Genomic DNA, 72,089 nt, shown 5'->3' with positions numbered 1-72,089 from the left:
ATGCGGGAGATAAAGGAAGGAGGAAATAGATGCTGTTTCTCAGCTGGAAGCATAACCATCATTTCAGATTAATTTAGAAGTGGAAGTGAACCTAAAGAACATAAGGTCAATCCTTGTTTTAAAGGTTGAAAATTAGCTGGTCAAGGCCATCTGGCTTTGCTTGTAATCATACATCTGATGATCAGAAAGGTTCACAAGGAATAGAGACATGGATCCAGTATTATTTCTACACTACACAGAACATGTTTGGGGAGCTCCCAGGCTAGGGGCTCCTGGGTAACAAGGGGCACCTTTCATTTACTTTCCCGTTTCCTGTGTGTTCACCTTAAAAAATGAAAGTATGAGACAGTCACTTCCACCTTTAATAACCTCACATTTGTTTTGTTTTGTTTTGTGGGAGTTACTACATTCAAGCAGGCAGAGTTGATAGGTAATCATAGATGTGTTTGGCAGACATCTAGCATCCTAAGGAAATGAGGAGTGATGACATGGATGGTCTGCAAATGAGGGTGGGAACGTGTCAGGTGGCATTGTAGTTTCAATATCTGAGTCCTCTCTGAGGTCCACACACTGAAACTTCTAACTATCTGTATTTGTTACCTTCCTTGTTGCTGTGACAAAATACCTGACGAGAACCAACTTTCATGGGAGAAGGTCTCGTTTTGCCTTCTAGTTCAACGGAGTATGATCTGTCATGGTGGGAAAGATGGCAACAGTAGGCAAGGTCACATAGCATCTATGGTCATCATCCTCGGTGCTTTCCTACTATTCTGAAGAGACACCACACCCAAGGCACCTTCAAAAGAAAGCATTTAATTTGGGGATCACAGTTCCAGAGAGTAGTGCAGTCCATGACCATCACAGCAGGGAACATGGAAGCAGGTGTGATGCTGGAATAGTCCTTGATAGCTTACATCTCCATCCACAAGCATGCAGCAGTAGCTAACTAGCAATGGTGTAGGCTTTGGAAACTCCAAAACCCACCCTCAGTGACACACCTCCTCCAGCAAGGCTATTCCTCCTAATCCTTCTCAAATAGTTCTACCAACTGCAACCAAGCATTCAAACAAAGGGTCTTAAGGATGGCCATTCTTATTCAAAGCACCACAGGCAGGAAGCTGAGGTTAACAGGAAATGAGATTTGGATTTAAAACCTCAAGGCCTGCCCCTAGTCATCTACTTTCTCCAATGATGCCCTGCGTCCTGAAGTTTCTGAAACATTAAACAGGACCTCAAGAGCAACTGTGGACTAAGTGTTCAAACATATGAGTCTATGGACGACATTTCATATCCGAACTACCAGAATTATTATTGTTAGAAGTTTAGAGGTCACAGAGAAGGCTTAGCAGTTATGGGCACTTCCTGCTCTTGTAGAGGAGCTGGATTTGATTCTGAGCATCCACGTGATGGCTCACAACTGCCTGAAACTCTAGTTCCAGGAGATCAAACATCCTCTTCTGGCCTCTAAGGGCTGCGGCACACATACTGTGCATAGAAGCTCACTCAAACACATACATAGGTAAATAATTAAAAACAAAGCAAACAAGTTTAAGAGGCTGTGGTGAGGCTCAGGCATTTGAACAGTTGGTTGCCAGTTGTTGGTGCTGTTTAGAGAAGTTATGGGATGTGTCACTGACTGGGGGTGGGCTTTGAGAGTTTAAAGTCTTGTGCCACTTCCAGTTTACCCTCTTTATGTTGTGCTTGTGGTAGAGGTGTGATCCGGCAGCTTTTTGTTGCCATCCCTACCACTTCCTGTTATGTCTCCCCAACATGATGGACTCTTCTTATCCCTCTGGATCTGTAAGCCAGAGCAAACTCCTACTTTTTTTTTTTTTTTTACATTGCCTTTGGTCATGGTGCCTTAATACAGCAATCGAAAATAGTAACTGAAACAGAGGTGCCTGTGACAAGAATGGTGGAGCTCTAACAATTAGGATTTACAGCCTTACTGGAGGACTAGCGATATCCAGGCTCTTTGGCCAGTTTGGCCCTTCTACCATATGAGGATACACATTCAAAGTATCATCTTGGAAGTAGAAAGCAGAGCTTCACCAGACACTGAACCTACCAGTACCTAGATCATGGTACTAAGTACAGTACTTAATACTCTGGAACTGTGTGGAATAAAATTACGTTCTTTATAAGATAACCATCAAAGACATTTGACTTTAGCAGCAACAAAAGTAAGAAAATCAGGAAGGACTGGAAAGGAGCCCACCAGACTCCAGTGGACAATTCCAAACCCAGGCATGCCCAGATGACCCTATCTCATTCAGTGAGTCACAGAACAAAAGGAAAATGCATGAATGTAGGTATTTTAGTTACTTTTCTATTGCTGTGGTAGAACACCATGACAAAAGCAACATATAAATGGAAACATTTAATTGAGGGCTTGCTCACAGCTTCAGAGGGTTAGTCCATAATGATCATGGTAGGAAGCAGCATGGTGGCACGTACTGGGACAGTAGCAGAGTGAGTGAGACTGGCCCCGGCATAGGCTTTTGAAACCTCAAAGCCCATCCATCCGTAGTGTTTGCCTTCTCCAACAAGGCCAAGCCCACTCCAGCATAGCCACATTGAATCCTTCCCAAACAGTTCCACTAACTGGGGACAAAACATTCTAACATATAAGCCAGTGGAGGCCATTATCATTCAAACCACCATAGTGGGAAAGAGTTCTTGGCAGGAGGAGGGGAGAATGGGAGGGAGATAGGAGAAAATATAGCATGAGTGTAGTTAGGGAATTATATACATGTATGAAATTGCCAAAGAACAAATTTAATTAATAAAACACGCAGGAGTTGCAACCTTGTCTTGGGTTCAAGTGAGTATCTTCTCACATTTGATTAAAAGTGTAATCAATGGCTAGGTGTGGTGGCACATGGCTTTAATCCCAGCACTCAGGAGGTAGAGTCAGGGAGATCTCTGTGGGCTTGAGGCCAGCCTAGTCTACAAAGTTGGCTCCAAGCCAGTCAGAACTATGTAGTCAGACTCTATCTCAAAAGCAAACCAAACAAACCAAGTAACATAAAGGGTGAGTTATTTTGTTTGCTTTTTCATATTCTTTTATCATAATCTCTAATTCTATTTTTATTAATAGACTTATTACAATGTAAACCATCTTCATCCCACTGTGTCTTCTCAAAAAACTGAGATACTGTTTTCAAGTATTAGATAAATTTCAAGAAATTGACAAATGTCACCAACTTTTTTTTCATGCTTAGACTTTTTTTTTCTTAATTAAAAAAAAGTCTATTTCATGCATATGAGTGTTTTGTCTTCATGCATATCCCTGATGCCTGAGTCCAGAAAAAGAACATTGAATCCCATGGAATGGGAGTCACAGGTGGTTGTGAGTCACTATCTCGGTGCTGGAAACCAAACCTAGGTCCTGTGTAAGAGCAACAAGTGCTCTCTCATCCACTGAGCATCTCTCCAGCCTTTTCTTCTCTTTCCTGCCCCTTTCTTCTAATTTCTTCAGTGTGTGGTTAGGTTTGCTATCAAAAGGTGTTAGAACCTTGACAGATTTTTCATTATCATTCCCCCTGCATATTTTAATTAAAAGAAACTCATGCTTTGCACGAGTCACAGGAGAGACGGAAGGTTCATCTAAAACTGAACATGCTTAGACTTTGCATAAATCTAAGTGGACACCCTCTCTGATATAAGACAGAAACAATGCCATAGACTAACAGCCACTCTTAGAAAAATTCACCAGTAGCCCTGTTCCAAAACTGCTTCCAATTATCTCATGTCCTTTTTGGTTTTAAAGGACAAAGCTCTAAATTAGGAACCGTACCTTCCTGTATGAATCTGAACATTAATTGCTGCCATTTCTACATGCTGCAGAAGTGTCTCTGTGAGGTATGACACACGCTTCTACACGGTGCCCGCGTGAGTTATATCAGTTTTACTTTGCATCAGTATATTTATTAAATAGATGGTGGTCACTTTATTTTATAAAAAATACTATTAAATTATAAGCATTTTCTGGAATATATAGAAATGTGTTAAACTGTATCTTAATTATCAAACTATATATTATAAGACACTGTGAGGATGGGGACCTAGGGCCCTTGGAGTTTGCTGCCTCCTTTTAATTCCACTAATGTGGGAAGCTCATTATTTTATTTAGATATACATTTCTGTTACTGAAATTTTAGATGCAGCTAAAACCTTCTGCACAGCATTGGATCCAAGAGTTTATCTTCCTAGTGATCTTTATTTGGTTTCCCATGTTCCTTTAGTCAGCGTGGCTTAAAAATTATCAGTTGGTAAATTATTATAATTCTCACCAAGAATGGCAGCAAAATGCTACAAAAAATGTCCCGTGAGAACTAAGAGGTTGTTATGAAGCATGCTTCTCCCATTGGTCAGAACTCCTTTTGGCTTCTGCTGTAGGTTTCAAGGCCAACGTTAGCATATGGATCTTGGAAGTAAAGTAAGAACAGACAATGAAAAGGTAGCACAAGCCAGGTGGGGGGTGCACATCTGCAGTCCCAGGACTCAGAAAGCTTATGTAGGACTGTTGCGAGCTCAAAAATAGTGTAGGCTAAGTAGCAAGACCTTGTTTTAAAACAAACAAATAAAACCCAACAGGAGAAGAAAGGAAAGAAAGTAGGAAAGGAGGGAGGGAGGGAGAGAGAGAGAGAGAGAGAGAGAGAGAGAGAGAGAGAGAGAGAGAGAGAGGAGAAGGAAGGAAGGAAGGTGAAAGAAAGAAAATGTGGCGTGTGTACTAAAAACAATATTATACAGACTTAAAGAAAACTTGTAACAATGGCAGAATTTGAGGAATTAATGTTGAACAAGTCAGTCATGTAAAGATAAATGCTATGTCTACTCGCATATTTGTAAATCTAAAAATGCCCATTCCACGGAGAGAGAACTGGTACTTACCAGAGGGTAGGGATGTGGAGGAGAGAAGCTTAAGGTGAAGAAGCTGTTGTCTAAAGGGTACAATGTTTCATTTACACTGCAGGGATTCAGATTAGTAATCTGTTCTGCCACCACCATGAATAATAAGGCACATTTTACAATTGCTAACAGATTTGTAATCTTTCCACCACATACACAAAAAGATGTGGATGAGAAGATGGATGTATTCACTAGCTTGATTGAATTTTTATAAATGTACACAGAGATTAGAACTTCATATTGTACCCCACAAGCATTTACAATTATTGCTTATCAATTAAAAATCTTATTTAAAAGAGGGTCTGGCAAGACGACTCAGAGATTAAGCCTAATTGCTGATTTTACAGAGGACCTAGGTTCAGTTTCTAGCACATACATGGTGGCTCACAAACACCTGTACTTTCAGTCCGAAGGGATGTGATGCTCATGTGACACTTTTACATATATGCAGGCTCATACACATTAAATATAAGTTCTTGTATTCTCAAAAAAAAGTGGTTGAAATGTCTAAGCCACTTGTGGATGATGCCTTGACCAGTCAGTTCAGTTGGTGCCTTCCTTCGCTTCCATATAAGCAACCCATTAGTTGACTGTCATGAATGACTGCCACCGAAGCTGGAGCCACTGAGTCTGCATGTCTTTCTCCCCGTACATACACTTTCATGATGAGCTCCATGAATATGGAGCTCAAAACAGGAATTAATGGCACTTGGTTGGAAGAGTTGGATGCACAGGTTTTGCAAAGGGGTGTTCTCACTAATGGGACCACATTTTCTGGATATGCTTAGATAGGCACTCAGCTTTACTTCAGTGCCTCATTTTGCTCTGAATTTTCAAACTGGCTAGCTTCTTTAATGACTGAGACAGTCTTTATTTAGACATGCCAATACATTTAATCATTTCATGGTGAAATTCTCCTGGCCTGGGAGCCATTCTGTCTCTTTAAAATGATGGTCATCATTCATCAAAAATTTATGAGTGTCTTCTGTTTGATAGGCTCTGAAACTCTGCATGGCACATACAGCAGTAAGACAAAGACGTTATAAAGGGCCTGAGGGGTGAAGTCACAGTTAAGCATGCAATGGCAGCAATAGGTATGAGTCTTCCAGAGTGAAAAGAGGAGGTAGCACTGGCCACATCATCCCTAGTCTTGGGAGCCCAGAAATCTTCTGGATGAAAGAGATGCAAATTTGAGATATGAAAGAGGTATCTTGGAAAGGTAGACATTGAAAAAGGTATTCTTGGTAGTGGAATCTTCCTGTAGGAGGGCCCAGAGGAGACAGCAGGCCCACCTTCAAGGCACTGAAGGGTTTCATGAGATCTGTGGCAGAATACACAGGTGATGGTGGCTGGTGAACTTAGCAAGGGCCAGATAACAGGCTTTTACCATAGCCACTGGATGAATTGGACTCTTTCTTACCAGCAATGGGGGAGATATTGATGGTTTTAAATCAATAATGATTTGGTGTTTTGCTTATCGTTTTGTGTGGTGTTGAGGATGGATCCCAGGGACTCACACATGTTAAGCATAGGCTATATTAGTGAGCTTCAACCCAGCCCTGATGAGTAGCTTTGCAGTTCACCAGAGTCACACTGGCTGTAACATGGAGAAGAGATTTGAGAGAGAGAGAGAGAGAGAGAGAGAGAGAGAGAGAGAGAGAGAGAGAGAGAGAGAGAGAGAGATGAAGGGATTACAAAAAGTAAAGAACCATGACATTTCAAACAAGAGTGGATACTGGGTGACCACAAGAAAGATGAAGAAAAATGTTGTTTTGAGATGTGTTGATGAGAAACAATAGGCAGGACTTGATGCTTAGGAGACAGTGCATCTTAGGAGATGATATGGAGTGAAAAATGATTCCAGGGATGGAGCAATGGCTGAGTGGGTAAGGTGTCTGTACAAGAGTGGGAACCAGAGCCAGGCATGGCCACCCACCTGTAATATTAGACCTCAGGGGGCAGAGGATTGCCAGAGCAAGCTGGCGAACAACTGTCAAGCTCTGAGTTCATGTGAGAGACCCTTGCCTCAACATCTAAAGGTAGAGATTGAGTGAGGAAGATATTCACCATCAGACTTTGACTTCCGCAGTGCACACCCACATGCATGTGCCAACCGGCACACACATGTGCACTTGTGAATACACATACATACTACTCTCTCTCTCTCTCTCTCTCTCTCTCTCTCTCTCTCTGTATGTATCTGTTTATCTATCTATCTATCTATCTATCTATCTATCTATCTATCTATCTATCTTTTGCTGAGTCAGAGCATACCCAGGGAGGATTGGGCATGAAAAGAAAATAATTAATTCAGTTGAAGACAGGTTGGCTTTAAAATTACTTCTTGCATAAGTATAACCAGGAGAAACATTGGGGCTAGAGACAAAAATTTGGAACTATTATTATTATACAGATAGCCTTTGAAGTCACCAGACTGGATGCGAAAAGTATGAAAAGTGTGAAAAGAGACCAGGATTAAGTTCTAGCTAGACAAAGAGAAGACTAAGAGGGAGAAGGAGGTGGCTCAGGTAAATGGGTCATTCTGTCCCACATCTTATCTGTTGATCTTATTTCTAGAGCCATTTTTTTTCCTGTTCTGACTTGTAAGGATAGTTTCTCTAGATAAATACTCTGAGGTAAAAATTCAAGATTCATGTGACAATAGCAAGGCAAAAGGAAGAGAAAGGATTTTATGGTCCATCACCTTGCCACCATCTTGAAAAGGGCAGAAAGAAGCTCAGTGAATTGCTCAAAGAAATCTCTATGGGGACTTCTCTATATTGGTGGCAATGAAGTATCAAATCTTGGACTAGTCTATAGAGACAAGGAAAGTGGAGGTATTCACTCTTTCCTCTCTCCCATCTTCCATCTTCCACTAATGAAGATGGACCTGAGTATATCAGTTATATCTTAATGATGTGCAGCTATCTAACCTAGCTTAAGAAATTGGATTATGCAACGTGGAATCTGGTTAACTCTCTGAAAGATGGTCCTAGGATCTGATGTTGGTGCTTAGGTCCAAAAGAAGGGTGGTCTGGAAGACAAGGTTGTAGACAGACTAGAGTCGACAAGGATGGCTCTAACTTGTGTGTGTTCTTGTTTCCTATGATCTCCACAAATAGGGTAGTCCCACAGAAGCTAAAGGAATGCTGGCTTGGTAGACAGTTGAGGCAGACATTGCTTCCAGTCAAAGAGTCATGGTCAACAGTGTATGCCAGCTATCATGCGGCAGACTAAGTTCTTTTCACCATCCAAACCTCCCAAATATCTCTCCGTAGACTCTGAGTTTTAGTACTCACCTGCTATGTTCTTAACTTTCCAGGGCTAAATTTCAGGAGCCCTGGCCTGGATGGCCAGTTAACTCTATGTTTCTGGTTTCCATCATGTAGCCTTTACGGTGAGTGCTTCAGAAAAATGGAAAACCAGCATGCCTGGAACAATTGTGTAGTTGGGCTTTAGCGGCAGCAGGGAGGAGACAAGCACACCAGAGAGTCTGAGCAGGCTAATGCAACTTAGCTCCATATTGTAAAATGTATTGCATAATGCTACTTTAAGGTTTAGAAAGAAAATATTTCAAAACTGTGCTTAAAAGCCTCAAAGGGCTAATTTTTTTTTTTTTTTTTTGTTCATCAAGGACATTTAATATTCCAGGACCTTTCTCTCAAAATGTACTGATCATCTATCTATATTTTGATGTCAAAAACCTTAGGATCATGTCCACTCAATGCCAGGGCAGCCGTTATGCATGCTCTCTGCTGCTTCTGTGAAAACTATCAAGTGTTAAAACAATTATAGTAATGTGCTAGGCTTTTCCCCCCCTTCCTTTTAATTTAAGGAGAAACACACTGCCAGGTAGAAATGCTCTGTTGTAGAATAGCTTCAAAGATGGCTAAGTGACAATAATAGTGCTTGGCTCAGAGTTAATGAAGTGCCTTGGATCATTTGATTTTCAAAAATATGAGCTCATAACAATTTCCCCCTTGTTTTGCAGATTGCATATAGACACATTGCAAACATGAGCTTTGCAAAAACACACTAGAAATAAATAGACAGGAACATAGTCTCTGTGGTGTGGCGTTTCTGAGGTAAGGATTTAATGTCAAGGATGTAGGTCTTCACAGATCCATTTCTGTCCCTGAGCAGCTCTAGTGACTCTCATGCTGAGTTCCTACCTGCTACAGATGACAATAAATAAATGTCCTGTAGGCTGGGACACTGCCAGGCTGGCTGTGCATTGTGCTCAACTTCAGCTGTCTGTACTACCATAAACTGCATTTTTTAAATTACAAAAAAACCAAAAAACTATTATCAGAAAAACAAAACAAAAACCAAAAAGACAAAACAAAACACCAAACCATAACACAGACCGGTTGTGATGTAGATGATGTGAAATATTGACAATTTATTTAAACTTTCAATGAGCTGTCAATGTTCTACTTTATCAATCAATGTTATATGTTCATATGTCATTATTTATCACAATTGCTTATAATATGGGGTTGGTATTAACTAACATATAGAACTATACAGTCTAAATAGTTTTTAATTAATTAAATTTTAACTACTAATTACTTTATTCATTTTATATCCTGGTCATAGGCCCCTTCCTCCTCTCCTCCCAGTCCCACCCTCCCTCTTTCCCCATCTCCCCTCCCATATTCCTCAGAAAAGAGGAGCCCCGCCTACCCACCTGCCCTGGCTTATCAAGTAGCATCAGAACTGAACACATTCTCTTCCCCTGTGGCCTGGCAAGGCAGTCCCACCAGGGGGAAGTGATTTAAAAAAGCAGGCAGCAGGGCCCCGGTCAGAGACAGCACCCAGTCCCCTTACTAGAGGACCCACATGAAGCCTGGGTTGCCCATCAGCTAACTCTGTGTAGGGGGTCTAGGTCCAGTCCATGCATGGTCCTTGGTTGGTGCTTCAGTCTCTACAAACCCCTCTGGGCCCTGGTTATTTGGCTGCTCTGTTTTTTTTTTTTTTTTTTTTTTTTTTGTGGGGCTCCTGTCACCTCCAGGTCCTTTTCTCTTTCCGTCCACTTTTCCACAAGGTTCCCAATGTTTGGCTGTAAGTTTCGGCATCTGTTTTGAACTGTTGCTGGGTGGAGCCTCTCAGAGGACAACTCTGCTAAGCTCCTGTTTGTAAGCATAGCAGGGTGTCTTTAATAGTGTTGGGGTTGTCTCTCTTCCATGGAGTGGGCCTTGGGGTGGGCCAGGCATTGGTTGGGCATTCCCTCAATCTCTGCTCTATCTGTTCAATCTTTATCCCTGCACATTTTCTAGGCAGGGTAAATTTTGGGTCAAAGTTTTTGTGGGTGGGTTAGTGTTCTCTTCTCTTCACTAGGAGTCTTGCCTAGTTAGAGGGTGTCCTCTTCAGTTGCCATGGCCCCTGCTACTAGGAGTCTCAGCTAGAGTCCCCCTCATATCCTCCCAGAAACCTACCCTGGTGTAGGTCTCCAGCTTATTACAGAGATGTCCTCCCATAGTCTTTCTTTTCTCTGCAGACCTTCTGTTTCCCCCTACCCTGCCAGGTTTGATCTCCACCCTCATTTCTCTCTGGGCTCCCTCTCCCTCTCTTCAACCACTACTGCTGTCTATTCTATGTCCCCTTCTGAGTGAGATTTAAGCATCCTCCATTGGATCCTTCTGGCTCTTATCTTTTTTGGGTCTGTGCATTCTAGTATGTTTATCCTGTGCTATATGGCTAAAATTTGCTTATAAGTAAGGACGTACCTGTGTGTCTTTCTGGGTGTGGGATACTTCCCTCAGGATGATCTTTTCTAGTTCCATTTATTTACTTGCACATTTCATGATGTGTTTGTTTTTGTTTTTTAAATAACTGAGTAGTATTCTATTGTGTAAATGCACCACAGTTTCTTTATCCATTCTTTGGTTGAGGGACATCTAGGTTGTTTCCAGATTCTGGCTATTACAAATATAGCTGCTATGAACAGAGTTGAGCTAATGTCCTTGTTGTATGGTGAAGCATCTTATGCGTATATACCCAGGAGTGGTGTAGCTGGGTCTTTAGGTAGCACTATTCCCAATATTCTGAGAAAGTGCCAGATTGATTTCCAAAGTGGTTATACAAGTTTACACTCCCACCAGCAAGGAGGAGTATTCCTCTTTCTCCACATCCTCATCAGTGTGTGTTGTCTCTTGCGTTTTTGATCTTAGCCATTCTGAAAGGTGTAAGATGAAAGAAATCTCAGAATCATTTTGATTTGCTTTTCCCTTTTTACTAAGGATGTTGAACATTTCTTTAAGTGCTTCTCAGCTGTTTGAGATTTCTCTCTTGAGAATTCTCTATTTAGCTCTGTACTCCATTTTTAAATTGGATTATTTGTTTTTTTGGTGTTTATTTCTTGACTTCTTTTTTTTTTTTTATAAAATTTTTATTAAAAAAGTATTATACTCTTTTTTTAAACCATGCCTAGTATTTTTAATCATATTTTATTCATATTACATCCATATTGTTATCCCCTCACTTGTATCTTCCCGTTCCCACTCCCCTCCCTTCTGTCCTATTCCCCTCCCCAAACCTCTGACAGTGGGGGCCCTCCTTCATTTTCTGACTGCAGCCTATCATTTCTTCAGTTCTTTATATATTTGGCATATTAGCCCTTTGTCAGATGTAGGATTGGTTAAGATCTTTTCCCAATCTGTAAACTGCCCTTTTGTTCTACTGACCATGTCCTTTGCCTTATAGAAGCGTTTAGTTTCATGGGGTCCCATTTATTAATCATTGATCCTAGAGCTGAGCTCTCAGTGTTCTGTTCAGGAAGTCGTCTCCTGAGCCAATGAGTTCAAGCTTCTTTCTCACTTTCTCTTCTAACAGATTATGTTGAGGTCTTTGATCCACTTGGTCTTGAGTTTTAGGCACGGTGATAAATATGGATCTATTTGCATTTTTCTACATGTAGACATCTAGTTAGACCAGCACCATCTGTTGAAGACACTTTCTTTTTTCCATTGTATGGTTTTGGCTCCTTTATAAAAAAATCAAATCCATAGGTATGTGAGTTTATTTCTGGGTCTTTGATTCAATTGCATTGATCAACCAGTCTATTTATATGCAAGTACCATGCAATTTTATTACTATTACTCTGTGGTATAGCTTGAAGCTAGGAATGGAGATAACTCCAGAAGTTCTTTTATTGCATAGGATTGTTTGAGCTATTCTGTTTTGTTTCCATATGAAGTTTAGAATTGTTCTTTCAAGGTCTGTAAAGAATTGTGTTGATATTTTGATGGTAATTGCATTTAATTTATAGACTGCTTTTGGTAGGATGGCCATTTTTTACTATGTTAATCCTAACGATCCATGAGCATGGGAGATCTTTCCATCTTCTCATATCTTCTTCAGTTTCTTTCTTCAGAGTCTTACAGTTCTTGTCATACAAGCCTTTGACTTGCTTGGTTAGAGTTATACCAGTATACTTTATATTATTTGTGGGGGTGTCATTTTCCTAATTTCTCTCTCAGCCCATTTGTTATTTATATACAAGAGGGTTACTGATATTTTTTTGTTTTTGTTTTGTTTTTTTTTACTTAATCTTGTAATCAACCACTTTACTGAAGGTGTTTATCAGCTATAAGAGTTCTATGGTGGAATTTTGGGGGCCATTTGTATATACTATCATATCGTCTGCAAATAGGGATACTGTGACTTCTTCCTTTCCAATTTGTATCCCCTTGATCTCCTTTACTTGTCTTATGCTCTAACTTGAACTTCAAGTACTATAATGACTAGGTAAAGAGAGGAATGGGCAGACTTGTCCCTGTTTTAGTGGAATTGGTTTGAGATTGTCTCAATTTTATTTGATGCTGGATATTGACTTGCTGTATATAGCCTTTATTATGTATTATGTTTAGGTATGTGCCTTGTATCCTTGATCTCTCCAAGACTGTTTGTTTGTTTAGTTTGGTTTTTGGAGACAGAATCTTTCTGTGTTGCAGAGGCCTGGTTATCCTGGACTCTCTTTGTAGACCAGGCTGGCTTCAAACTCACTGATATCCATCTACCTCTGCTTCCTGAGGGCTGGGATTATAGATGTGTGCCACCATGCCCTGCACACTCCAAGACTTTTATCATGAAAGGGTGGTGGATTATCTCAAAGACTTTTTCTGCATCTAATGAGGTGATCATGCAATTTCTTTCTTTCAGTTTGTTTACATGGTGGATTAGATTCATCCCTGAGATGAAGCCCTACTTCAACCTGGTGAGTGATGTTTTGATGTATTCTTGGATTTGATTTATGAATATTTTATTGAGTAGTTTTGCATCAATGTTCATGAGTGAATTGGTCTAAAATTCTCTTTTTTGTTGAGTCTTTGTGTGGTTTAGGTATCGGATTGAATGTGGCTTAGTAGAATGAACTTGACAATGTTACTTCTGTTTCTATTTTGTGGAATAGTTTTAGGAGTATTGGTATTAGTTCTTCTTTGAAAGTCTGTTTGAATTCTCTACTAAAATCATCTGGCCCTGTTTTTTTTTTTTTTTTTTTTGTTTGTTTGTTTGTTTGTTTTGTTTGTTTTGTTTTTTGTTTTGTTTGGTTAGGAGACTTTTAATGACTGCTTTTATTTCCTGAGAGTTTATAGGACTGTTTAAACTGTTTTCCTGATCTTGATTTGACTTCGGTAAGTGAAATCTATCAAAAAAGCGCATTTGTTTCATTTAGATTTTCCAATTTTGTGTCATATAGGCTTTTGATGTAAGACCTAATGATCCTTTGGGTTTTCTCAGGATCTATTGTTATGTCCTCCTTTCATTTCTGATTTTGTTAATTTGGATACTGTCTCTCTGCCTTTTAGTTAGTTTGGCTAAGGGTTTGTCTATGTTATTGATTTTTTTTCAAAGACCCAGCTCTTGGTTCCATTGATTCTTCTCATTACTCTCTTTGTTTCTAAGTTATTTATTTCAGCTCTGAGTTTGATTATTTTCTGCTATCTTCTCCTCTTTGTTGTGCTTGCTTCTTTTTGTTCAAGAGCTTTCAGGTGAGCTGTTAAATTAGTATTATGTGATCTCTCCAATTTCTTTATGAAGGTGCTTAGTGCTAGGAACTTTCCTCTTAGTACGGCTTTCATTGTGTCCCATAAGTTGGGGTATGCTGTGCCTTCATTTTCATTAAAGTTTAGAAAATCTTTAATTTCTTTGTTTCTTTAATCCCTGACCCAGTGGGTCACTGAGTAGGGAGTCATTCAATTTCCATGAGTTTGTGGGCTTTCTGTTATTGTTGAGTTCCAGCTTTAATTCTTGGTATCCTGATAAGATACAAGGAGTTATTTCAATCTTCTTGTATCTCTTAAGGCTTGCTTTGTGACTGAGTATATGGTCAATTTTGGAGAAAGTTCCATGTGGTGCTGAGAAGAAGTTATACTCTCTTGCGTTTGGGTGAAATGTTCTGTAAATATCTGTTAGGTCCATTTGATTCATAACAATCAGTTAGTTTAATTAGTTCTCTATTTGGTTTTTGTCTCATTGACCTAGCCATTGGTGAGAGTGGCATGTTGAAGTCTCCCACTATTAATGTATGGGGTTTGATGTGTGATTTTAGCTTTACTAATGTTTCTTTTACAAATGTGGGTGCCCTTGTGTTGGGGGCATAGATGTTCAGAATTGATATGTCATCTTGGTGGAATTTTCCTTTGATGAGTATGAAATGTCCTTCCCAAATCTCTTTTGGTTACTTTTGCTTGAAAGTCTATTCTATTAGATATTAGAATAACCACTCCATGTTGTTTCTTGGGTGCTTTTGCTTGGAAAACTATTTTCCTGACTTTTACTCTGAGGTAATATCGATGTTTGTTGCTGAGGTGTGTTTCTTGTATGTAGCAGAATGATGAGTTCTGTCTCATATACACTCTATTAACCTGTGTTTTTTGGAGGTGGGAGTTGAGTCCATTGATGTTGAGTGATATTAAGGTTTTATCAATTATTGTTGATTCCTTTAATTTTTATATTGGTGGTGGTAGTGCAAGTGTGTGTGCTTGCATTCTTTTGTTTTTGTTGGAGTGAAATTATTTATTTCCTGTGTTTTCCTGGGTGTAGTTACCTTGTTGTATTGTAGTTTTACTTCTAGTATCCTCTGTAGTCCTGGGTTAGTGGAGAGGTATTGTTTAAATTCAGTTTTGTCATGGAATGTCTTGTTTTTCTCTTTCTATGGTGATTGAAATTTTTGCTGGGTATAGTAGTATGGATTGGCATCTGTGGTGTCTTATGTATGCAAGATATCTGTCCAGGCCCTTCTGTCTTTTAAAGTCTCTGCTGAAAAATCTGGTGTGATTCTAATAGGTCTGCCTTTTTATGTTACTTGGCTCTTATCCCTTGTGGCTTTTAGTATTTTTTATTTGCTCTGTACAGTTATTGTTTTAATTATTATGTGGTGGAAAGATTTTACTGTTCAGTCTAATCTATTTTGTGTTCTGTAGGCTTCGTGTATGTCTATCTTTAGATTAGGGAAATTTTCTTCTATGATTTTGTTAAAGATATTTCTGGGCCATAGAGCTGAGAATCTTCTTCTTCTATTTCTATTATTCTTAGGTTTGATCTTTTTATGGTGTACCAAATTTGCTGGATGTTTTGTGTTAGACACTTTTTAAATTTAGCATTTTCTTTGACTGATGTATTGAGTTCTTCCACTGTATCTTCTATGCTTGAGATTTTTTTTCTTTCATCTCTCGTAGTCTGTTGGTGATCCCTGCATCTATAGTTTCTGTTCTCTTTCCTAGGTTTTCCATCTCCACGATTGCCTTAGACTGTGTTTTCTTTATTGCTTCTATTTCTTTTTTCAGACATTGAACAGTTTTATTAACTTCCTTTTCCTGTTTGCTTGTATTTTCCTGTATTTCTTTAAGGGGTTTATTCATTTCCTTTACCTATTTGATTGGGGCCTCCTATATTTCTTTGAGCTCTATATTCATTTCCTGTTTAAAATCCTCTATCATAAGATTAGATTTAAGATTGTTTTCCTGTGTTTCAGGTGAGTTAGGATGTCCAAGGCTTGTTGTAGTAGGATAGTGAATTCTGATGGTGCTGTATTGCCCTGAGATTTATTAAGTGTGTTCTTACATTGTCCTCTAGGCATCTGGTTGTCTATGGTGTAGGAAGGCTTGGAGGTCTCTGGTAGTCACTGGTGGCTGCTGCCTCTGAGATTGGAGGCAGAGCCAGGCCCAGAAAGCTAGCTTGTGGAAGTCACAGCATAGACCTCACCACTGCTGGTAATCCTCAGTGCCTGTCACCTCTGGGATTGCAGGCAGAACTGGGGCCCAGAAACTGGCACTTGGAGGTCTTGCAGCAGACTTCACCTCTGCTGGTAGTCTCTAGTGGCTGTTGTCTCTGGGACCACAGGTAGACCTGGGGCCTGGAAATCGGCACCCAGAGGGCTCGGGGCAGACCTCACCTCTGCTGGTAGTTTCCAAAGGCCGCTGTCTCTGAGACCTCAGACAGGGCTGGCACCTTCGGAGCTGGTGTGTGGAGGTCACAGAACAGACCCCTGCTGTTACTGGTAGTCTCCAACAGCAGCCACCTCTGGAACTCTACTGGCAGTTTCCAATGGCTTCTGTCTCTGGAACCGGAACTGCAGGCGGAGCTGGAACCTAGGAACTGGTGTGTGAAGGGTTCGGGGTAGACCTCAGCTCTGCTGATAGTCTCCAATGGCTCTCTAAATGGTTTTGAATCACAAATCATAATGATGGTATTGATTCAATTAGTTCATAGGGAGTATCTGGGTGACTATGGATTAAATTTCACTTATTAGTATTCTCTAAGGCCTTGCTTGAAATATCCTACTATACATTTCTTTTTTAAGTAAAGAGGATTGACCCTAGACTCGTGTGTATACTAAGTAAACACTCATCCGCTGAGCTTCAGTCTGATGTCTCTTTTGATTTTGTGTATGTGCGTGTGAGTATGTATGTGGGTGGGGAGGAGTAATGAGATCTTTAGTTTTCTTTTCTTCTTTTTTAATTTTATTGATTCTTTGGGAATTTCACATCATGCACCCAAATCACACTAATTTTCCAGTTCTTTCATGTCTACCCCCTACCCTTGTAACTGCACCCCCAAAATTAAAATTAAAAACCCCAAGATAAAAAAAAAAACAGTCCAATTTAGGATTTGAAACAGGGTTTCACTGTGTTTCCCAGTTTGGCCTTGAAATCAATTTGTAAGCCAGACTGCACTTTAATGTGCAACTCTCCTCCCTTAGCCTCTCCCATAGCTGAGATTATAGATCTTGGTCCCCAAGACTGGTTACTAAATTAGCAATATCAAATGAACAGTTTGTCTAGTGTCATGACTGTCTTGTGAAACAAGACAAACCATGTAATAATCTCAGAAGACCAGAGAATGGGAATACCATGGGAGACTTGAAGAGAAGCCAAAGGCTGTTAGTTCCCACCCTGTATCTTCATTTATACATTAGCAACCATCTTCCAAGTGGTAGAAAATACGCCTTACATTGTAAATGACTTGACATAGATAAGGCTCAAAGAAGGGACATATGAGCATTTGTAACTAAAAGTCTAGAAGCATATTTCCCACATGGTTGAATTTAGAGTTTCAGTTTTGCCTCATCCACATGTGCATGTACACATGCGCACACACACACACCACACACACACACACACACACACACACACACACACACACACACACACATGCCATTTACACCAAACAGGAGCCCTGGTGCATCAGAGCAAGTTTGCTTGGCAGCTCTAGTGTAGGAGACTCAGGGAGAGCCCAGAGTGTCATCAGCAGTTGTTTCCAGCTCTGAACCAATCATGCACATAGTCAGGGGATAGGGAACTCATACACTGCTAGCTAGAGACCATGCTAATGCTTTTGTACTGGGACAAGATAGCTGAGGAGTGTTTTATTTGAGATTATGATTCTGGAGGTTTCAGTGCAAGGCTGATGGGCCTTGTTTCTGGGCCTATGGTGAGGCCTCGTCCCATGGTGGGGAATAGCTGGTCATAAAGACACTTATCTCATGGGCAGGTAGGAAAAAAGAACATAAGAGGAAAGGCATAAGGCCCCACCTCCTGCAAAGCCCATGCTTCCCACCCATCCCCTGCCCCTGCTTGTGGCTTCTTTCCACTAGGCTCTGCCTCTTACAGGTTCCACTACTTGTCAATAATGCCAGGCCAGAGACCAAGGCTTTCACACATGATATTTTGTGGGACACTGCAGATCCAAATAATAGCAGCAGCCCTTGATTTTGCCTTCGGATTTCCAGGTGATGAAACTCTCTTTGCTGTTCACCGCAAACCCTCAGACTCATCTATGATCACATGAGCTGATGAGGGGACTCAGGGTAGAAGGAAGTTACTTTGGAAAGGTAAACAATACGGTGGGAAAGTTGAGACTTCCAACCACAGAGTATCAGCCTGGCATCCAGGAAGAGGAACAGAGAAGGGTTCTGGGCACTGGGTTAAACTATACAAATTGTGATTCAGTCAGTCACTCCTATGTAAGGAAATCCTAGTAAAATCCTGGGTACTGAAGGTAGGGCAAGCATTCTAGCTGGACGTCCTCTGAGTAGTGTCACATTTGGATGCTGAGAATGATGAAAGACCCCCCCAGCCCCCACCCTGTGCTTCCCTGGCTCTGATTTGTTCACTTTGCTATGGTAGAACCACATTGTATTATGATAATTGCTCAAGGAGTTCAATCACAGTTTCTGACTTGAAGGTGTTTATTAGAGTCCCTGAACTTGTAGCCAGCAAGTTTGACTTGGGATGGGTTCTGGGACTGCCCCACCCCCAAATTCAGCCTGAAAGGAGGTCAGATTTGTGGGTACTGCTGCCTTTGACTTTGAAGTTGAAGCTATCTTTAGAGTTGGTGTCAGAAGTTTAGCAGTCTCAAGACTGTGCTCTTATCCTTGAGTTTGCCCATTTTTTTTAAATCACTGATAGGGTGGAGAAAGTGGTTTCTAAGGGCACAAAGGCTGGGCAGACAAAGCTAAAACACCAAAGTAAACCCAAATAGACATTAGGTACCTGCGAGAGAGTCTTGGTCTTATCTATAGGCCCTTGAAGACGTGCTTATACAAACCCAGGGCAGCATGGCATGTTTCTTTGTCCTTTATTCATGGTCATAGAGACAGGGTATGGCAGCCAAGCACTCAGACATAGAATTCCATCCACAACACGATTCATCGTGTTTCCTGTTATCTTTACCTACTGGTTCTTGAAGTAAAAGCAATTGAGTTAGCACTTTTTGAGGACTCGCTTGCATGAATCAGGGGTTGAGGCCAGAGCACTGTACTTGTCAGGCAAATACTGTATCCTGGACCCGTTCCATTTACGTTTGAACAACTTCTAATAGCTTTTATGTCCGCATGTCAGCACGTGTCTGTGTATGGGTGTATGAGGACAAGAATCCCTTCAGCTTTCCAACATGGGTGCTGGGAATTGAACCAGGGTCTTCTGTAAGAGAAGTGTGCATTCTCAACCACTGGGACATTGATCTAGGGCCCCTGAATAACCTGAAACTTAAACCCGAATTGCAGAGCTTCAGAGAGGCCCATAGAAAGCTGCCAGGGACCAAGTCAGGAAGGACAATAAGACACAAACAACTGAGCATGTGGTCACCTTTGCCATAATATCAGCCAGAGGCCAATATGAGGGAATGTGTAGGCTGTTCCTCTGCTCTATTTCCAAGGAGTAGGCTAGGCTGAGGGTGGGACAGATAGATCAGCAAATGTGAAATTTGCCTTTTTGCTGGTGAGCAAAAAGTCGTTGAGTTTTATAGAGAGCAAAGGCTTGAGTTAAAAACACTGAGTCAGACTATAGAAAGCTTCTAGTCTCCCTCAGCCTTCACGGCATCAGGTGGCATTGGCTGGGTGCTAGAATGGCATCCCAGGGTGCCTTCTTATGCAAAGATTTCCCATTGGAATCACCTAGGCTAGAGATATGGCTCCATAGAAGAGCATGTCCAACCAGGAGAGGTCTTGAGTCCCCAAAAATAGCTGCCACCACAGAGTACACTGCAGTGGCTTGTATAGGGCAAGAGCAAAGCCATCCCTTCTCTCTGGGAGGCCTTACCAGCTAACGTGTTGGCCATATAGTAGGTTCTCGGTTAGCTGTTATTTCTACTGATGGAAGCGCTGGCGGGGAGTAGATTCACTGGAGACACCCTACAGGATGTCCTGTTGGCCCTAATGTTGCCAAATGTTGGAGCAGCTGGCACCAAGGTTGCTGTGTTCCAGCAGTTTCTCAGCCCACCAGTTAGCCATGTCTCCAGTGGTTTCAACACTGCAGACAGAGGACTGGTGGGATGTGGTGGAGGGTTCATAAATGGCTGGCAAAAGAAGGGGAGAAACAAGAGCAATAAACAAATGATTTGGAGATGCTCGGGAGGGGAGCGCCTGTGCTTTCTGCAGGACACGGCCACTTTGTTAGTCCACACTCTTTGTCAGAGGAAAGCAGACGAGGCTATTGGCACCTTCTGCCGTTTGGCCTTTGGGCTCACTCACAGTGGCATGGTCACAGTTTGCTGTGTTTGCCTTGGCCAGCTGAAGATATATCCTCTCATCGGCTTGTGGAGCCCTCTGGTTTAAGGAAAGGCCATACCCATGCTGCTCCCCCATCTGTCCCGCCTGTTGCTGTTTGTCCAAGTCAGCGCTAGAACCCAGAGCTTCACATGACAATGTGTGGAAGCCACAGTGAGTGTTGACCCCGAATGACAAGACTAAAGAGACAGCAAGGAAAATCTTTTAGGTTAAATGCTTTTTGAAACTGTGTGTTTTTTTTTTTTTTTTTTTTTTTAAACAAATTATTGCCAGGAGGTTAAGTCTTTGTAGTCATATGAAGAGTATAACAGAGTGTGGTTTTTTTTTTCCTATAGTGAGTTTGTTTTTAAAGAAACAAAAGTTGTATTCAAATGTCTTGAAGAACCTTGCTGAGATAAAATTCACCCATTAAACATCTGAAGAAAAGGTCTATTACAGTTTTATTTTAAATCTGATTAAAAGCTCATTTTAGAAGGATGGGGGAATCATCACACAATAATTTCATTGCACTATATTTCTTCAAGTGTCCAGTGTTATAAGGATTTAGGTCACAATTTGCTCCACAAATAAACAGGCTGACAAATGTTCATTTTTGTGTATAAGCGTAAGTCTATCTTAGATCATATCTTATTTTTGGTAGCAAAAGATATGGAATTGGCGAAGCATTACTGCTTTCCAGCACACAAAACAATTATGCTACAAAATCAGTCATGTGAGGATTGTCATAATAGCCCAACAGCTATGACAGGAAAACAGAATAGCTACAGCTACCCTCCAATGCACAGTGAAATGGTGAGCACTTTGTTAAATATCCCCAGGGTCAATTAAACAGGCATATGATCAGATTGGTGGCTGCCAAGCCTCAGTGGGAGACAATTAGAATTCACCAAAAATAAAAAAGAATGAATCCAGGAAAACAGCATTAGATTGATGGAGGAAGGCAAATACATCATTCAGCCAAGAATAATCTTGGTGGGCATCCTTTAAGAGAGATTGGTAAACAGAGGGCCGGATGGTTCCTCCACAGTCGTGGCAATTTGAGTACTTCTGCAATATCTCAAGCCATCAGTACAAGGGAATTAAATTAGTCAGATTTAGCATGCCCTGTATGAGAGCACAGCTCTGAAAATTGTAGCCATTATTAATTTTGTTCTAGAATCAGCCTTGCATAAAGCATCAGAGTGATTTTTCTTTTCTTCTTGCATTTAAACTACAGATAAACACCACAGATTGCTACAGATAAATGCTAGTGAAATGCAGGTGATGGTTCAGCCATTTCTTTTAAAGTCAGATATTCAATTGTGAAAGATGTTTGAACAATTTAATGACATGTGCTCATTAAGTCGGTGCAGCCAAGACAAGGTACCACTCCACACAGTTGATACTAACCTTGGTTTTGCAGTCATGATTGGCTTACTGAGGAAAACCTGTACCCCATGAAGCTCTGACTCTGTCCAGCACAGCACCACCTTGAATTACCATTGGCTTACTCAGCAGCATCCAAACCCACAAAACAAGTAGGTCAGATCAATCTCAGGGACTCCTCTGCCACAGTAAATGGATGTGCCCTCTGTAAAGCAAGGGGCACTGCTCCAACACGATTATTCCTAATGGAACAGACTGAGAAATTTCCTTCAACTGAGGTTGTTGGTCAATCTGTGGGATCAGAGTAAATATTCATCTCCTCTTCAGAGACATCATTTCCCACAAAACACTAGTGACTCATGGGCCATGGGAGCTAGCTCTGTTTAGACAAAGGGAAAAATTCTCTCCCTCTAGCACAGAACTTGTACATGGCCTGGGAGGAGTGTGCTTTCACCCCTCCCCCAAGATCTTTGCAAAGGCATTGATTGCATGTGCCAGATGTCCTGAAGCAATAGCTTTGTTTTATGTGTTCACAATAAATTTTATTAAGGGAAAAGTTCCAAGTGACAGATGTCACCAATGAATATTCTCACCAGTGCAATGAAGACACGGCTCTGAAATATGCCATTGTAGGGTAACTGTAAAGGAAAAGCCAGCTCTGTTAAAATTGGACAATTTGCCATTTAGGAAGAGACTGGATTTCTCAGGTAGAAGGACACATACTTCACCCCATCTTCTATCCAAACCTCTCTGAACATAAGATAGTGCTTGAACACAATAAATGCTTAAATGGTGTTCAGAATGATTGTGGTGTGACTTTTCCTAGGGAGACATAAAGAAATATCTAGTTAGTGTAGACAGTGCCCAAATAGATAGACCAAAGTAATGATTTATCCAAGGTCCAACTTGGTAAACTGGTGAGTTTATTAGGTTGTTTATTAGTAGTATAGGTGAGAAGTTACACCTGCCCTGCATCACCAGAAAGTCCTCACTGAATATTAAAAGCTCCATGCATGACTCACAGGTAGTCCAACAAGGTGAAGAGTCTCATCTAGGCAGCCCAGACACTGAAAAAAGATCTGTACTCCTCCCAATAATCCTTACTCTTTATATAAATTTGTGGTGGGGGATATCTTATGAATCCTGCACTGTTTGGGAACTTCCTAAGACTTGTGTGTTGCTTACTTCATAAGTCTTTAATGAGCTTCCCTCTGGGATAGAATGCTTAAATTCTGAGGAAATGCTAGACAGCAGTGACCATGACCTACTGTTTTTATGAGGTTATTTTGATTGACAGAAGACAACATTTGAGGCATTTGACATAAGTCATGAGAAATAGTAACAAACCGTAGATATGCTTCCAAGATTATACAAACTTTTAGTTAAAAAAAAAAAGAAAATTAAATCTTTCTTCCTAAAATAATTATGTCCCTTGCCGGTATAAAATATTAAAGTAGATGCTCTAAGCCACCCAGTGACAGCTTCTGTATCACATGATGTGGCTTAGGCTATGGGTGGTAGCATCACTTTTCTATCAGCTTTGATTGTCCAGTTAATAGGTGGTCTAACACTGGCAGAATGCTCTAGAAATCCAGTCATTATAACTTCCTTAGCATAGAGCCTAAAGAAGACTTATTCCATTAGGTTGAGTTAGAGGATAGGATTCCTAAGGACATGAAGAATATCTTTAGAAACATTTACTTAGGTTACCACCAACATCCTCCACATAATTTGTGTTTAAAGAAGCCTCTGTGGCATTTAAGGCTTATGTAATCCCCTGTGAAAGTAACTTTTATTCTCCTGGATCATTTGTTGGGAAGTTTACTGCCTCCTCCTGCTAACCTAGGCCTAGCCCTGGAAGCTTCTAGCCTCCATCCAATCTAACCTAGGCCTAGAGTGTTTTCAACCTCTGAGAGTTACTGTTTAATGAACTCACCCTTACTTGTTCTTTCTGAGCTCTGGACTGACTAGTTCAACTCAGCTCTTCTGGCTCAAACTCTTCTCCCTGCTGACTCATTTAATCTGGTTTCTCTCTCATCCTGGAATTGCTCTGCTTGGCCTCAACTAACTCAGCAATCTGCTCAAATTGTCTGGCTTCTTGTTTCCTGTTTCATTCCATCTTCACCTGAGTTGTTCTCTCTCTGCAACTATCCTGGAAAAAACCTGCCTCCTCTCTCTGTAAAACTGCCTCTTAAGTAACATCCTTTTCCTCTTTCTTCTTCTCATAAGAGTTGGTTGTATCCTATTCTGTTAAATCTTCTCTGATTAGTCACCTTTTCTACCACTCAATTAGACATCACTTTCAAACTTGGGTGTTACAATGAATGTATCTGCTTGGCCTAGGAAGCCAATAGCTGCCACAAAGATACTGAACTTCACTTTAAAGTTGCAAGCACTACGCTGGGCAGAATCTAAACTGATATTAATCTACTTGTAAACTAAAATAAACTACTCTAGTCCTCATAACCAACATATATCCCAAGCACTTGCCTATCCTCCCTAGGCGGTTTCTCTCCCCCAACTTTCATCAACTGTCAACTCTAGGCTCCTCCCCCTCTCCAGGAAGTCCTGTCTTCCACTTCCTGTCCTTCTGCCCAGCTGGTTGGCTAAACAGTGCTTTATTGACAGTTGTTACATCCACTCAGAACATTCCTCCGCACTTGGGTACTTCCTTCTACAAACTAACTTTACCTTCCTCCTTTGGGATTAAAGACATGTATCACTGTGAGGGGACATAAGCTTCTCTTTACATGATTCTTGCTCTATATCAGGCTAGCATTGAACTCAGATCTGTTTGCCTTTGTCTCCTGGATTAAAGGTGTGTCTATGTTCTAACCGAATCACACAGACCTAGGTCTTTGGATGTGATCTCTTGCCTGAGCAGCCATGTTCTGAATTAACATTCCTTTACACTCCTCCACCCATTGCTTTTCTTTGGAAATATCAGCATATCATTTCATCTTTGTCTCAGTAGCCATTATTTGTTTCCATCAAATAGGATTATGTCTCTCTTGATAGCGTGTCATTGTGTCTTAGTGCTTTTTACTGAAGGTGTGTTCCCACTTCTCTGATTTGGGTGTTATGAGTTTGTTAAGGATTGATGTGTTAGAGGCTTAGGGCTCATGTGGTAATATTACTCTAAGGGGACCCTGAGTCACTGGGGGTATAGTTCTAGGGGTAACTGCAGCATTTGTGGATTATCAGTTAGTGACTGTCCTAGCTTCTATTTCTCTCTGCTCGTTTCAGCACATCATCTCTCCAGCTCACAAGCACTCCTTCCATGATACCATCTATTATGACTAGACACAACCAGGAAAGTCCTTGTTATAACCTGCATCTTATTGTGGGATAAATAAGTCCACTTTCTTCACAAGTTACCTAGCATCTGGTATTTTGTTTCAATAACTGGAAATAGAATAATAAACTTAACATCTTAGATATGGCCAATTCCCTAACACCCTCACTATAGTCATTTCCATCCTTTTCCTCTTCATGTACCCACATAGATGGTGAAGGGCTTTTATATTTTTGCAGGGATAACTTTTTCTTAGTGTTTCATGTGCTGTTTTAGTACTGAACACATTGAACTGAATACAATAGCCAAGTCTGATTATACCCTGCTATTCAGGGATATTTCAGCGATGAGTGGTATTAGATGTATCTCCTTTCTGCAGACACACCTTTTCAGATGGCATTTGATGAAACACCCCCAATTTATCACAGTGTGTTGGTGACAAAACCAGTTCCTTTTCCCAGAGCCTCTTCATCTTGTCATAAAGTCACCAGGGCACAGCAAGCACACTCATCATGGAGCGATTAGAAAGGTCTGCTTTGACATTTCAAGAGAAGATGGTTACGATCATTCTTCCTTAGAGACAATGAAGATATGGGAATGGATCACCTACCCGAAGGTGCTGTTTCCTATCTCCAAAGCTAGACTACTGACTGATACAATTACAGGCCATTTCTCTGCATTTTAGCTACAATTTTATTCATAATACTTTTAAAAACCAACAATTAAAAAACTTTATGATCAATTACTCTTCATAGGTAATGTGGCAGTAAACTTATATTGTTTTATTTTAAATGGACTTTTTAAATAGCTAAGTATAAATAGCATAATATAATAAAAGGTACTTAATTGATCTCTCCAGCTAGTAATAATTTGCTAATCATTCTCCATTTCTATGACCTTTTTCTACAATATTTTAAGCCACTTACTGTTTTACACTTCAGGTTAAACTTACAATTAATAAGATCTTTCTCACACTATTTTAAAACTTTATTTTTGAGAATTTTATGCGGGTATACAATAAAATATGATCATATCTAGTCACAATATTCTTAAATTTCTCCATTCTTAACATCATATCTTTTTATTTTATTTAATAATTCACTACATCCAGTTAGTTCAGCTAATATGTGCATGTATGTAGATTCAACAACTGGGGCACTGGAATCTGAGTAGCTACGTTTACAAACAAACAAGCAAATGAATAGACAGCAAATACACTGTCAATAGCTCCTTGGTAAGGGGTGGGGCTTGAAGAGGACCTCTGGGCCAGGGCTTTCGCTGTCTTGATCTCATACGGGTCTTGTGCAGGTAACCACAGCTAGTATGAGTTTATGACTAAGCTGATTTCAAAACACAACTTAAAAATAATTTGAACAGAATTACCCTGCATCAATAAATGAAATTGCTCCCAGAAGACATGGTTATTAAATAAAAACCATGTACAAGCCTTAGGATACATACCTTCCTAGGAACTATTGGTCATGAATGACCTGGACATCTCCACAAACAAGACAGCCTTTTGCCTTTCTCCTTGGGTTCCAAGCATAACTACACGATAAGATCCTATTGCTGAAGATACTGCACATTTTGGCCGCATTACATAGAGAAACTGACCAGAAGGTGCTATGTAGGCTGCTAAGGGAGAAAAGACATCAATGATCTTAGTAACACAGAATCTGCATACTGCAGGCAAGATGTGTGCACTGGTACAACAGTGGTATGACTGTTATTGGGTTACTGGGTGCCTTTTGACTGTATTTGAGCCCTGCTCCCAAGACAGACTCTGAAGCCTAACACTGTAACCCCGATCAAAAGCCCACAGCTAGGGAGGTCATAGGCTCTCGTGTAGAGCCTTGGTGGTGTTAGTTTGCTAAGTAGTCATCCTGTCAAACTTTCTTCTAAGCATTTATGTTTATGTCCACAGAATTTCTCTCAACCATGGTCTTAGAAGCTTCCTTTTGCAGTGGGTAGCAGTAAATAGGAAGAAATGGCTGGCTTGATGCTGAGTTTAAGAGTCTATGTGCTAGGCCAGGTATAGGGGCACAAGCCTTTAATCCCAGCACTTGGGGGGCAGAAGCAGGTCTATCTCTGAGTTCATGGCCAGTCTGGTCTCCAGAGTGAGTTCCAGGACAGCCAGGGCTATACAGAGAGACCCTGTCTTGAAAAACAACAACAACGAGAGTTTGAGTGCTCAGCTCCAAACAAGTTGTCTCTATCAAACCTCCCACTACTAAGGTTCAGGGATCATCAAAAAAAGAGAAATCCTAAAGAATGTAAGAACCAGAGGATGAAGTGATATGCCATGAATGCAGTCTTCTGGACAAGGCACGGCTGTCTCCCATTAATTTAATTTTATTTTTTTATAAGCAAAGATAAAGGCTTTAAAAAATTCTCTTAATATAGATTTAAGCACGGGCACTAATGTAGCTAAAAAGGTTGTTAGGAGAAGAGCAGCACACACTCAAGTGTTTCATATGTTATTCTTTTAAAGAAGGACAACCGCCACGTGCTATCACAGATAGTTTGGATGACAATAATGATTTCAGTTTATTTAAGCCCAGGCAATCTTAAATTCTTCCAGATTATCTCAAAATGATGGAAGTGTGTGTGTATGTGTGTGTGTGTTTTAAATAAACTTCACAACATTTACATGTGGTATTTAACTAATAAACTAGGTCTTTTTACTATTGAAAACACACATTCTTTCTCCTACCTCCCATATTGTAGGATATTTGGTCACATGGTGAACCCTGAAAATGTGAACTGGAAAAACTGTTTCTAATTGTGGTGTGGTTCATCCCTAGCACACACCTTTAACCCAAGAGCTTTCTATAAACAAGAGCTAAATAAAGACAACCACGAGCCAAGAGGCAGAGCAAGCAACTAGTTGACCAAAGAAAACACAAGAAAAAGGGACATTGAGTTGAAGGGTATTTTAGGCAGTATGGAGAGGGGAAAAAGGATTTTTCCTTCTGGGACATAGGCTGAGTAGTAAGGTCATCTGGGTGCTTTCTTTGTCTCTCTGAGCTAGCAGGTTTTCACCCCAGCACATGGATCCTGAGGCTTTATTGGGAAAATCAAACATTTGGGATTTTCTTTCTTTATAACAACACCCCCCACTTGTTGCCATTCATGCCATTAGTATATTAGAGAAATTAGGTCATTAATCTATAGACTATCATGTTCTTGACTTGGCCAATATGGTGTTGACTGTCTTGTTACGCAGTCTACTGTATTTCCTATAGCTGTAATTTTGCCCACACAAGTCATTAGATTTATCTTGAATTGCTTCAGACAAGCTCAGTTCACAGATAGTGCATCAGACTGCAGGTGTGTAGTGGCTGATTATGCCAGGTATTCTGAGGTTTGGAGGCTGGGCAGTATGCCCAGGGTGTATTAGTTTACACCCCCAGCATGAAGTTTGCCGTCCATCTTCTTCAAGTGAGCTCCTTTCATTATGCTTATTTGCAAAGATTTATTTTCCATGACTAACAGATTTGAACCTTCTCAACTCACGCATGCCACAAGTGTATCTCTGGTCCCAGTGCCTCTCTTTATTCCCAGGTACGTACACATTTAATGCCTTATTAACTTTTTATTTAAGAGTTCCCCTCTATTTCCTCCAGTGTTCTTACACAATCTGCTAGGATGTTTGGACAACCATTTTCTTTTATTGTCATATTTACTAAGCGGACTTGCCAGTGTCTTTGATATAGATCTTCATAGTAAAGTCAAGAACACATTTCAGATTACTCCTTGCTGCAACATTGCATAATTGTAACCAGCAGCATTCATTTGCTTGGTTCTGGTGCCTTTCTCTATAAGGACCTAACTAGGATACCTGGATGAGCTTCAGTGATTGGTCAGTGACATAGCAACACATCTATAACCTTGTGGCTAGTAAATTCTTAACATTTACTACTTGGCTATGTTTTAATTTTGAAAATTCCACTTTTTATGGGGCAAATAGCTTATGTTCCTATGTAACCCACATTATTATTATCATCATCATCATCATCATCATCATTGGTGCAAATGATTCCTTTGCCCAGAAGCTATTTTAGTTGCAGATAGAAAACTATTCAGAAAAACTATTTGAGGTAATAGATGATCCTTTAGACAGAAATTCAACTGGATGATGTTTACTTTCCAACAAAGTCTATACTTCCACTAACTTCTCTCTACCTCTCTGTGAGAGGATATTGAGAGAGATAATGATAACAGGCATCATTCCATGAAGGCTTATTGGGTGCGGCACATTCTCAGGCTGCCCAGGCTCCCACATACAATATAAACTCCCACAGATCACATAGATGGTCAGATTACCTGTGAGGCAATGGTCTCATACACATGATCTCTGTCCTTTTCCCCCTGAGAAGCCTGAAGTAAAGCTGCCACCTTTGCATTTTCTGCATTGCATGCGTTTGCCCACTAACCTACCAGTGATAGCAAGATTTCTCAAGCTAAATGCTTTCACTCTTGTTTCTAAACCTGAGGCAATTGCTTATAATAAGCCTGGGATCTTTCTATAACAAATTAATGACATCACCAGAAAACCAAGAAACCAGCACTCCCACGATTGAAAAAATGCAAACTGAGTATGTATAAACAGGAGTAGAAAACAAGATGGATGCCATGGAAACATGATTCTCTTGACCAAGACCATTACTGAAAGAGAGCAAGCAACCGGGGAGAGTAATCCCATATCCAGTATGGACTCACAATGTTGTAATGTGTTCTCATTGACTAATTATACATTTCTGACTGTATTTGTAAGGTAATTAGGACTAATTGATCTCAACCAAATGTATTTGTATGCATTTTTAAAAAATATTTTAAAGAAGTTACTTTTATTTCTAATTATGTTTATAAGCTGGGGTGGGTAGTGTATGTGAGCACAGTGCCTGCAATGTCCAGAAGAGAGAGTCAGACCCCATGGAGCTAAAGTTACAGGTCACTGTGAGCTGGCCCGTTACGGATGCTGGGAACTGAACACTGGTCTTCTGTAAGAGCATTTTGTGCTCTTAACTACTGAGACATTTCTTCCATCCCTGTTTGTACACGTTTTCAAAACTGAAGGTTCTATTCTGCCACTATGAAGATCAGCTTCTCAACGAACCATTGGCCTAGCCCTTCTGAGTGTTGTGAAGCAGAGACGATGCTAATGTTTCTTACACACCACCTCCCAGGTAGGGAGAACATTTTCCCAAGAACCAGCTGCTCTTCCACAATAGACCAATGCTCACAAGAGAGTGGCCATGAGGACATCATATGACAGAGTGACAAAGACACAACGAACTATGGGATTTGCATATATCTTGCTTAACTGACCCTTGCAAGCAGGACCATAACTATAGAACTTCTGTCACCTTCAAAGCAGTGTTTGATTGTTATGTGCTTGATTTTTTTTTGTTATGTGCTTTTTTTTTCCTATAAACAACTTCACCCAAAACCCAGAAGCCCTACCAACATGTACAGCAAATCATTAAGGTCTAAAAATCATCTTCAGAATCATGACACAGAAAACTTTATGGTTTATAAATGGCAGAATATATGCCTAAAGTAACACACATATAGAACATGCAGAAAATTTTTACTTAAATTAAATTCAGTGTGTGTGGATGTTAGCCATAATGTACAGGATAACCATGCTACAACCTATAGACCCAAAGAAGCCAAGGAGGGCCCAAGGGAGGATGCTTGAATCTCAGACAGAAGAGGAAATAAAATAGACATCTGAAGTAGATGGAAAGGCATTTATGGGGGAGATGGGGAGGGAAAGGTATTGGGGGTGGATATCAGGTATGGAGAGGAGGGCATGGGCAGTGGGGGTTGGGAGGGAAGGAACTGGAGAGAGAATGGAAATCAGGTGGGGGAGCATCTCTGGGCCAGAGGAGGCCCCCAGGAGTCTATTGGGGGTGATCCTAGCTGAGATAGCTGAGATCTTTAACAGCACAAATGCACACACACACACACACACACACACACACACACACACACATACACACACACACACACACACCCTGAAGTTGCCACCTCTCTAGCCAGGTGGGATTTCCAGTGGAGAGAGGGCTGACACCAACCCACCCATAAAAACCTTCCACCCAAAAATTGTCTTGCCTACAAGAAGTATAGCAGATAAAGATGGAACAGAGATCGAGGAAATGGCCAACCAATGACTGGGGAACTTGAGACCCACCCATGGGAGAGAGCCAACCCCTGACATTATTAGTGATACTCTGCTATGCTTGCAGACAGGAGCCTAGCATAACTGTCCTCTGAGAGGCTTCATCCAGCAGCTGATGGAAACAGATGCCCTACAGCCAAACAATAGGCTGAGCTCAGGGAGTTTGTGGAAGAGTGGAAGGAAGGATTGAGGGAACCAGAAGAGTCAAGGGCACTATAGAAGACCTACAGAATAAACTAACCTGGGCCCATGGGGCCTCATAGAGACTGAACTACCAACCAAAGATCATACATGGGCCATACCTAGATCCCCTACACATATGTAGGTGATGCGCAGCTTGGTCATCATGTGGGTTGCTTAACAATGGGAGTAGGGCCTATCTCTGACTCTGTTGTCTGTTGTTGGACCCCTTTCCCCTAGCTGGGCTGCCTTGTATGGCTTCAGTAGAAGAAGATGAGCTTAGTCATACTGTGACTCGAGGTGCCAGGGTAGACTGGTACCCCTAAGGGCATCTCCTTCTCTGAGATGAAGGGGACATGGGGGCAGGAGGGCATAGGGAAAAACTGGGAGGAGAGGAGAGTGGCGTCTGGGATCAGGCTGTAAAGTGATTAAATAAATAAAATGTAATAAATAAATAAATACACACTTGAAAGAATTATGTTATCTGCTCAAAACAAAAATGAAAGCAAAACAAACAAAAAGTAATTAAAATCGGGTCTTCTTTATTTTTCCCCAATATGGAGAAGCATCCCTGGGGGTTGGGCGTCACAGGCAAGCACCTCCCTGCTTAGCTACACTTCCAGCCTGTACAAGGGAGCTTTCTTTGTGCAGCTATTAAAGTAGTGGGAATTTAGCCAGAAAGGGTTAGGCAAAAGCCTCTGAAATTTACCCAATTTTCTGCTTGGATCACTGTAGGGTCTCAGCTGTGTGTAAAGTTAACAACTTATGCCTGTGCCTCCCTGAAAGGCACGTCAGGGATCATGTAGTTTATGCCCTGTCTGGAAGCAAGAGCAGCAGGAACCCCATTTCTCAGGGGTTGGCAGTGGAGCATCCTTAAACACAGACTAGAAGCTGCTTTGATTTCTCTCTTCACTGTGGTGATTCCTGCTCTACATGATGTGAATGTGCTTTACTCTAGGCATCGATTCTGCCATTTATAAACCATAAAATTTTCTTTGTCATGATTCTGAAGATGATTTTTAGATTTCTTTCTGTTGTCTTTTTTTGCAGGGCTCTCTTTAAAGTATGCCCAGGAGAAGAACAAAAATTAGAAGCTGTGAAAAATTAAAAGCATGCATGCGTGCGTGTGTGTCTATCTGTGTGTGTGTGTGTCTGTGTGTCTCTCTCTGTGTCTCTGTGTGTGTGTGTGTGTCTGTGTCTCTCTCTCTGTGTCTCTGTGTGTGTGTGTGTCTGTGTGTGTTTGTGTATGTATGAGTGCGTGTGGGGTAGAGAAAATCAAGAGTTTTGAGGTTGCTTTCTTAATTGCTTTTTGGAAATTACCAGTAGATATATATATATATATATCCCAAGGAAGTGATGGGATTACTAATAGATCAGAGAACAGGGTGAAATAAACATACTTTTCTTTTGCCATGTTACACTGTCTAGTGCTTTCAACATTGGCTGTCTTCCCATTCCTTCATGGAGACCAGCTCTGTATAAAGAGCTCCATATGTTTTGGGGTCTTCAGACCTAAGCCAGGCTGAAGATGAGCCTGTCAGCAGCCCTTAACCACTGTCTCTGATCGTCCTCACTGGCCCATGGGGTCCTTATTTTTTGGTGATGAAAACTAGCATTCCAGGGCTGGCTACAGCTATTACCTGCCCAGGCACTCAAGAGTCACAGCTTCTGACAACGAGAATCTAATTTATCAAACGGTGTGTGTTCAATGATTCAGAAAGATCCATATGTGCTTTTGTTTCAGCTACCCTAATGAGAATGTGTCAACTTCACTTAAATTCTTCTATTGCTGTGTTCTCTGCTGATAGAGTCCAAGTGGGTACCTCTCATAGAGGGTCTTTGACTGCAGGAACATACTCTCTTAGCAGAGATACTTTCTCATCTTAAAAGACATAGCCCTCTTCCATGGCCATAAATCAGTGTCTCATTTCTAGAAGGAATATGACAACATTGTGTACCACTGGTTTTTGAAAGAAAGGAAAAGGGTCTGAGGTGGTGTCTTTCAGAGTGCGTAACTTTTCTTTTTCTTTTTCTTTCTTTTTTTTTTTGGCATTTCTTTTTTTTTAATTAATTTATTCTTGTTACATCTCAATGGTTATCCCATCCCTTGTATCTTCCCATTCTTCCCTCCCTCCCATTTTCCCCTTATTCCCCTCCCCTATGACTGTTCCTGAGGGGGATTACCTCCCCCTGTATATGCTCATAGGGTATCAAGTCTCTTCTTGGTAACCTGCTGTCCTTCCTCTGAGTGCCACCAGGTCTTCCCCTCCAGGGGACATGGTCAAATGTGAGGCACCAGAGTACGTGAGAAAGTCATACTTAAAGGTATGCAGGATTGGCTGGAGGCAAGGGCCAACACAGAACAAGATGGCTTATTGTCTAACAATTCCCAAAGAAAATTACATTCCTTATAGTTCTCTGTGAAATGAAGGTCAAGACTTACAATCTGGAGATGACAGTTCATGTCCCAGGGGGTGAGGGGCTGAATATTATACAGCCACAGAACTGTGTTGTCCAAGTGGATGGTGCCACATGTGACTAGGCAAGGGTCCACGTTAATGTACCATGGAAGGAAAATGATTCTCATCTGAAACCAGCAGACATCATGTGTTTGTGTGAAAGAAGAGCCTAAGGATGTGGGTGGGAATTTAGTTAGATGCAAACAGTTTTTCTCTTCCTTTCTTTATTCTATTTTTTTTTCTAACTATACCCTAGTTGCCTTAAGGGTGAAAATATATATGAAGCTCCATGTAGCAGGAACAGAGTGGAACATTCTCCTTGGGTAGCTGAATATGCCCTTTGTGGAGACAGAGTTTGTGTCTCATTATGGAAGTGGTGACAGATGCAGGAGTTCAGAGAAAATAAGGCCAAGTGGCCACTCAGCACCCTGAAAATTTCTTTATATGTCATTATGCATTGAATGCCTAAAGCCAAGAACTTTTGCCTAGTGCCTTGGATTGATATTTTTATGTTGATTTCTTCATGGGCAATTTGCGTTTCAGGGACACACGTGCGCGCGCGCGCGCGCACACACACACACACACACACACACACACACACACACACACCACCACCACCACCACCACCACCACCACCACTACTTTATTTTCCTACTTGCTGAATCCCTGTACCACACTGTCAGTCTCCTAAGAAGATTTAGCTGCCGCTTTCTATCTTTATGGGGACAGCAAGACCCTTTGAGACTTCTTCAGAAAAACAAATGATTTGAGGACTTATTGAGTTAGAATTCATCTGTAATTTCCTTCCCATTTGCTCCTCTTCTTTGAAGGATGTCAGAGTTTGACCACTGGTTCCTATCATTTGCTGTTTAGCAACAACAGAGGAAGTCTGGGAATTGTTGACAATATTTGTAAATTACTCACCTTTCTTTTTCTGAGACAGGGTTTCTCTGTGTAGCCCTGGCTGTCCTTGAGCTCACCCTGTAGTTCAAGCTGTCTTTAAACTCAAAGATCCACCTGCCTCTGCCTCCAAGTGCTGGGACGACAGGTGTATGGCACCATGCACCACTGAATTACTAGTGTTTGGATAGCACACCAGCTCCCTACATTGTTATGTCCCAGCACAATGACAGGCTGTTTGTAGAGAACCCACCACGTGCCAAAAGAATGCCAGGAGCTTAGATACACTATATTTATTATTTTCCAGTGAGCCATCTTCCTTTTGGCATGTTTTCCCTCAGTTTAAGGACTATGATGAGGGCATTAGCTGCACAAGTTCTGGATCCCAGCTGCTGCTTGCTGTAAAGCTCTGTTTCTGTTTTGTATCAGGAATTTGGAGAGCATCCTACTGGCTTTATGAGTGGATTAATGCATGCTCCTGACACTGCTATGTACATGTGTTCCTGCCATGGCAGTAGCATCTTGCCCCTCCCCACCGATTTATAATTATTTCTATTCCTTTTAAATCAAAGTTGCTTAGTTCTATCCTCAGCTGAGCATCGGAGAGAGCTGCTGGACATTGACAGGTGTCGTCAGGGCCTCTGTGTCACAGGCTGCTCCACAGCATGGCTGTGCTCCAGCCTCATGGCATGGGTGTGCTCCAGCCTCATGGTATGGGTGTGCTCCAGCCTCATGGCATGGGTGTGCTCCAGCCTCATGGCATGGGTGTGCTCCAGCCTCATGGCATGGGTGTGCTCCAGCCTCATGGCATGGGTGTGCTCCAGCCTCATGGCATGGCTGTGCTCCAGCCTCATGGCATGGGTGTGCTCCAGCCTCATGGCATGGCTGTGCTCCAGCCTCATGGCATGGGTGCACTCCAGCCTCATGGCATGAGGATTTGGGCTTTCTTTCCACCACAGTGAAGAAATGATAGAGACATTTAACTAATTCATATCCTGAAGAGTTGTTTGGCTCAAAGCCTGAGCAATACGGTGACACTATCTGACATCAATTTGAATCCATTTACTGAAATTTCCAGAAACCCTCCAAAATGTGTTAGCTTTCAGCACCCAGAATTGTACTCTTCTACTGTGGAGTTAGTCACAGTCATTTGAATTTTGAAATATTTGCCACAATACAGTCAAATAAAAGAAGACGTGTACAAAACGAATGAAACAAGAAATTCACAGTTTAGGAAGCGATTATAGAATTAAAAAAATTAGACTTCCCAAAAAATGATCTTAAGCTTTTCCAAAATACAGTCCTTGGGACTAACCCTCCAAACTATCCCCCATGGAAGAGATGCTAGTGACTATGGGAGACCGTGGGAGGCCGTGGGAGACTGTGGGAGACTGTGGGAGGCTGTGGGAGGCTGTGGGAGGCTGTGGAAGGCCATGGGAGACTGCGGAGCCTCTCATTCTTTCTTGGAAGGTTCAGACATCATCAGTGCTCTCCAGTTTCTGAGGCCTCTGCAGTAAGACATTCCAATTTTCCTTCAGCTCTGTTTCTCAAATGTACTTGACCAGAGACTTGTTGACTCTTTTTAAAATGTCTTCTAAGATCCTACAGACCACCCATTAAGACCCCATTGGTGGTTAAAATAGCAATAAAGTTAGCCCCTTTTGACATGGAGTTGTCTAAGAAGAAAGACTGGGCACTCTAATCCCATAGCTGGTTTTTCTGCAGGTCAGAACTTATGAATTGAACATTTATAGTCTCAGCAAACACAGGTTTGTGCCAATTTGCATGTATTCACTTCCCACAGACCAGCATGTATGCTAGTCCCTGCCCCCTTTTCTGTGTTTTCTCTTTACAAATTTCAACTGTCTTTGACCAACAGTAGTCTGAAACTATCCAGTGAAAGGACGCAGAAAGAAACAATTTGTCATTTAAAAATGTGCACATTTGTGAGTAGTGTGGTCTTGTGGTTTTTGTTCTTTCTCACTTGGGACATCCAGTGTGTCTTTGATGCACTACTCACCCTCAGCCATTTTGTACTACCTTGGTTATTGTACTAACTATTTTCACGCCACAGTGCTTGTGTTCATATCACGCTCATTCTATTTAATAATAGTCTCAGAGTGCAGTAGTAGTAGATCTGGGCAGATTCAGATATGCAAAACAGAAGTCATAAAGTGCTTCCTTGAAATGAAAAAGTAAGAATTCTCGAGTTGAGGAAAGCAACACGCGGAGAGATTGTTAAGGTCCATGCAAGGATGAGTCATCTGTCTGGGAAATGGTGTAGAGGAAAAAGAAAAAGAAAGCCAGCTTTGCTGTTATTCCTGAGACTGTTAAAGTTCCAACCATGTCACATGCTGACTTACAGGGTTTATGAGTACTGTCATTTTAAACATCCACTGGGAATATGCTAATGTAACCAATCGAGCATAAAATGGAGAATGCTAGGATTTGGGTCCGTCCTCACCCTACCCTTGCACTCTCAGAAGCTGGAGAGTGGGATTCTTGGGCAACCATCTTTTCTTTTATCAAACACAAGAGCCCTATGTTGAGAGTTGGGGGTAGGCAGACTGCATCTTGATAAGTAGCCCAGGCTGGCCTGAAACTCTCTATATAGTCTAGGCTAGAGTTGAACACGGTCCTTCTATCTCAGCCTCTTGAGTGTTGAGATCAGAAGCATACATTTGTGGCTTCCTATTTAATTGCATAAGTAATTTAGTACTTTTTTCTTTTCTTTTTACAAAATAAATTACACATGCACTTTCTTCTTAAATGGGGAAATTCTGTTTGCACAACCAGTGCCTTTGCCTTAATTTTTTTTAGGTCTATTGAATAAGAAATAAGTTTGTATGTGTTGCAGTCTATTATATTATTCTCTCTGTGGGTATATGTGTGTTTCCACCTGTGTGCACAAGTACATGCATGTGCGGGCATGTATAAAGCAGAGGTCAATCTTGGCTGTCAATCCTCAGGTGCCATCAACTTGATTTTTGAGATAGGGTCTCACACCTGGTTTAGACATCATTGATTATGTGAGGCTACCTGGCCAAAGAGCCCCAGGTTTCTGCCTGTCCCCACCTTCCCAGTGCTGGGATTACAAGTTGTATCACTTAAACTGGGCTTTTTTAAAAAGTCAATTTTATTAATTTATTCAGATTACAACTCATTTGTTATCCCATCACTTGTATCCTCCAGTTCCTCCCTCCCTCCTGCTTTCACCCTATTCCCTTCTCCTAGGTCTATGATTGGCAGGGGGGAGCACTCTTCTCCCACTATATGGTCATAGGCTATCAAGTCTCATCTTGGTAGCCTGCTTATTCTTTCTTTGAGTGCTACCAGGCCTCCCCACCAAGGGGAGGTGGTCAAATATGGAGCACCAGAGTTCGTGTCAAAGTCAGTCCCCGCTCTCCACAGGAGAATGTCCTGTCCTTTGGGTAGATCAGAGTAGGGGTTCAATGTTCATTATTGTATTGTCCTTGGTTAGTGCAATAAACTAGGTTTTTTTTTATGTGGGTTCCTGAAGACAGGACTTGGGTCAACATGTTTGCCAGGTAAGTACTTAACTGACTGAGCCAAATGACAATTGCATTTCATGTCCTTGTAGCTTTCCCATGCTTTGCTGTGTCATTCTTTGAGCTATCACATTGGATGATGGGCCTTTAACACTGGCCAAACCTATTATAAGAAGCACCCATGTCAGTTTTCACTAGGACTTTCAGCTTCTACATGGAAAGGGTCTCAAGGCAGAGGATAGAGAGGCTCTTCTTGTGCACAGGTAGGATTTTAAAGGAGACTGCACCCCAGTCAATGCCCCTAGAGCCTCCAAGTGGACCGGAATTTCACATGCTGGAGTTCTTGTCTGGCTTCTTAGCAGCTTTCTTCCAGGACTTTGCCTAGTGTTCAGTAGTGTGACCAGGTAGGTCTGTGCTGTGCCACCTCTGAGGAGCATTCTCCAATCCGCAGTCCAGCACAGACTTCCTGCAGAGCTTGCATAGGGACACGGTTATCATGGGGCCTCTTGGGATCCCGTGCAGCTTAATGTACTTGGGAACAATTTGCTTGTCGGGAACAATCAACAATAGCAAGAGAAGTCCTCACTGAGTTTGGGGTCTAAAAGTAGTTGCTTCTGATCACTCCTTAAGGTATCAGTACTACACTTCATCATTGAACCCACACGAGTGGAGTGGGTGAGATGACATTTGGTCAGTCTTCTTTTGATGCATTGTAGTCTATGTAGCTGTTGCCATTTAAAATAGAACAAGCATGAGGAAAAAAAAATCAAATTAACCAGAGAAAAATATTTCTTTACAACCCCACTCCTGGTATTATTTTTGTTACAGTGAAAATATTTCAGTTTTTAGCTGAATCTTGACCCAGAGACAATCTTGTCAGTCAGTGGCAAGTCTTATGAGATGCCCATTAATGTTTGTATCAAGATGCTACCCCCATCTGAGCCTGCTTGATGCCATTTCTCCATAGTCAAGTGCAGTAGTCAGACCAAGCTCCCCCAGGCTGTGTAACTGGGAGAGAGCATCAATTTACCAATGCCAAGGTTACTGGAACTTGGAATCTCAGGCAAATCTATATGTGTGTACTGCATGGCAGTGTCAGAGAAGCATTTGTTACCACTGGCTTTTTCATATGTGTTGCTTATGTTTGAATTTTGATTGTCAGCTTGATGTCAGGATTAGTGATGCACACCTGCGGCTGTGTCTGCAAAGATGTTTCTAGAGTTAATTAAGCCATGAGCATCCTTGCCTAGTGAATGAGTGGATGAGCCCCTTGATGGATTCATAATTCAGTAGCATTCTTGGGGGTGGCAAAAAGTAACAGATAAGCCTTTGAGTGTAAAATGTGCTACTTAGGGCTTGTCCTTGGGACTATATTTCATCCTGGATCTTTTCTATACCACTATTTTATCCTATTCCCATCTTCTAAAAGTGAAAAACCTGCTTTGTCCTGGGCTCACACCACTATGATGTTCTGCATGAGCACATGGCGCCGAGTGATGATAGACCCACTGCTCTGCAACCACAGCTCCTAACTAAAGTGTTTCTTCACTTAGTTGTTCCAACAAGTCATAGTGTCACAAAAATAATTAACACCCTGGTGCAGGGGCTCTGAGATGAAAGTGCATCTATGGTACACTTACTAGAGTTATTGAGATCAACAACTACAGGTGTGGGGGAAGCAGCTGTTGCACAGATGGAGACACTGGGCAAGATATAGTTGCAGCAGTTGATCCAGGGAAAGATCTGATGTTGGGGTGGTCCTGCAGCAGCGGGCTCTCTTTGCACTGATGTGTTGACTGGCCATCAGATTTATCAGTCCTTAGAAAAAACCATGACCTTGAAGTGACAGTCATAAGCTTAGGCAATTCTAAAGGCCTTGAGAGCCAAGTGCCTGCCATCAGAGCATCATACAGTAGAGGACAAAAAACATGTGACTGAGTGTCTGCCATGAAACTCTTCAGTGGCAAGCCAATGACTAAGCCTGTGGAGGCACAGCTGCGTCATTGCAGAATGTCTCACTTTGGAAGAAATATCAGTGGCAGTAGTGTGGTTTTCCACAACATGAGGACAGGCACGGCTGTAACATTAACCTGCCTGGAATGTTGGAAAACAAGGTTTTACTCATGAGAAATTTGGTCATTGATGTCTCAGCTTGGCCTTTTCATTCTGCTGCCCTGAGACTGGACACCTTCCTCAGGAGGATTTTCTCTCTTCCCATCTTGCACCATCCTCTGCTTCCATGACCACCGCACCCCTCTTCATCCTCATCTATCTCACCCCCCTTAATCCCATTAATCTCTTAGAAGCATTAAATTTTGTTTTATTTTAAATAATACTTTAGTATGCGGGCGTAACTTTACTATTGCTTTAATACATTTCAACCTTGACAATGGAGTTCTGAGGACAGAGAATGCTATTGAAATTTTCTGTTATTCCTATGAAAGCTATCGAGTGCTGGACTTAAGTACAAACCATAGGCCTGGAGTTTGAGCTTGGCTAAACTTTTGCTGTGCCCACTGGGTGAGTGGTTAACGCTTAGTGCTTCAGTTTTTCCCCATGTAAAGACAAATAAAAACAGTAATTTTCAGATGAGAATCAAAAGAGTTAATATTAATGAAGTGTTTACAACCATACTTGGTAAATGGCAAATATCTCATAAACATTGTTTGTTTGCTTGCTTGTTTGTTTGTTTTGAGTCAAGGTCTCACTACTTAGCCCTCACTGTCCTGGCACTCACTAGGTAGACCAGGCTGGCCCCAACCTCAGAGAAGTCCACCTGCTTTTGCCTCCCAAGTGCTGGGATTAAAGACATGCCCCACTCTGCCTGGATTTTTAAAACATTTTTCTTCCCCAAAACTAATTAAAATCATCATGTGATTCATGTTTCTGGCAGTGGGGGAAAGAAACTCTGTTAAGCAGCAACTGTACTAAGGTGTTTGTTTTATTTAATCCTCACCAAGCCCCACGGTGCACTCCTCCTGTTCCTCCTACAGATGTATGTGCAGAGTGTAACCTACATATGATCACAGGCTGGACTCCAAGCCCGAGTCAGCCTGCTGTTGGTGTCTCCATTTCCTCTCTGTTTATCCCCATCTTCCACATTCCTATTATGATCCGTGTTGCGTGCTGATTTTCCATTCTCCAGTGAGCCAAAAGCAGATGTACTCAGAAGGGAGACACACCAAAATCCTTATGTCCCATGAGAACTTCCCTCTGAAAATCTTTTCATTTTCTTTCTGCTACTACATAAAATAGAGTAACAGCATGAAAAAGAAATGACCCAACAATATCATGAACATGATCATTTTCCCATGCTATGAGCTTTGTCTCTAAAATAATACCTTTTATGGAAACAAAATCATTCTGCTTTTGGTATATTCCTAACTGTAAAAAATTACTCTTTACAGATGCTATTTGTGTTTAAATTACTCACAAAGAAATATTTCTATGCAAAAGCAAGTCCTAAACAGAGAAAATTAATTCATAATAAGTTAAATTTTGATGGTAAAATAGTTTGATGAGAGATTAGCATTAACGACTAATTGCCATCTGTGCTTGTGTGTTAATGATGTCAAGTGTAATTAGCTCAATGGACGCAGTGGTCCACAACTCTCATTAATGGGACATACAGAATACATACTTGTGTGTTGATTTTCAAATGAAACCTGCTCCATAATGGTAGCCTTTGTGAAAGTAGTTGCTTCCTCCGCTTGTCATCAGGAGAACGAGACATGTCCATTTAATACACATTAGCTTGATTAGCTCAATACATTTATATACTGGGATGGGTATCAGTTCCTTGAGTAAAGACTGATGAAGTTTCTGTGTTAGACACCATGAGATATGAGAAAGAAAGAACCCTTTCTTTGACATTTAGTGTACAAGACTGTCAATGTATATGTGCAGACCACATCTCCCTGTATATATATCTGGTGTGTGCAGAGGGTTGGGGAGACAGAAGGCAAATAGCAATAACAGAATGAACTTACCACCTGCATTTCCCCCATCAGGACTGGTGGTCAGAACCCCTAGAGCTGGTGTGTTGTTCGGCCCTCTTCATGTTTAGTAAGGGAGGCACAGGAACCGGCTAAGGCAATAGGGCAAGGGAAGAATGCTTGTGGACCATATAAAAACCAGAATGTCCACAGAGAAACTTCAATGCTGATCATAATTTTTAAAAAAGCCTTGACTCCAAACCCTTGACATGTCTTCCTGACACACTGGCTCCCTTCCTTCATTCCTCCAGCCCTATGGTTAGTGCTCCTAGCTTGAACCCCAAATCTAGTCCATTGGAGCCATTAGAAGTGTACGGATTGGAGATGTTCTCACTACCAAGGCTCAGACTGGGGAAGGAAGGAGGAGGCCTGGTCCCAATGCAACGCAGAAAGAATGTGCATCTCTAATTGTCCTGTTTAAGTTCTAAATTTATTCCCAGTGATTTAACTGTTAAAAGTATTATAAAGACTCTCTATTAGTTTTTTTTCTTACTTTTATTGAATGTATATGATTTACACATCATGCACCAAAAATCCCTCTCCTCCCCCCAGTAAAATAAAACAAACAAACAAAAAAATCTTGTCAGAGAAGCTGTAGTGTATCGCGCAGTATAGCCTTTTGTCCACATATGTTTACTTTCAAATGTTCATTGCTATGAGTTATGAGTCTGGTTTGAGGCCTACACTATTGTTACCGGATGCTCACTGGGGCTCTTGTCGGATATGCCATTGTTGCCATGTGTCAAGGAGATTCTTAATCTTTGAATCTGCAGGTCTGGCCCCTTCATGTGTTTCAGCAGGTCATACATTGGGTAGATGTTGGGGTGAGGTCCACTCAGAGCCCTGGATCAGGGCCTGCTCCCTTGTCCTCAGGGCAGGGCCTGCTCTCCTGCTCCCATGTCATCAGGGCAGGGCTGGCTCACCCACTCCTGTGTCCTCAGGATAGGGCCAGCTCTCAGGCTCCCATGTCCCCAGGGCTTGCTCACCTGCTCCCCACATCCTCAGGGCCAGCTCTCCTGTTCTTGTGTCCTCAGGGTCAGTTCTCCTGTTTCCATGTCCTCAGGGCCAGCTCTCCTGCTCCCATTCAATTCTCCAGATTGTTGCTGGCCGTCAAGGCCTGGATGGCCTCCTACTCCTGCGAGTACTGAATCTTGTGGGCCATCAAGCAGGTAGCATGTGGAGTTCTATCAAAGTCTTCTTTGAGTAGCTCACAGAAACCATTGATGTTGGGCCAGCTCGGCTTCTTGTCCCTGGGAACTTGTGGCTCTATTGATTCATTATTCCAGAATCTCTGGTTCCATCACGTTCTCCATCCACCAAGGGGCCCCCATCTCAGTGCTGCCCCTAGTATCCACCTATGCACAATCCAGCTTTTGGCACTGATCATGACCCCGGCCTGTGACAGGAGGTCCATGAGGCCTGTGGTGTGGGCAGGGTAGTCCTCACTCAGGCTCAATTTGAACAGCACCCCCTCTTTGAATGTCTTCGGACTGTGCCTGGCCGCAGTCCAAAAAGCAGTGGCGGTGGCAGCAACAACTGAGCATTGTCCCAAGGTCCTGCAGTGGGAGGGCATGGACAATCCACATGACAGGATTTCCTTCTTTCTGGGAAACACCAGCATTGTGTTCTGGAGCTCTCAGTATGGTCCTTTGGTGGCTGTGCAGTCACTGCTGTTCCATGAATCAGACCCAGTGTGCAATTGACACCATTTTGGATGATCTCGGCTTGGGTTTTTCTAATACATTACACTAAGTGTTTCCTCCCAATCAGGCCACTCTTGGGGGTAAACATTTCTGTGTAGCTCTGGAACACAATCATCCTCCTCAGAATGCATTGAGGACCTCATCTTTTGAACCCCGTGGACCTGCCTCTCCATTAGAATTTAAAGTAAACTCCAGTAAAAATCTGTGAGAGAGTTTTTTTTTGTGTACATGTATGGACAGATCTAAGGAAACATAGACCCAGAAAACACAGTTTTGGTAAGAAAGTAACTTGCCAGCTTTTTGAAAATGAATTTTAAAAGCCCAAATATGTGATCTATGCATGTGAGTATATACACGCACGCACACACACACACATATGTATGTTTGTATGACCAATGGAGGGCAGCCAAATATACAATACATACATATGTGTGTATCTATTTTTCTACATACTTGGATCTATTTTAGCAGTATGAGCGATTGAAACTATTATAAACTGAACAAGGAAGGGCAGCCAATTATATAATATGTGTGTGTATATGTATATGTGTAAATATATGAAATGTGAAAGAATAAATAAAACAGCCTAAGTGTCCCTCAGTAGAAGAGTGGATAAAGAAACTGTGGTACATATACACTATGGAATACTACTCAGCTATTAAAAACAAGGAATTCCCGAAATTTGTGGATAAATGGATTGAGCTAGAAATGATCATAATGAGTGAGTTAACCCAGAAGCAGAAAGAATCAAATGGTATATACTCACTTATATCTGCATACTAGCCCAAGGGGCATGTCCCACGAAAGCCTTCACTTACCAGGAAACTGGGACAGAGGGGAAGGCATCCTATTGGGACTCTAAATGAGAGACGCATGGGAGAACAGCAAAATAAAAGGATCCAGAGGGTCCTAGAAATCTACAAGTAGAACAATATGATAGGCAGATTTGGGCCCAGGGGTCCCGCTCAAACTAAGGCACCAGCCAAGGACAATACAGGAGGTAAACTTTAAACCCCTTCCCAGATCTAGCCAATGGTCAGAATATTCTCCACAGTTGAGTGGAGAGTGTGATACGACTTTCTCACATACTCTGGTGCCTCACATTTGACCATGTCCCCTGGAGGGGGAGACCTGGTGGCACTCAGAGGAAGGACAGCAAGTAGCCAAGAAGAGACTTGATACCCTATGAGAATATATAGGGGGACGTAATCCCCCTCAGGAACAGTCATAGGGGAGGGGAATAATGGGAAAATGGGGAGGGGAGGAATGGGAGGATAGAAGGGATGGGATAAACATTGAGATGTAATAAGAATAAATTAATAAAAAAAAAATATTATAAGATGGGCTTAACTTATGGCTGAAGAGACATACAATAAATACTTGAGGGAATCTCTGGCATTCATACAGATAAGGATATAACAAAGGAGAAGCAGTAATTGTACAAAATACGGGAGGGATGCTGCTTCACTTCGAAATAACAAATTAACTCACAAAATAGCATACAGTTCAAACTTACTGCAGCCTTTCTTAGTCCTTGGTATCAATTAACAAGCATTTCCAATGAGGTACATATCAAATATATGTGTCCATTTGCTAGTTTATATTTATACTTCCTTGTGTTGGTACTATATATATGCATGTAATATCTATTAATTGTTTCTGCAACAGAAACTTGTATGGTTACACATATGAAGTCATAGTTCTTATGTTAAGCAGTGAAGCACCCAACTTTTTATAGCTTTCCATTATACTTAACTTTCTTTTTATATTATGGGGACTTGGGCTAGGTGGCATTTTCCTCCATATTTAATTTTTTTGTATCTTATTAAGCCTTTAATTTTTATGTAGCTATAAACCAAAAATAGAGATTCTTGCTTACTTTCTAGGCAAGGTAAGGTAGCTGAGAAAGTGCTTCTTTAATATTTTTCTATATAATTGGATCTCCTTTAGCAGCATGAGCTACTGCAGCTATTACGAACTGAACAACGAAGGTTGGTCAATTATTCCAAAGCTGTATTTAATGGCTGTTCACCTTGCACAAATATCTCTTTCCAAAATCAACTACAATGCAGCATGCATCCCTTGGAACTATTTGAGAGGGAGGTAGACAGCCACCATTACACAGCATCCCTCTGAAGTTTAGCATCAGACATTACGAGGCTTGGACCATCTGCCCTGCCATCAAGCTACTTGGAATCCTTGGTTAGTTGGATTCTCAGCTATGGGGTTTCCAATGGCGAATTATGGCTAGGAACTCTCTCAAAACACTTTTGTTAATAAGTTCTGCTTGTGAGTCATTTCTGACACACAACCTGTGTATCCAGTGTTGATAAAATGGATGAACGAATGGTCGTGAGTGTTAGGGGAGTGCACCAGGGTGAGAATCTGAGCAGGAGGCAAGAGCAGAAGAGGACTGGATAACTTTATGACCAAACTCAGTTTTAATATAACAAGTGAAGGACTGTCCATGAGGATCCTTTGCATCTGAACAGGCTGCCACTGCCCGCTAAGGCCTGCCGGGCTGTTATTGGTATTTCTTTGCATTAAGAAAGATAGTGACTTGAGAGGTGTTTGTGTTCATCACCTTCTACTTCATGATTCTCACTTAGTTAAACATCTTGCCTCAGTTTACAGAATGCTTGGGGTCCCTCCCTTCCTCATATGCTACCTGCCCAGGACCCCAGTTGCCAGCACTTCCTCTCTCAGCCCCGTGTACTGAGCCGGGCGTTCATTTCCTTCATGTCGAGTGTGGTATGAGATTTAGAAAAGCCACTATTGAAATTCCGATGTCGCTGCGTATCTTGCAAACTGTGAGGTTCCGGGTGAAGCTTTATCCCCTTTAAGCATCAGTATGTTCATGTGCAAAATGAGTGCAGTACTAGAAGGGGTAAGTTAGGTTGTTCTAGGGTTAAGGAGCACAATATGTTTCAGGTGCCAGTGGGATGTCTGAAAAGCATAGGGGATTCAGCAATGGACTGCACTGTAACTGACTGTTGGTCTAGATGAACACACTTTTTACTTTAGTGAAGATATAGCAAAAATGTCTAAGTATTATACAAGGAAAATGTAAATCTTATTGGAAGAAATTAAGATATGCGGATGCGGCGATATCTTATGTACATATATTTAAAGAGTTGACACACTGAAGACTTAAAAAACGTCAATACTCTTTGCAAGTCAATTCTAATAGGCTAATTATCATAGTGCCCAGTTGGTATAAAAATGTGCAATTACAATCCCCTCACAGGAGGAAGGGAAGGAGGTTTGTTTTATAAAGTTGTTCTGAAAAACACTGCATTAACTGTGACATTTCAGCTGACAGACCCAGGAAAAGAGATATTAACTTTTCAAGCCGACTCATGTAATCTTGACCTAATTGATGGCAGAGGAGATGTTCTAAAAAGGACAGTCATGGAAATGACAATCTCTTTATTAAACAATTCCGGAGACAAGCAAGTAGCTACATGGAGAAGCACAAAAGGGAACCCTTCCTCTTTCCGTAGGTGAAATAAATTTCAGGGTAGTTATAGACTAAAACAGAAAAAGGAAAAAAAAAAGCATTTATGTTATTATAAACATAATGATTTGGGAAGGGTTTTAAAATACAATATGTAAAAATATTGGAGGCAGGGAAATGGCGCCGGGTACAAAGGGTTTCTAAAGAAACATGAATGGTAGATTGGATTCAGTAGCCAGCCTAGCCAAAGCAGTGAGATCCAAGTTCAGTGAGAAACTCTGTCTCAAAGAATAATGTGGAGAGGGACCAATAAAGATGCCCAATGTTAACATCCACCTTCCATAAACATATGCACATAAATGTATACACATACATATATGAGGATATACATATACAAAGGGGCGTGCAGAAAATGCTGTGACTGCATTCAACTTAAGTCAGCTCTATAAAGCTTGAGCATGAAGACACAGAATACAAAATAAGATATTTACAACATTAATAAAAAAATGTATGCCCACCATCTGGAGAAAGGGGAACACTCCACTGCTGGTGGAAGTGCAAACTTGTACCATCACTTTGAAAATCAATCTTAGAAAACTGGGAATAGCTCTACCTCAAGACCTAGTGATACCACTCCTGGACATATATCCAAAAGATGCTCTACCATACCACAAGGATGCGTGCTCAGCTATGCTCATAGCCCCTTTATTTGTAATAGCCAGAATCTGGAAACAACCTAAATGTCCCTCAGTTGAAGAATGGATAAAGAAACTGTGGTACATTTACACAATGGAATGCTACTCAGCTATTACAAACAAGGGCATCATGAAATTTGCAGGCAAATGAGTGGAACTAGAAAAGATCATCCTGAGTGTAGGCTCCTGGAAAGATTTGTGGATTATTCTAGCTGAGACTCCTAGTAGCAGGGGTCATGGAGACTGAAGAGGCCACCCTCTTACTAGACAGGATTCCTAGTGAAGGGAGGGGAACAGCAACCCACTCACAAAAACTTTGACCCACAATTTACCCTACCTAAAAGATGTTCAGGTATAAAGATAGAGAAGAGATTGAGGGACTATCCAACCAATGCTTGGCCCAGCCTGAGACCCACCCCAAGGGAGAGAGCCAGATGCTGGTACTCACAGCCAAACACTAGGCAGAGCACAGGGAGTTTTGCGGAAGAGATAGGGAAGGATAGAAGGACCCAGAGGTAACAGAAGCTCCACAAAAAGACCAACAGAGCCAACTAACCTGGGCCTGGGGGACCTTGCAGAGACTGTAGCACCAACCAAGGACCATGCATGGATTGGACCTAGCCCCCCTACACAGATATAGCCAGTGGGCAGCTCGGTTTTCATGTGGGTCCCCTACTAGAGGGGAGTGGGGCTGTCGTCTCTGACACGGACTCTGTTGCCTGCTTTTCAATCACGCCCCCACCCCCCCCCCGCAAACCCTGGTGGGCTGGCTGCCTTGCTAGGCCACAGGGGAAGAGGCTGTTCTCAGTCCTGATGTGACTTGATGTACTGAGGTGGGTTGGTTTGGGGCTAGTCTCTCTTAATAAGGGAGGGAGGATTGGGGGAAAATGGAGCAGCAGCGAGGGTTGGACTGGAGGAGAGGAGGGAGGGGACTATAATTAGGATGTAAAGTGAATTGACTTTTAATTAACTAATTAATTTTAAAAATAAATAAATAATGTGTACCTATAATCATTTTTAAAAAGATAACACCAAAATATAAATTTCATAAGCTGGAAGTCCAAACAACCAATAAGAATATATGAAGATGCTCATTGTCATTAAGAATCAGGAAATCAATTAAAGCTCATATCATTCAAGAATCCCAATATGGACTGGCGAAAATGAAACAAAGAACAAAATCAAAAAAGAAAAATTGTGCTAGAGAGCATTGGCTGGGAAGGGAAGTGTAAGCCTTGGAGGGGATAGAAATTAGTGCATTCATTTTGGAAAACAACTAACTCTATCCAGTAAGATTGGAGCCTCACACAGCTAAAGACACAGAATGCCAGCCCCAGGCTCACTCCTCACCAAGTAAAGCAGTTGTATATGTGGCAGGGGAAGGGCGGAGCGGGGGATATAGAAGAAAGTTCTAAATGGAATTTTGACGACAGTCTTAAATTGGAAGTGAATCACTGACCTCCCAACAGTGAAATAGTCATGGCATTAAGTAGATGGATAAAGTGTGAGGGATCAGCATGGTGCAATTCTTACAATAATATAAGGATGTGCTTTTCAAGAGGTTCAGAAAAAGACATTAGTCAAAAGAAAGGTGGCACTACAACAGGAGAAGCCATACTCCACAGGTGACAGCACCTCAGAGAAACAATGCCAGCTAGGACTGGGCCACAGTGAAAATCTGGACAGTAGCTCCTTAGAGAGGAAGGGAATTTACATTAGGAGAGACACAGAGGGGCTTTCAAGGGAGTTGTCATTATTCTATTTATAACTTTGTATTAGTCACAAGCATATTTGCTTATAACCATACACTTCTCTGTATATTGGAGTGCTCTTGCATTTTCCTGTGTGTACCGTGCAATTTTTTTAATACACCCACCAGGGCGAGAATCATGTTGGTATGATTTTAGATTCCAAAATAAGCAGAGCCAGCCTGCCTGTATGTGTTGAACATAAAGCCAATGTCACGCTGACATCTTGAACAGCCGTCCAGATGTTATTGACAAGCACTATTTAATGTTAAATAATAAAGGAACTTATCCAAATGAAGTGCTTGCTGTATTCTAGGCGGCACACTCAAGGTCTCGCTCACATCGTTTTATTCTGTCTTCACTGTGATCCATTTGTAAGCGAGGGCGATGTTTGTTCCTGAGTGATCCCAAATAAAAATCTCACACTGATTGTGTGGGTGGCAGAGACAGATGCCAGCAGGACTCACATGAACTGTCCAGTTGGCTTACTGCTTCAATATCCAATTTTACTCTTTGGTTACTGCTTAGACATGGCCACTCGCAGCAAGATGTTGGACATGCCAGATGACGGCTATGCAGAAAATCTCTACAGCATGGAATTCATTCATCCTTAAGATATTATGGGCCAGGCACTATGATGGGGTTTCTGGCTACAAAAGAGGAAAAGAAAAGCCCTTTCCTTATGGAGCATCTGACCTCAAGGAGATAAATAGACAAACACAACCAATAGTTTCAGAGTGTCACATATAAGACAGGGTTGGTGCTGGCTTTGTGCTCGAACTCTAGTTGTCACTCAGTTTTCCCTACCAGGATCCCAGGTTTTCCATTGCTGTCTTGGAAGGTGCAATTCTTCTTGGCACCCCTCTTTGCCCTTTTCTTACTTTTCTCCTCTGTCCCTTCTTTGGTCACTTCCTCCAGGTTCTCTGCCTGGTCTTGAGTGTATCTTTCTACGTAAGTCTCTAGCTACTTCTGTAAGGAAGTGAGCACACCTTTTCTGACATGCTTCCAAACTTTACTTATGCCTCTTTGGGAGCCCGCGGCAGAGTCTCTGTGCTTGCTTTATCTCCTGGAGTGCAAGCTCCTTCAGCCCAGAGACCATGATTGATTTTGCTTTGTGCTCATCACAGAAGCCGAGGAATGAGCTCAGAGCACGCAGCCCTGTTGAATGCCGCTCTCCAAATAAGCTCAACTGAGAGAGATTGGGCACAAACCTTTGATGATAGGATAAATCTGTCCAAGCAAAGGTAATCATGAATTTTGCAGTAAGAAGAACAGATCAGGGAGTGTGTAGCTCAGTGTGTGTGAGGACTTTTTCTTTAAGAGTCAGGATCTGAGCCCCGAGTCTGCAGCATCTGTGCTTTGTTTTTGGTTTTGAAAGGAGCACAAGAAAACCCACAGAATCCTCAAACTCATCAGGGCTCACAGAGACTGAGGACAACCAGGGAGCCTGAGTCGGTCTAACCTAGGCCCTCTGCATAAATGATATCGTTGTGCAGCTTGGTGTTTTTGTGGGACTCCTAAGAGAGGAAGCAGGGGCATAAGGGGCTATTTCTGATGCCTTTGCCTGCTTTGGGGGCCTTGTCCTCCTAATGGGTTGTCTCATCCAGCCTTAACTTGAGGAGAGGCACATAATCTTATTGCAAGTTGACATGCCATGCTTGGTGTCTACCTATGGTTAGGCCTCTCTTTTCTGATGAGAAATGGAGGAATGGATGGGGAGAGGGGAGGAAGGAGGAACAGGGAGGAGAGGAGGGAGGAAAAACTGAAGTCAGCGTATGATATATAAAAAATAAGTTAATTTTTAAAAAGGTAGAACATGACTTTACATACCTATGACTCCAGTATCTGAGGTCAGTGGATCCCAAGAGCTCACAAGCTGGTCAGCCAGCCAGTCAATCAAAAAATGACCAGCCTCTGAGTCAGTGAGAGACCCGCTTTTAAGGCAATATGATGGAAAGCAGTAGACAAAGATCCTCAGAGAGCTGCTCTGGTCTCTGCATTTGTATACACCAGCAGGTACATCACGTGTACATAACACACACACACACACACACACACACACTCATAGATCACAACATTTAACGTTTACCGTGTTACTGCAGTGGGAATAAAGGCTTTGATATGCAAAGAAATGCCTCACTGCCTCTTAGTCCAGTCTAGCATGTTCATGAAATCTGCTGTTGGCAAGTTTAAGCCATTTAGAACACAACAGATATAAAATACAGGTTGCTTCTTAGTAGTCACATGTTTGCATAGTGATCTTGAAGAATATCATTAAAATTCTTCCAATATCTCCATTTGGCAATTTCCTCTATTTGGGAAGTCTTGATAGACTTCTTGGTATTTCCTTATGACAGCCTTTTCTCTGTTGGAAAATTTTTTCTAGTCACTAGAAAAGGGGTGGAAAATTGAAGGAAAAATCTATGAGACTTTGGTGACTTGCAGAAATCTCTCCTTGAAGGCATTTTATGTTTTTGAAATGTTTAATGATAAATGACCCCCAAGGAGCTCAATTGCATAGCAAATCAGAAGTTTAATTTAAAATTCTCAAGCTAACCACATTAGAGGTGGTAGAAGATGGAAAAGATATAGTTTTAATGCAGGTCAATGGCTGGCTGGTTCCACTGCAAATTCGTCCCTTCTTCCATGGTACCCAAGATAGCTAATGCATTCTCGCTGTGGCCATTAGAGCTTCCTCTGAGGGCTGTCTTTGACTTTATCATCTCCTCAGCATCCTGGTGCTGAAGCTGTTTCTGGAGACACAGCTGATATACCTTGTTTGTAGGAAGGAAGACGGCTCATCACAGCCTCCACAATCCCAGGCTCTGGGCCTCAGATGGGTCATGGGAGACTTTCAGAAGCACTGTCAGTCTGGAGACTGTCCTTGCAGAAGCAGTTTCTGATCCCGTGTACACATTCCCACTGTCAGCTCCAGCTACTTTGATTCAACAGCAAAAAAGTTTTGAGTGTGTTCATCCTAATACATCTATTTTTTAAATGGCTACAAGTAATAACAGAAAAGCAAGGACTTAGGGAAATCGGCACCATTAGGAATGCTCTTACTTTTTAGCTGACACGACTATGACGAAGGATCATCTTGCAAACCCCACTGTGATAGCTAATCTTGCCTGTCAACCTGACTGGTTAAGAAGCCCCTAGATTAGTGAAGCACACCGCTGGGCATGCTTGTGAGAGCCTTAGATCCCAAGACTGCTGACCTAATGGCTAGATTAGTCCCCGGATGAAGTCGTATCATAACAGTGTTGTTGGGAAATGGGTGCAAGTAGGGGTCTGGGACTTAACTGGAGAAGTAGGCCACTGGGGTGGTGTCCACGGGGGTTGTATCTTTTCCTGGCACTTCCTCCATCTGGGTTCACCATAGAATGGTATCCGTACTCCATCATGTGTTCTGTCACGTGATGAGAAGCAGCCCAGATTGGACATCCAAGGCTGAAAAAAAGAAAACCTTTCCTTTAAGTATTTTTCTTAGCATTCTGGACCCACTGACAGAAGAGCAATCCATCCAACAACCTGGGCCATTACCTGGGTTGTCTTAGTCATGACATACTTGTTTCTTTATTCCTTTTCAAGTGACTCTCATAGCATTTTCTCTGTGTATTCTGCTTTCTCTTTGTGTCACTGGACTTATGCTTTGCCTTGGCCAGGGCTGGTCCCCTGTCGAGGTGTCATACACAAGCTCTCTGAGGAAGAGCCACCAATCACTGTTTTGTGTGGGGCTTTTGTACCCCTCCCCCCAGGAGAACTGATGACCCACCAAGAAAGCTTTGAGGAAGTGAGTGTTTTGACTGTGGTTTAGCCACCTATGGTCAGGACTGCAGTGTAGGGTAGAGGGTAGTGTAAGGAAGTGGCCATGGCATAACGGCCACAGTCAGGGGACTTGCATGACAGTCAGTGTCCCTCTCTCCACAGCTATCCATCTAGACCTCAGTTGAAAAATCTTGTTTCCTTCCCTATAGTGCTCTCCATCTGAAGCTTTCTTCTCCATCCCCCCAGCTACAGGGAGGTGATTTATGCGCTAAACACTGAAGAGTCCCTGCTGCCTCTTCTGCAGTTACAAGTGAAACAGCATGCATTTATCTCCCTCTTTGTAAAGGAAGGCAATGTAAAATTTGGGGACAGGTTTTCACTTCTGGATGAGTCCTCTTTGCTTGTTGAATACTTTATAGAAGCCTTAGGGATGGTCACTTTGCCTTACTCTTCTAGTTGGGGGATTTTAGTTCTAGAATGGACTCAACTGGAAGTAAAAAACAAACAAACAAATGCTGTCCTAGTCTCCTTCATTATGCACAGAGCCTCCAGGTTTTCTGTCCAAACTGCATTCATAGTGTCCAGCATGTCGTGCCTTGTAGGCTTTAGAGAGAGAGAGAGAGAGAGAGAGAGAGAGAGAGAGAGAGAGAGAGAGAGAGAGAGAGAGAGAGTAACACAATGATAGAGTGTTTGCTTAGCATACATGAAACCCCAGGTTTGGTCCTGAGCAAAACAGAAGAAAAATTTTTTGGTTTTGTTTTCAAAAGGCAGGCTCTAGTTGATGGGTTTCATGAGAAGGATGGGTACCTCAAAGATGCACAGTGAAGAGCCAGCAGGAAGCTGCCGAGCGCGGGGATAGAGGCATCTAGTTTTCAAGTTTTGTTATCATCTGCAAAACCTGAGGGGCGTTTACGGGAAACATTGCTTAGTGCGTAAAAATAAGTTTTTAAATAATTAAGATAAATGCTAAAAACAGCTAGGCAATAAACCCGTTTTAATATTTTACCGTAGTAGTTTCCTAGCGTGACTTATGTGTAGGCAGTGTCCTAATTTGGCTCCTCGGAATCTCTGAGCACACCTTGCAGACCACTTATCAAAATTAAATGGTGACTGCTCCTACGCACACTAAGTTTTCAGAGGCTGCAAAAAGGATGGTAATCAGAGAAATCAATGCTTTACTTTGGAACACATTCTCCTCTGAACAAGCTGTCACTTGCGTATTTGTTATGATAGTTACAAGATACAAGGTGAAGAGTAAAGGGATTGAGATGAAGCAGGGAAAACTTTGGGATGAGTATCAAGAAAATAAGCTTTTTAGTTTTTCATGGTGGGATGTGGTCCTCTTGGGAGAAGAGGTGAAAGTCCCAAGTAGTTAAAATATTGATTAGATTGTTGCAGGATTGTGAGGATGGCAAGTCAGCAGGAAGCAGGAAGCAGGAAGCAGCCGGGTGCTTCCTAAAGCTGTTTAAGCAGTTACCCAGCCTGCTTCTAACACCATCTCTCAGGGCAGGGGCAGGTGAAACATTAGTGTCTGCCAGTAAACAGAGTTTTAATTCCATCACAACTGATTATGCCCCGGGTAACTTATTTTAAAATATACATTATCTGACTGTCCACTCAGAAGGAATGGGGGTTCTTCCCTTGATGCACAAAATCTTATTTGTGTGGGGCTGCCACACTGAATGCAAAAGAGGAACTTTTTGTAGGGTTCTCTTGACAAGAAGCTGAAGTCCCTTAGAGACACATATCAACTCAGGGCCTTAAATAAGTTTACTTTGGTGTGTTCTGGGTTAATGGTTTGTTGTTTTGGTTTTTTTCTATTTCTTTTTGCCTTTATTTTTATTTCTTTTTTATATACATTTATATTATTATACATATATAAAATAAACTACATACAGCAAGAAGAACCATAGAACAATTAGGAATTATATTTATGTTATATTCATAGTGTTTTGGCTGTTTGTATTTGGCATCCTTAAAGAAAGCATCTTTCCTATCTTGGTGCATCTAAAATTCTGAATGTAAATCAATATCTGCCATATCTCATCATTATCAACTTAAAACACTTATCTAGACATAAAAACATCTTAACCCCTAAACAACTAAGCCTAATTGTAAAACTAAGCTATCTGGTCTTAACCCCATCAGAGACTTGAAAAGGAATTGATTACCTGAGCATCCCTGGAGTGCAGGTTAGTAGCTTTCCAAATGAGAAGATGACAGAGACAATTTGCTACCTGAGCAGTCACCCAAAAGTCTCTATAATATTGGAGCATCATCTTCAGCCTTCTGGCCCAATATATCTGACAGACATACTTGTGAGGCAGGAACTATCAAGGACTTACTTTCCCTGTCTTGGAAGAGCTTGGCTGTCAACTCTGCCTGCATCCAAGCTTGCACTTTTTAGGGCAGAGTTCTTTCTGTGGTAGAAATGAGTACATTTTTCCCAGTGGCTGGTTTGCCATATTTGAGGCCATCTCTATAAGGAGGTTCATTGATGCTCATCATCCTTTTTGAGGTAGGTTAGGTGTTGCGAGGAGTTGGGTTAACGTTTTTATGTGTTTCCCATGTGGCCCTAAAGCCCAGTCAAGAGGGCCAACTTACATCAGAGTTGCTAGCTTCACACCCCTATTTTACCCACAGCCCAAGTTACCTATGGTTAACTTGTGAGCTCAAGGACCAATGGTACTAACTACAGGACTTGCTTCATGGAGCCTGTGACTTCAGTGGCATGTCTGCAACTATGAAGGAATACTATTGTATTTCTAGAAACAGTATCTGCACTTATTTTCAAGTACATTTTGATCATTTCTCCATTGTGGGAAGGGTTTAATTTTCTATCTAAAATTCAAGAACCTCTGTGGGGCACATGGACCATGTGACTGGGGTAACTGGCCTGGAACAAGAGTGGATGAGGTTGAGATGTGTCTAACCTCCCCAGCCCCGCAAAATCTCATCTGGAAGGAGTAAGGATCACTCCCTTTTTCTTCTGGGTCTATGGGACCCAACACATGTAGTCTCAGGAACACCACCTCAGGCACCCTTGAGGTAGTCATGTAGCCTGGTAGCCAGATTTTAGATTTCCTCATAAGGACATGTCCAGCTCGCACCTGGAATTCCTCTCGGTGCAAATGAAGCATTCCTAGCACCTCAGCCTAAGCCAATGATATGCATCCACCCCCAAAACCCCTACCTACTCTCCCAAGGTTTATATAGGCCTTATTTCCCCCAATAAAGCAGAACTGTATTACTGGAAGAGTTTTGTCACTGAAAGGGCTATATCTGAGAAGGCTCACTCCCTCTGGGCATTCACCAATAGACTGGGATGCTTCTAGCCCACCCACCTGGCTAAGCTTCATTCCTTCGGATCCAGTGCCTGTACCCTGCGATGCCTTGCTGCTCTGAAGGGGAACAAATAGGACCTGGCCTCTGGGCCGACAGACCCTGATGATTATTATATACAGGTTTATGAGATGATAATTTGAACACAAGACACATCTGAGAATGGAATTTCATTCTGAAAGGTTCTCAACAGAGAAGCTGACTGATGTGATAGGTCCCACTATGGTTTGGGTAAGTGTTGCTAAAGCTCCATGTGTTAAAAGTTGTTCTTCTGTTTCAGATACCATTGCATAGTGATAGAGGCTTTAAGACATGGGGGCCTCATGGGAGGTCTTAGGCCACTGGGTATATCCACAAAGAGGCTGTGGGAATCTGTTTACTTTCTCCTTCCTTATGTTTACAACTCAGCTGCCATAAGATGAGCAATGTGGCTGCCTTACACATTCCTTACCATGGTGTGATGTCTCCCCATAGGCCATGGTGATAGAGCTGAACAATCATGAACTGAACCCTCTAAGAGCTAGCCCATACCTCCATGAGCTGACCCATCCCTCCATGAGCTGGACCATCCCTTCATGAGCTGGACCATCCCTCCATGAGCTGGCCTATCCATTTATGAGCTGATTCAGATATTTGTTATAGTAACAGGAAACCAAGAAGCAGCTACTCTAAGCATTCATCTTTGCTGGAATTTTTTCCATTGTAAGGGACAAAGACCACCCCTCCCCCCATGCTCATCTATTTGAGATTTTTAAAATTTTTTGTTTGGTCTATACTTTTCTATTTGAAAGAACTCATATTTGGAAATCTGCATGAAATAAATGATAACCTAAGTACAATTGGCTTAAAGTTTAAATTTTTGTTTGGATAATTAACAGTGATTGCTAGTGAAAGGAGTTAAATTCAAACATTTCTCAAAGCAAGGGGCCCAGTTGGTGAGTTCTTAAAAATCCTTATGCAGTGTGAGCCAAGCAGAAACCCTTCCTTCACTTTATATAGCTAGCAGAACCCCAAAGATAGGAATGGCAGCAAAGAAAAATTATAATCTAGTTTGAAAGTATAGATGCAAGCACATAAATAAAATATTAATAAATCAATTCTAGTAATACATTAAAAATACATGATGAACAAATCGGTTTCATCTTATGAACTGAAAGGTGATTCGGCATTTTGCTTCCTATTAATGGAATTTACTGCATTAACAAATCAGAAGACAGATCAAACTGAATCTTCCATCATAATTATTAAAACATTCTGTATAGACCAGGAATGGGAAAAAAAAAAAACCTGCTTCAAACCTTTACAATAATACGAGTGCTAGACAATAAAACCATTTCCAATGTAAATGTTCAAAAGGCGAGAATAGCATGCCACTGTCATTATGCAATGTTTTATAAAGGCTCAATGTGTTTGGATAAATCAAGAAAACATTACATAAATAATCAGGAAAACTAGAACTTGCAAGAGAATTAACAACTGTCATAGGGACCATTACAATACAGTTAGGGAGGAAACAGATAAAGGGACAGTATTTGAAATTTGCAACTGCGCTTTAAGCACTAATGTGAAATGAATTATAAATAAACTAAAAACTTATAAGATGTAAATCAAAGTGTGTGTGTGTGTGTGTGTGTGTGTGTGTGTACATACAATCAGTCATCTGTAACTGTGGTTGCCACATTATAGACAGGTTAACCTAATTGTAGGTTGACAATATTACTTTAAAGAATTGCATTTATACTGAATATATAAAAACTTTTATTTTCCAGTCATTGTTTCCTACATAATACAAAATATTGATATTATAGTAGTGGGTATTTTAAATAATCTAGAGATGCCTTCGAGTAGATGTGAGAATGTGCATAGATAATGGTATATAATAGACTTACTTGATGATCTACAGATTTTGGTCTTAGAATCAATCTCCTAGATGTTAAGGTGTGTGTGTGTGTGTGTGTGTGTGTGTGTGTGTGTGTGTGTGTGTATACATATGTGTTTCTGCTATTCAGGATGGGTATATACAATAAAACTAAGATGTTAAATATGCTCCAGTTTATTGATAATTTCAAAACTATTTTAAGTAAATTTTTACATGTTAATAAAAAATTTCACCAGAATTTTAGCTAGGAGCAGTGGAGAAAATGCATAATAATTGTCAAAACATTTGCGAGAAAGAAGAGAACAAGGGAAACACACCTCACATCTGAATAGAATCCCAACAGAATATGACACTGGCACAGATCATCAGAAGAGCCAGGGGACCCATGGAGTCCCATGGCCATTGCTTCTCCATGTGGGATCTGAGTCTTATACAGATAGTCTTTCTTGTCTGAGATGAAGGATACACAATTAAGTAAATGTTTTCTGGACAGATTTCCATAGTTTTTTTTTTTTAAAACGAGTCTGCAATCTTTGTGAAGCTCAAATGCAAGAGGTAGATTTCAGCCAAAGCAATAGCATTCTAGAAAGATAACTTGACACCATAAAAACAAACAAACAAACAAAAAAACACAATCATGGAAAATTATAAATTATTAGAAGAAAGCACAGAAGCATATTTTAAAAATACTACCTGAGGTGGACCTGTCTAGAGACAAATTATAGAAGTACAAAACTCAATTGATGTAAACTTTATAAAAATATATAAAATGACAGCATAAGCAGAATTAAGATGCAGCCATAAGACTGAGAAAATGCTTGCAATATATCTTACAGGCAAAAGTGAATATCCAGAGCATATACAGCAATAATGTACAAATCCATAAGATTCAAAATACCTGAAGGATATGAACAAGCAACTCATAGACAGATGGGACAGGTGAAAATGTTCCCAATTGCACAAGTGATAAGGGAAATTCAGGCTAGAGCTTTAAAATAGATATTTAATTATCCAACCATCAAAAATTAGAAAGAATACTAATATCAAATTTCTGTTGCTGATGGAAGAAAACATGCCTCCCTATAGAGGCTGTCTGCCTTTGGGTCCATGCACTCTGTAGGATGTGGATTTTCAGAAGCATAAGTCTCAGAACTTAATGCCTAAGACACTGTCACAGTTGCCTTAGAGTTTCCATTTCTGTTGCTGTGATAGGACATGCCGGTAAAGGCAACTTCAGAGAGAAAGGGTTTATATGGCCAATAGTTCCAAGAACATCTAATCTTAGCAAGGAAGTCGCAGCTACAGGAGCATGGAAAACTGGTCACATCACATCTACAGTCAAGAGGAGAGAGCAATTGGTTAGAACATGCATGTCATGGCACGGCTTGCTTTCTCCACTCTGACACAGTTCAGAATGCAAACCCAGGGGATGGTGCTACCTGCCTTTAGGCTGGATCTTCCCACATCAGGTACCATAATCAACAGTCCCCAGCAGGTATGCCCACAGGCCAGCATGATCTACACACTCCCTAATGGATGCTTTCCTCAGGTGACTCCAGAGTGTGTCAACAACTAAAACCAGCCGTTCCAGCATTACTTCATAGCCCAAAGTGCTGGCATATTGGTCCGTCTAATACTGCATAGCCTTAAAAATGGCACTGATGGGAAACCACATAGCCACAAACCCCACAGCTAAATGATTCTATTTGTAAATCTTCGTGCACATAAACATATGTAAATGCTATGTGAGTATGAATGGATGTAAATTCACAGAGACGAATTCACAGGATTCAGCGAGTATTGCCAACTGAGGCTGTCAGAAGCAGAAGGGAGAAAAGAGGAAATGTGATATTTTCTGAATGCACTTTTATTTCATTTCATTTTTTATAAATATTATACACTCCCATTAGTCTAGTGGTAAAAATGAATAAAATCACATGGAATGGAACATTTTATTGTACATAATAGTCCCAAAAGGCCATGAACTGCCATCGCCCTGCCCCACCTTCTACTCTAGTCAAAAAAAACTGATGTCTGCCTGGCAGGTGAAGTCATAAGCTTCAGTCTCTGTGGTCATATTACTTGGTTGAACACCAACGTACAGGAAATCCCAGAGAGGAATGGCAGATACAGTCTAGAAGGAACACGCACCAGAGGCACACTTGAGTTTCCACAGTGTATCAAGAAGGTAAATAGGAAACTCGTAAGTCAGCACTGCAGAAAATTAAATTAAAAAACGTAAAGACTGTAACACATCTGGAATGGAAGAGGCCTTGTGAAACCCACTCCTTGGAAGAGTGCCACAAGTGTTGCCCAAATTCAAGTTTTTCAGAGAGCTCTGGAAGTTCACCAAAGGTTTCTACCGACTCCAAAAACATCTCCTGAAGAAAAGCAGCTGCATTTTGGAAAAATACATCTTTGTGACATTCTAACTTTCCCCACCCCTTCACCCCAGCTCCACAGTAACCTTGAAGTCTAACAGCCTTGTAACCATAGTAACTGAGAACCAGCAGCCTGGCCTCTACGAGAGGGGGGTAGGACCGAGTTGGAGCAGCTCCCAAACCTCTGTCCCCAGGGCATCAAGATGATTTGACCTGTCTGACGGCTCATGGCAATGCTCCATTCTCAGAGATTATCTCCATTTGACCTGACACAGAAGCTGCTCTGTGTGTTCAGCCTGTCTCAAGGGAGTTTGTCAACAATGATCAGTTGAAATTGTTTAACGTTTCCACTACCTGGAGTGGGGACACACATTGGAGCACACAAGTGGCTGATTAAAAGACTTCAAGGAAAGCTCTTATATATTCTAGAGACCCTAGAAGTCCATGTATTACAGCATGGTTATACACATGCTCAGTGAAGACCCGAGAAGACCTTATACCACCATCTCTGATTTATATTGAGGCCCTGTATAAGTAGGAAGTGAGGCTTAAGACACAGTGATCTTGCCAAAAGCATTGGCGATGTACTGGGACAATCTGTCCAGAGCCCTACGGTGAAGGCTGGGAGGCTTGTTGGCTCACAGCGCTTAAGAAGACACCCATTCCACCATTAGAAAATTCAGGGCTTTAGTGGCTGCCTGACAACAAATGCAAGCCTTACAGAAGCAGGCCATAAAAGCTGCTAAGTAAACAGTCAACAACCACCAGCAAAGCCACAAATTGTATGGGATGAAGGGGTGATGTCTGCTTCTTAGAACTGCTCCATGATATTGTTTTAAGCATTGGGTTTTCAACAGAAACTATAAATGAAAACAGCAACAAGAAAGTATGGTTTATATATAAACGTGGACAAAGACCAAATAATAGTAATGGTCGCCGTGCAACTTGACACAAGCTACGGTCATCTGGGAAGAAGGAATCTCAAACAAGAAAAGGCCTCCATAGAATTGGCCTACAGTCATTTTCTTGATTGATGACTGATCTGGGAGGGCCTAGGTCACTGAGGGCAGTGCCGTCTCTGGCCTGGTGGAACTAGGTATGGTAAGAAAGCAGGGTGAACAAGCCATGGGGGAGCAAACTATTAAGCAGCACCCCTCTGTGTCTTCAGCTTCAGTTCCTGCCTCCAAGTTCTTTCCTTGGTTGAGTTCTAGCCCTGACTTCTATCCACAAGATTATTAACTGGACATATAAAGTGAAATAAACCCTTTCTTCTCCGAGTTGCTTGCAGTCATGGCATTTTATCACAGCAAGAGAAACCCTAACTAATACAGTAGCTACGGAAGAGCGGATGTTAGACATATGTGTGAACATGCAAAGTCATCTATTAACTATGTTTAAAGAGTTAAATAAAATCATATCTAAAGAAGTCAAGGAGCTATGCACCCACAGGGCTGCAATCGCAGCACTTGGGAGGCAGAAGCAGGAGGATGACAAGTTTGAGGCTAACCTGGGATATAGAGGGAGTCCAAGACCAGCCTGGGCCACATAGAGAGAAATCGTTTGATGATGATGATGATGATGATGATGTTGTTGTTTTTACAGAACTACAATCCAAGAGCTCAAGTGTGGCCAAGTGGTAGGTTGCTGTCGCCTAACATGCACAGGGCCTTTGATTAGATCCCTAGTACTACGTGAGAGAGAGAATTTTTTTTTTAAAGCTTCAAGGAAAGAATGGGAACGACATCATACCAAATATAAAAGATCACTAGCGATAGGACCTATAATTAATAATAGCAAGTCTGGAACTGATAATTAAAAAATAATTCAGTGTGTTGGCTCAGAAGAAAGATCTGAGCTACCAAATGAAAAGAAAATTAGCAAGCCAAAAGACAGATCAATTGAAATTATCCAGTCTAAGGAACAGATCCAAATAAATAGGTACTGAGATTTCTTTCTATTGAAGCCGTCAACATACCAACACATAGGCAATTTTCAAAGAGTACCACAGAAGGACGATAGAAACACTAGGGTTACAAATTATCTAAAGAAATACTGGACAAAAAAATTCCAAATTAGGGCTACAGAGATGGCTCAGGAGTTGAGAGTACTGGTTGATTTTCCATAGGACCCTGGTTTGATTCCCAGCACCCACATGACAGCTCATAACCATCTGCAGCTTCAGTTCTGGGGGATCTGACACCCTCACACAGACGTACATACATGCAGGCAAACACATCAATGCATGTAAAACAAAAAACTCAAGAGACCCAAACCTAACATTTAGTAGTTAAAATTCTGAAGAAATCTTGAAAACAGGAAGCAAAAGCACGACTCAGCGTATATAATGGGATCCCATTAACAGCGGATTTCATACCTCTGACTATGGCTTCTAGATAGGAGTAGGCCGGCCTACTCAAATACTAAACAAATGTCAACACTCAGTTTTAAAACAATCAAAGCCATCCTCCGAAAAACTAAGTTGAAATTGAGACATTTCCAGATAGACAAAATCTGAGAGAATCTGTCACTTCTGTGCCTACCCTAGAGAAGGTCTTGGGCTGAAATGGACAGAGCAGATACATTCATGTAGAGATACAGAACAGCAATAAAAGTGTTTATGTAGGAAGGTACGTGTCAATATGGGCACAGTTCTGTTTGTGAATATTTTCTACTCCTCAGTGGTCCAAATAATGATAACATAAACCAGTGATTGTAAAATGGTTTTAATGACAGTCACAGGAAAGAAAGGAGAGGCAGTGGAGCTGTGTTGAGTAGGTTTTCCTGCTCTTTTAAAATAAGTTAATACCAATTATATTGTGTCAGAGCAGTCCCTAAACTAATAACTAAAAGTATAGCAAAGGAAACAAGATAGAGTTTTCCTCCTGGGTACAGAAAACCCAAAGGAACTGGAAGCATGCTCATAAGAAGCTTATGTACAAATGCAGAGAATGCACAAAGGAGGAGATAACATAAATGACCATAACAATGGATAAAGGAGAATGCAGTATGGACTAGATAATGGGATATGAGTCAATAATAAAGGGAATGAAACACTAGTACAGGCTGCCATATGGATAGACCCTGAAAGCATTATGATTAGTGAAAAAGCAGTTGTTGAAGTGCTTTTCATAGCTTAATTTGAAATAGCCACACACTGAACATGGATTAGAGGTATACAGGGGCTTAGGTGAGTACAGGGAGATAAAAAATGGTGTTTAGTGGAATGTGATTTCTCTGGGGATCAAATCAACATTTAAAATGAGGTTAATAGCCTAGGTGTGCCATCAAATCCACTAAAACCCAACATATTTACCCTTCGGTGGGGTGATGGTTACAGTGTGTGAATTATATCTCAATAAAGTTTTGCTTCAAGAAAGAATGGGCAAAAGATTTCCCAGGCACTTTATAAAAGAGCACATATAAATGGCTATCCACCCATGAAAACACGCTGTATGCCTTCAGTCATGAGAAAATGAAAAACCACCACACACCCACCAAGATGGCTAAAATTAACAAGACTGACAATACCCACTTTGGTAACTGCATGAACCAACTGGGACTCTCATAGGAGCCTGGTGGGAGGACAACACGGTGCCAGAAGAAATGCTGGCAATGTGTCTTAAAGCCAAATGAGGCTTGCTTCAAGATTCAGCAATTCCACTCCAAAGCATATATCTAAGAGAAAAGACAGGTACAAAACTAATCACTATGGATTCAATAATAACCCATGTTTACGTTAGTAAAAAGGAAATACGAAACCTTACTCCCAACAACAGAATGGAAAAATACATGGTAGTATAGTCATGGTCTTCAGTTCTGTTAGCTATGAAACATGCATATTTTGAAAAGTCCCCGAGGACACATATTTAAGACCAATATTTAAGACCATATATATGCCTCTAAAATTTGAAAAAAAAATGGCTAAAAGATTGTTATTAACTTTGAGGCCATGGTAGTAGTAAGGGCTGATGGGTAGCATCCTATTTGCTTTTCATTGACTGATAAAACTCTGGCCAAAACCAACTTAGGGAAGAAAGGGTTTATTATCACTGACTAATCATCAAGAGCAGCCAAGGCAGGAACTCTAGGTAGTACCTGGAGGAAGGAACTAAAGCTGATGCCACAAGGAACTTTGCTTACTGGCTTGCTTTCTCTGGCTTGCTCAGCTACCTTTCTAAAATCGTCCAGGCCCACGTGCCTGGGGATGGAACCACCCACGGTGGGCTTGCTCAACCCCCAATCAACTAGCAGTGAAGAAAATACCACTCAGACATACCCACGGGCCAATCTGAAAAAGGAGATTCCTTAGTTGAAGTTACCTCTTCCCAATTAACAAAAACTAACCAGCACAGATTGCTAGCCTGTGTTTGAGCCTGGACTTATGTAAATGAAGCTCATTCAATTAGTTTATGATAATTCGATTTTAAATATTCATAAAACATCATTATGGCTATTTATGGGAACCCTATGTCACACCAAATTGTGACTTTCCTAATTTTCAGTTTTCCTAGCTATTACTTCACAGTTAATTTTGAATTTATTGGATTTGAGTCAGAAAGTCTAGTCCATAGGATTAAGGAGCATTACTTTGAAGGAGGAGTATTTGAATCCAGCATATCATAGGTACCAAGTAAAGAGAAAATTAGTGGAACTCTAAGTATAAATTAAAACAAAACAAAACACCACTGCCGTAGAAGTTTCCAAGGGTCTTTCAATCATATAGAGATCTGCCAAATGAAAAGCTATGAAGGTTGAGAGTATCAAGGCACATATTTGTGACCCCCCTACACTGCCCGCCCCCTCCCCCCCCGCCTCATCAGATGATACAGGTCCATGAGGGCAAATGGAACAGGGCAAAGGATGGGGAGTTTGGAAACCCCTCAAGTACACATGGAAGTGACAACACAGGCCCACAGGGATCAGCTTGGGGGCACAGATCAATTTTATTTGAGGTGAATGAGGTTTTATATAGAACTTTGGAGAGGAAGTAGAAATATCCAGGGTGGGCAAAGGTCATTGGCTGAATGGCTATGCCTCATTTGCATAGTCTGTGTAGTATCTATTGTTCATGGATCTGTGTGATCAGGGCTTAACCATTAATATTTGTCTGTGCTTGGAGGCAATATGCATTATGCAACTCTAGCAGGTAGTACTCTGTCTATGAGGACAAAGTTGTTAAATGTGTGTCAGGAAACCCTGCTGCTAAGGTGGAAGTCCCCATTTCCTGAAAGACATGAGCTCAGAGCAAAATGGAGGAGTCTTTTTGTCAGTGAGGCTTCCTCTTCTCTCCCTGGGGGAAGCCCAGACTCCACACCTTCTACCTCAGGAATGTCAAGTAGCTCTTAGGTAAGTTACAGATCTAACTCCTGTTCTCCCAGATCCTGTTCATCAGCCACCTAGGATTCTTGTCATCTTAGATTATGATTTTATTTGTACAATTCTTTTCCCACCCCCACCCCAGTTACAGTTTCACTGTATAGGCCCTGCTGGCCTCCAACTCATAGAGATCTGCCTATCTCTGCCTCCCAAGTGCTGGTCTTAAAGGAGTACACCACCAAGCCCAGCCTTGGACTACTCTCTTTCACATTTTCCCTTTTCCCTCCTTCTCTGCTTCCAGGTGACAACAGTTTAAGTTAAATTGACTTAGTTTCTCCTAAGACCCCACCTTCTATCTTGAATGCCTCCCAATAATATATCACATTAAGAGTCCACCAAAGGATTGGTCCATTCACTGGGTCAGAGCCTCTGTGACTTAAATATTCTGTAAATGCCCAGCACCTCGACAAGAGTGTTTTGCTCATCTCTGAGGCAGTCCTCAGCCCAATCAAGTTGACAATCATGATTAGTGCTCACAGCAAGAGTTGACACATTGACAAGATATTTGTGGATAGAGTTAACACCAGGTGTGGGTTGATGTAAGCCAGCAGAAAATAGTGGGGTGCAGATAAACAGAAGCTAAAGCACACTTGTTTGCTATGGGAAAATCACCACCTGTATTATCAGAGATGTGCGTCAGCCCTCCCAATTAGAGTACTGTAAAAGACTGGCAAAGTATGGATGCTGCAGCCTGTATGTGGTGAAGTAACCCCAGAGTCTTTGACCGCTCTGTTCTTAGAAGCTTCGTGTGGGTACCGGGGCTGAAGATACTGTGTGTAGATGCTGGTTCATGCAATGGAATAAAGATGCTATGTCTAGTACAGGTACTTCATATTCTTCTGTTAGGGAAACACAATTCAGTTGAAAGCCAACTGAGTGTCCTAAGTCTACCTGCCAACTCAGGTCCACACCTGAGTCAATCGCCTCCTTGGCGTATCACTCTTTACTTGTAAGAATCCCTTTCAATTGTAAGAGTTATAGACCTTGCACGTGTGATTCCCTGCTGTTAACATGGCATTTATTTTATTGACAATTTTGGACATTGTCAATAGGGGGATTGTTTAATCTCTTCGTTCTACTCTATCATGCTAATGAAGCTAGGATCGCTCCAATCCATAGCTGAGCAGTGTCCTGCAGCTAGTCATGGTACCTAAGGCAAATGATTTACCTGCACAGTTGGAAAGAGGCAGGAGAACTGTCATCTTCTTCACACAGACACTAAGACATAGAGCAGTAAAATGGTTTCCCTCTGAGAAGAGTCAGCCCTGTGCACTCTCTCGCTGCATCTCAATGCCTTTCTCTCTATTGCTTTCTTCCTTGAGATCACAGAAACAGTTTAAGGAGCTAACAGAGAAGACCATCAAATAATTACACAATCTGCCATACAGTTTTATACCCTGGTGCCTGTGGATATATGAGTGAATTAAGTGTACTGAATCACACTAGGGACTGGCAGAGACTGTGAGGAAGGAAGGAATAAAGCGCACTGGATCACATTAGGGACTGGTAGGGTCTGTGAAAAGAATGAGCCTGTTCTAAGGGATGTCATTCCTTCCAAGCTCCAGCCAATTGCTGCCAAGAGGACCACGTGTCTAGAACAGCTGGACAGTTTCTCTGCTTTTCCTCCAAAAGACAGAAGTAAGGGGTGGCTTTGGTCAGATCTGAAACCCATTTCAGAGTTTGTTTGAAGTGTTCGCTGCGTGTGACCCAAGCATCTCAGCCTTTGCAGACTGCGTGCGGCATGCTCCTTATTCTCTTGTCTGGGATTAAGTCAGTGTAATAGGCCCTCACATTTGAGTTCTCATCTATAGTACCTTTGTTAGTTGCTGCTTTGCCACACTAACAATGAGTACAATCCAATTGTAAGAGTTTTAATTCAATAAGGGTGACATTTAATTAACAGGAAATCATTTGTCTGAGAGTTAGTCTATTGTGGAGTATTTAGGTAGTGTATTTCATGGAAAAAATAGTATTAAATTTGATGCATCTTTAGGAGCTTGTTGAAAAGTGGAATAGTGACCAATGAAAAACAATAAGCTTGGAACATGTTTAAGATAATCACACACAGAACAAGACTTAGAGAATAGACAGATCCAATGGCTCAGACCCTGAGACGCCTGTGAAGGTGTTGTCCCCAAACACAGGTGGATCTCAGCTCATTCATGGTTTACAGAGTGCATCTATTTGAACTTTCTCTAAAGCAGCTTACAGTGTCTATGAGCATGTGCAATAAATCAGGATGTGCTGCCATCTGGGAAAATGAAAAAAACTATGCAGGACCCCAGTTCCAGGGCAGCCAATAGGAATGAGGAAAGCAGTGACACCAGCATTAGGCTGGGATTGACACTGCTGAGAACACCATTGGGCAAAGGCTGTAGGTGCTAAGAAAGGCATCTCCTAAAGAATGAGGCAAAACCCTGGGAAACAGGGACTGGGCAGGCAGCTCAGTTGGTTAAGGTGATTGCTGTGCAAACATGAGGACCTGAGTTTGCATCCCCAGCACTTACATAGAATCTGTGCATGGTGGTGCACACCTGTAACCCCAGTGCCAGGGAACAGGAAAGGCAGCTCTCTGAAGCTCATGACGAGCCAGTCTAGCCAGGTCCAGGCTCAGTGAGAGACCAAGTCTCAAATAAGATGAGCAGTGATTGAGGAAGACACTCAACATCCATCTCTGGTCACCACATCCCCACATGCGCTTTCATGGGTGCATGTACAGCACCACTGCCCCCCACACAATAGGAAATAGCCCAAGACCAGTGATTAATTTATTGTGTATTTAAAAGGAAGGGAGATTCTGTCTATCATATTTGAAAGTTATAGAGAGTGTTCTTAAAAATAGGGAACAGTTGAGTTCCATTTCTCAGAATATTAATGGATGAATAGAAGCATGCAAATTCTTGGAATCCATATATGTAACATGTAACACATGCTCCTACATGTAGCAATGAAATCATACTACTTAAATGACTGTGTTTGTTTCCTAGTGTTGCTGTAATGAGGCTGTGTGCTTTGAAACAGCAGGAATTCATTCTCTCATAGCTCAAAAGCCAAAGGAATGCAAGCTGCCCCCACTGTTGTGTTTACCCTTGCAGGTTGTGGGGACAAAGCTTTCCTTGCTGTCTTACCTGCAACTGCATGACCCCAGGCTCTGCATGTGGACCCCTCCTTTCCAAAGGCCTCCGATGTCAAATCAGGGAGGGCTGCCATGGTGCTCACAGCCCACCCTATTCAGGTGAAGTCCTGTTCACTTGGCTGCCCCCACAGGTGAAGTTTTCACGTCTCAGGTTCACTCATCCCACAGCACCAAGGGTTAGAGTTTCAACTGATAGAATCACAATGCTACCCACCATGGACACAGCTTGCACAACTATAAAATAAAATGCTCATGAAAATGAAATAAAAGTTGTGCTTTCTGCCGGGCGGCTCAGTGGTACACACAGGTAATCATAGCACTCGGGGAGGCAGAGGCAGGCAGATCTCTGTGAGCTCAAGGCTAGCCTGGTCTACAAAGCAAGTCCAAGACAGCCAAGGCTACACACAAAGAGGCCCTGTCTTGAATAACAAAAACAGCAAATAAAACAAAAATTGTGCTTTCAAAGGGATTTGTGCTATATGAAAGATGGAACATATGGAGACTGATGGGTCCAGAGTTTGAGGACTTCTTCAAGATACCTCATTTTACACATGAAAAGGTACCTTTTATTTTATAGAAGTTTAATTTAGAAACACACTGTTATTTTTTCTTTTGTATAACCAATAAGACATTTCTGAGTACAGAATTTTAATATCAGTCCTACTTTATGGTTTTTATATTTTAATTTTTATATAAGTCACAATTCAGATTGCTAATTAATACTTTTAACCAAGTAATCACTAGTCACCTACCTCATAATTTATATGCTAGCTATAAATGCAGCACTTGTTCTCAAATGACTTCAATCCATATGTATCCACACATACATACATACATATATATACATGCACAGTACATATATAAACATATAATAATGTATATGTATGAGTGTGTGTGTGTGTGTGTGTGTGTGTGTGAACATGTGTCATGTGTGTATAGGAGCCTGGAGATGCCAGGAGAGGGCACATGTTCATTTTGTGTTCCTGGCACACAGTTGAGCTCTGTCTGACTTTCCACTCTCTGCATTTTTGTTTCCTTTGCATTTTTCTATCTTTCTTTGTCTTATTTTTGCTAATTTTAGAATGATGTAACATAGAGGCTGATCTTTGGCTTTAATCTTGGTAGGGGATTTCAGGGAAGCTACCATGAATGTCTCTTGTTGACTGCGTTAGTTTTAATTCTTTCTAATAGACCCTCTTTACAGCAACAAGAGCACACCCTGCCATGCCTTAATTTGCTTAGAACTTTTTTGGTTCCTATAGATTGAATGTTGAATTTTATCAAAGTTGTGATCACCAATGCATTTGATTTCTCTTACCAAGTGAAGTTGATTAGTCCATCATATAAGTAGATTTGTAGATTTGCCTCCATCATGGATGACTTGAAACAGTGGAAGCTTGGATTAATACCACATTGGGTTTAGCATAATGATGCTTTATATAGGTGTTTACAACTGTGTTTATGAACAACACTGGTCTTTATTGTTCAAGTGCAATTCTTGTTTTCAACTCTAGCTTATTAATATAAATAAGTAGAGCAATAATAATTTTAAATTAACTGAGGGAATGTTTCAATTTTCCATCCTTTTATTATTATACAGGTAATATGACTTTTCAGACTTCCTGTGATTAGGGAGACGTCTTGTTTCAAACATTACTGCTATTAATAATATTTTAGTTTATTTCTTGCTATAGTTTTTATAATATCAAGTTTTGGGGGCATCTGAGTCAATTCTGATATTTTACCTTTCCTAGAAAAAAACTTTTTTCTACTTTATACCCTGTTTCTTTTGCTCCTTGGATCTGTTGTATGGGTCAAGTTTCTTTGATTCTTTCTTGTAATGGTTTTAAAGTTTACATGTTATATTTCTATTTTTATCAATGATTTTCTTTACATTAGCAAATAATTTAAACTTAAATTTCTGTTTCATTTTCAAGAAAAAATCACATTCTCCATGTTATCCCTCCCTCCTTTGCAAAGATAAAAGTTAGTGTGTCCTGCGTGTTCTTCCTCCAGTCTCCCCTTTAGATACTCAGTATGGAGTTTACAGCTGGGTTTATGATGGCTTTAGATATTCATCTAAGTAGCAGCAGTATTTTTGAAACTCTCTGCACTTATTATTTTTTTTTTTTTTTGCTTCTCAGTGTTTATAATTGCTTAAATTTATAGTCAGAATAAAGTGTTATCTTAAAATTCACTGTATTTGATATCATTCAGTAATATGAGATATTTTTCTGATTGTAAATGTTTAATCATTAGATATAAAACTGAAATTTTCTCCCACTATCA

The sequence above is a fragment of the Acomys russatus genome, chromosome 9 (genome assembly GCF_903995435.1).
Source record: "Acomys russatus chromosome 9, mAcoRus1.1, whole genome shotgun sequence".
Classification (NCBI taxonomy): Eukaryota; Metazoa; Chordata; class Mammalia; order Rodentia; family Muridae; genus Acomys; species Acomys russatus.
Note: the sequence above shows the minus strand (reverse complement) of the source record.